Raw genomic sequence first — 72,089 nt, 5'->3', positions numbered from 1 at the left:
TATATCATGAGAACTGTATATAAAGAAGGGTGAATGAGGAAAGGTGAGGTATGAATGGACTAGAGGATAGGGGAAACCTCGACCCTAGCTCACTTAGAGACTATATAAACATGGCCAAAGGTTACTCTCACTAGATGAGAGAGTGCACCAGTTGTATTTTGAGCAACTTAATAAGCAAGTTCTTTTTCTTGTACTTGAGCTCTCCTTCTTATGCTTCTTGACATTACTCTCCTTTACCAATGATCCTCATTTTCTTTACTAAATGGACTTGCAACGTGGAGCTCTTCCCAATTGGCATCTTATTAAAAAGCATGTGGTGAAATAGATCTTTTGGTAGGGTTAACACATGAAACTCAATGATTGCATGGAGGGATATTGTTTTGCAATATGTTAGATCATACTTCAGGATGCCGATGATCTTTTGGTGCTCATTTGTGTGCATAATCAGAGTGGAAGCTAGAGAGTGTACACAAGAGGGAGAGAAGAGCACACAAGTACAAGAACAAGTCTTGCTTATTTAGTTGCTTATGAAAGTACAACTAGGGTCACTCTCACTCCAAAGTTAATGTAGACTCGTGGGCTGTTTATATAGCCCCAACTGGCTAGGTTAGGGTTTCCCCTTCCCCTCAAGACCATTCACACATGCCTACCCTTATCCACTCCTGCATAAGGAGGGTTCATATGCCTATACTCTCAACACCCCCCCTCAATGCCATGTGGCATTGGAATACAAAGCATAAGAAAATGCCCCCCCTTAACCCAAATTGGATGCCTTTATAGAACAAGCTTACAAGGATGGTTATAGGCAAAGGGGATACAGGACTCAGAAGAGTCGATCATCTATGGATTTGGAGACAAAATTGGCCTCCAATCCCTTAGGTACTTCTAGAACATTGGGACACTTATTGTTGATATGCCCATTCTTTTTGCTTTTATTGCACTTAATTTTTTCGGGATACTTCTTCTAGAAATTACTTACAGTATGCCCTTTTTTATGACAGAAGGAGCACTTTGTAGAAGCTATATGGACTAACACTTGCTCACGAGAAGTAAATGATGAAGAGCCTTCATTATGGTTCCTCTTCTTTTCATCTAGGCATGATTGAATGTTACTTGCCAAAGTTAGGTTCGGGATATTAGTAAGGCTACTAATAAGGGTTGGAAATACCTTCTTTATAGATTTCAGAAGGATGGCAATGGCATCTTCATCATGAATTTGTGCTTGAATGAAGGCCAGAAGCCCCTTCAAATGTGAAATAAACTTACTTAGATCTTCTCCTTGTTGTATTTTACCAAGACTTGCTAGGGATGGAAATCTTTTCCATTGAACTTGTGAATTTGAGGCCTTACATCTGCATAGGCAATGGCCATTATAGGAAGATCTTACCTATTGCCTTAGGCAATGACAATGTCTAGTCCTTTATAGGTGGCCAAGTACGAACCAAATAATAGAATTGATAGCCCTACAAATGATAACCAATTTTAAATCTCTAAGGATGAAAAAGGTTGGAAATCATACATATGTAATATCTCAAGGTAGGATTTTGGTAGTCCCATCCTTCGAACAACCCTTGATTTAAGTTTTATTGTTTTCCTAGGTTTCAATGAGGTGAACTTTGACTAGACTTCTAGCTCCTCCCGGCCTACAAGCATTTGGTTGAGCAAGGTCGATTAATGACCTTGACACAGTGAAGAGTCTAAGGAGATTTCAATCACATCAATATTCATAGGGAAGTAGTACTGATGTCACTAAATGCATTTTCAGTTCTTAGAAGCACTCATCTCAAGATTGAGATGTTTAGGTATTACCTTGTTAAGTTTGGTGAAACACTTGACTCATTATTGGTTTTGAGAGCATGCTTCTTAGTGAACTTATGATGTCGTCAGAGAGTTTGAGCTACTCGCAGTCCAGGAACTCACTTCAAAGCATATGATTCAGTGATTAGAATCACTCTCAGATTGAAGAAATTGAAAAAATAGGAAGCTTGAAGCTTCTTGACTATGGCTACTAGAAACTCACTATTAGGGTTTTTCTCACAACATCCAATAGAGGAGGAATTTTTTCAAACCCTCTTAGAGGGAGATGGTCCACTAGGGAGGCTAATAAAGCCCTATGATATCTCACAACATCCAATAGAGGAGGAATTTTTTCAAACCCTCTTAGAGGGAGATGGTCCACTAGGGAGGCTAATAAAGCCCTATGATAGCTACCAAGATTGCGCCATCATCAGTAAGTGCTAAGCTCTGGAACATGTCACGTGCAGACCTTCGCCATTTTTTGCATTTGCTATAATGCTGCCCTCCATGTCGCCTAATGTCAACCTCTAATGGTCATTCAAATTTTTGTAAAGCCACTTAAGTATTCATGAGTTACTTCATAAAATCGTGATTCATTCTTTCATAATCATATGCCAATTAATGCTATGTATCATTGCTCAACTAAAAATCACAACTTACCCACCTCTTACCACCTTATTACAATAACTTACCCACCTCTTAGCACCTTACCACAACAATTGGTGAGACCCAATTAGTATGCTCAATTTTATAGATGAATCCTACTTTTTGTAGTTTCTCAGTCTCTTCCTTGACATGATGGGCATAGGAGGATTCATGGGGTAGGGTTGTTGCTTCATGTGTTTGGCAACTGGCTTGAGTGGAATCATCTGTGAGGACTTGCAATGGTATATCCTTAAGGTCAAAGGAGTTCCACATAAATACTTATTGATGTTCCTTTATCAATTCTACAAGCCATGCTTCATCCTCTTCACTGAGGTCCTTAGCAATATATACCATCTTAGGGGATTCCCCTAGCTCGGTGATATTTACTTCCTTGACCTTTACTGGTCCCTCAATGGGATAATTGGATGTGTCATCATGTTTAGCCCCAAAAAATACGACTACTCAATCACTTTCTTAAACTTAGTGAAGCAAGGTGGTAGATCACATGGTTTCCTCTAACTCCAAGATTCTGACTCAACATTGCATGCATCATGTCTCAAGTGTTGTCTCCTCAGATGGATTGAAAGTTTAGTTTTGGAATTTAGAGATTGAAAGGAAAAAGTAGAAGGCAACTGTTACTTTAGCTCTCCTTCTTGAAATATAAAAATAAATGTCGCAAATTCAAGCTTAGATGAAGCAAATGGAGCAATTGTAGGCTCAAGTTTCTAAGCTTATAAAGCGCCAAACTTCACAAGATACTACCATGGACCATCAAAAAGAAAAATAGCAGCAAGTTGAGTCCACCACCAAGAGCACACACCACTTTCTAGAGTGACACGACAAAGTGGGTGGACTAGAGGCCTTAGAGAAGATGTGCAAGGAACTAAAAGGAGACAAAGCCAAGACACTTAGAAAAAAGCACGAGATGCAAGAAAAGGTAGAAGATACCCAGGAGGAGTATAAAAAGTCCATCATTCATGCAAAGAAGCAAGCTCTAAAGTTTCAGACAAAGATGGAAGAAATGAAGATAAAGAGAGTGTCTTAAGGGAGGAACTCTAGAAAGAACCACAGGAAAAGGAAAAAGCTTTAAGGGAGAAAATCCAAGAGACCTGAAGAAAATATGTACCACTGATAAAAGAGCTATAGTAGGAATTGGATGTGAAAGAGAATTCCTATGGAACACCATCCTTGAGCTTCAAGAAGAAAAGTTAGACCTGAAGAAATATAGATTAGACAATGATACATTGAGTAAACAAACAATTGATTTAAATTGCATAATGGCATAGAGTAAGCTTGAGATTTCTCAAGAGAGGGTTTAAATACAACGGTTTAAATACAACATAAGGATAGAGAACATGAGCAACACCTATAGAAGAGAGAACAATAATGGAGTGTCACATTTAATACCCTATAGCAAAAATTGACTAACCAAGTATCCCAAGCTCTAAACTTTGTGGAAGGGGAAGCACAATGATTGTGTGGGGAGATGCTCTTGAAGTTGTCCAATGATCTAGACATTACTTGGTATGGGAATCCTATTATAAGATCCAACTGGACACTTACAAGTATATGCTCACCAAGAAACAAGAAATATATAGGAAAGTGGTCCTCATAGCATGCACGCCTCAAATAAATGATCCTAATGAGCTCAAGGCATAGCTTAGAAGGCATGAAGCATTCTAGATAGCATGGAATAGATCAAATCTTTTTAATGATAGCTAAACTAGTCAAGCAAGACCTCATATGACATGTACAACAAAAAGGGTATGAGGATAATAAATGATAAGAAATGGGGCTTCTAGAAGAGAAGCCTTCTCCTCTTAGGTCCCCTATTTCTTTGAAACCACCGACTGTCATGACACCACCAACACATTTTCTAGAACTACCACCCTTTGATGATTTCACATCAATGCCCACTAAAGAATAGATTGCCACACACAAAGGCACAATGAGTGAGCAAATTCACTTCTATGTCCCTATCCCCATCAACATGGCAAGGAATATGACAAAAGAGATTATGGGAGGTACAATTTCCCAAAGATTCTAAATACAAGGCCCCTTGAGAAGAAGAAGATCTATCTATTTTAGCCCCTTGACCTCATTCTCTCATTCATACACTTTGTGAAGAAATTCACCACCTACCTAGACCCTTTCTTCATCACTATATGTAATTGTCTCCACCTCCTCATCATCTTTCTACAATAGCCCATCACACCCTATGAGGAAAGGGTTATGCCACTCTTCTTTGATATAAATGTTGCAATCAACAAAGTGGCTATGATATGTCTCTACCTCCATGCAAGAATATTAGAGTTTTCACCATAAAAGAGTGTGCACAAGAGGGAGAAGAGAGATCACAAAGTACAAGAAAAAGATCTTACTTATTTAGTTTCTCAAGAAGTGCAACTAGTACACTCCCTCTTCTACACTCAGAGTGACCCTTAGGGCTATTAATATAGCCAGTGGAAGCTAGGGTTAGGGTTTTCCCTATCCTCTAGTTCATTTACACCTCACCTTTCCTCATGCACCCTTGCTTACATAGGGTTCACATGCTATACTTCTAACACCCCACCATGCCCAAGTGGCATTGGATTACATAACATGGAAATGCCCCCCCCCCCTCTCAATCAATCAATGGAATGCCTTTGTAAATTAGGCTACAAGGATGTTTATGGAAAGATGATATAATAGATACTAAAAAAGGTAGTCATCAGGTGCTTTGGAGACAGTTGGCCTCCAATTATTTGGTGCTTTAGGGGAGTTAGGACATTTACTAGTGATATGTTCTACTTGCTTACATTTGTTGCACTACATCTTGTTGGGATATTTTTTCCAGTGTGGGTGCTCACAATATGTCCATTTTTATTTCATGAACATTTACTAGAAATAGTATGGACTAAGAGTTGGTCATGGGTTGTTGAGGTAGATGATAAGCTAGTGTTGCCTCATTTTGATTTCTTTTTTCCTCACCTAGACAAGACTGAATGACACCTTCAAGTGTAGGATTTGATACATTTATTTTAAAAGCTTTTAAAAGCATTGCAATGGTATCTTCTTCAACAACAATTGGAGCTTAGACTAAAGCTAGTTGGGTTATCAATCCCTTCAAGTGGGAAACAAACTTTCCCAGTCTTCTCCTTGCTTGTATTCCAAGCTGAAAAACTCTATTTTGAGGAAGATTTTGGAGTTTTTTCCTTTTGCACCATATAATTTCTCGAGCTCATCCCACTTTTCCCTTGCAATTGCAAGTTTATCAATATGGTGGATTAAGGATTCATCTAGGTGCAACATTATTATGTCTTGGGGTCTTTCATCATCTTTTACATCGATAGGGTTGGATGGGTCAATGGCTTTGGTCCCTTGATGAAGGGTGAGTATTCCCTCTCCATCATTTTATATTTCACTAATACTTGCCATGGCTAAACATCTCTCCCATCAAACATGTGGATTTGAGGTTTTACATCAACATAGGCCATGATAGGAAGGTCTTACTAATTGCAAGCGCAATGGAAATGTCTAATCCTTTACAAGGCAAGCAATAAAAGGGAAAGCGAGTGAAGTGATGTTTAAATCAAATGAGTAACAAGCTGAAAGTGATTTAAGAGATAAAGTGGTCTATGTGTTTATAGCTTATACATAGTCTTACAAAAGCAAGATAGTTCTTCAGTCAATAACTTAGTGAATGTGCTTAAGTTCTTAAAAACCTTTAGATTTTTTAATAACAAGCAAGCTAATGATGCTCTCAATTACCCTATGCTTATATTTACTTTTGTATTGCTTTTACAATGGTATAGAAAAAATGTTGAGATGTAGGTTTAGATGTTGACCATACATTTGAAACAAATGCTTTTCCACTTGTGGTACTTTAAGAGCTTCTTCAAAGTGCTAAAAAGAACTTTTTAAATAACAACCAATAATATCTCAATGTGTAAATATACTCTTGATGCTTAGAAGCACCACTCAACCTAGCTTGTGAAATACTTGTTGAAAAAAGGTGATTGAAGCTTAAGTAAAACCACATGTGCTCCTTGTTGCTTGATAAAGACCTTCAAGAATGAGTCTTCAATCTTGCAAACAGATCTTAAGTTTTTTTAACAATGATTAGAATCACTAATAGTGACACTCAAGGATAAAGAACCTCAAAAACCAAGCTTTCACCTACTTGGGTATGGCTGCCATGAAGATTGATAGTTAGGGTTTTGTTATGTGTGAGCAATAGAGCGAGAATTATTCCCAACCCTTTTAGGTGGGGATATCCCATTTGGGGGCCTATTGATGCCCCATGGAAGCCACTAGCATTGCACCTCCTATAGCATGCGGGCAACTTTGAATTGAGACATTGTCTAGATCTGCATTTTTCTTGAGAAACGAGCAATGTTGATCTTTGATGCACCTAATACCAAGGTTTATTGTGTTGGGATGGAATGCATTCAGGTGAAGAAGATATCTCCAACCAATATGCCTACGTTTGGTCATAGTAAGTCCTCCAAGTTTCATGGGTTATAAATAGCTATGGAGGTTGAGAAGATAAGATGAAGAAATGAAGGTCACTTGTGCACTTACGTCAAGATGTGATTGTGGGAAGTTCAATGGATCAAAGGTGGCTCTGATACCATGTTAGAATATCAGAGGTGCAATAAAGAGGAGTGTGCACAAGAGCTTCAGAGAAGAGAGTTCACAAAGTACAAGAAGAAGATCTTGCTTATTTAGTTGCTTAAGAAGTACAACTAGTACACTCTCTCTTCTACATTGAGAGTGACCTTAGGGTTGTTTATATACTAGAAGCTAGGGTTAGGGTTTCCCCTATCCTTTAGTCCATTCACACCTCACCTTCCCTCTTGCACCCTTGCATACATAATAGGGTTCACATGTTATACTTCTAACACTCCGGGACCAATTGCTACTTACCTATTATATTGAGCTCTTGGCAGATATGGTAGACATTAGATTTACTTAGTGCATGCATGTGCTCTATTTGAAATCACACCAACAATTATGCATCTTACTAAAAGAATACATGCTCAAGAAAGGATGCCTCAAGCATGCACTCAAGTGAATCCTTGAGTAGTGGAAATACCTATTAGGGTTATTCACCCAAACTAATTCGGTTCTCAAATGTGGGACAACATTCCTTAGACTTGACCAATCTCTCAATTCCACTGTACAAGCATCTCACATCACCAAGACACATAAACACACCCTCATGAAGAGCACATGACAAGTATATGGAGCACTTGACGAGCCATCAACATTGGTGGCCCATGTGTCCTACTTCCTATGACTTCCTCTACCTCCAACAACCATCATCTTTATCTTCACCACACTTTGCATCTTTCCCTCATACTATCACAAAAACTTAGCCAAGATCTTTTCATCGGCTAACCTAGCACTTCTTGCCAATCACATCATGCTTCTTTAGCATAAGTTCCATGGGATTGGCACTCACTAAGAGGGGGAAAATGTTAACTAGTTTAAAGATATGAAGGCTCAAAGAAAGAGAAGAATGTGAAAGCCTAAATTTTTTGGAAATTACTATGTCTTGAGAAAAGAACTCATTGTTTAAACGAGGGTCAAGCTCCCTCCTGTGCAAGTTGTAATTAGAATTGGTAGCACTTAGCATAGGAATGTGGGTTTAAACGCATCCAAGTGAAGAAGGCTAGTTTTTTTTCCAAAGGATGGGTAGGATACCCAAGGGCATATGGGAAACCCTAACCCTACTTTTGTGTATTAAAAGGTTGAAAAAAAATAAAAATTCTATTCATATGTGTGCGAACTTTTGGTTTGTGTCTTCTTGCTTTTGCACACTATTGGGGGTAAAGGCGCCTCCGCCTAGCCGCCTGTGTATTACTACACTGACAGTCACCGCCACTACACACTGCAGGTGGCGGGCGCTCGTCACCATCACTTTATTCTTTATTCTTTAGTAACAATTTGAATAAAGGAAGGCCCGACTACACATTGTGATTGTTGGAGTTCCCATTTCTTGTCTCTCTCTTTCTTGCTCTTGCTCTCCCGCCATAGCTCTCAGGTGCAAGCTTCGATCCTTCTCACCTTCAACTGGTATCAGAGCACGGCTTTTGACTCTTGAGCTTGGCTCGTGGCATTCTCAACTTCCCATTGACTCCCCACTTGCATTGGGTCTCCTTCCCGGTAGCCATAGCTCATTCTCTTGAGCTCCTGTCACTCCTCGGCTTTCCGAGCTTCTTCTCGGCCTATTGAGGCACCATCAAGGCATTGCCATTGAGGTATTGCTTAATTATTTCAGAGATTTATCTCAGTCCATAGGTCTAGGTAAACAGGGTTTTCACAAGTTGTGGGCAACCATAGCTCACACCTCTTGGAGCTTCCTTCATCTGGATCTTGCTTCTAGCTTTTCAAGGCTTGCTGAGGCTTGGTGTAGGCCTTCTTTGGTCCCCATTTGTACCCCCTTTGGGCCCCATTGTTGACACGTGGGACATCAGACCCCCCTAGCCAGCTCACGTTTTTTTTTGTGCCTGTTTCAAAATCTGGCCCAAAAATCACTCTTTTAATCATATCTCGGGCATTCGAAACTCAATTCAGGCAAGGTAAGAGTCTAAGTTGGGGTTTTGGTATACTCCAAACACGATGGTGATGTGAGATTTTCTAAATTCCAATCACAGAATATTCTCAACAGATTTCAGGTCTGAGACAGCATGTATTTGTATGCCTATGGCTTATGTGATGCTTCTACTGATGTCTGTTGATACCGGTTCACTTGTGGATGTTATGACTCTTATGTGAGATGCATTTGGAGCTGATTTAGCTCAGCCATTGACTATTTTGAACAATCCCAGATCTGTCCAAAACAGGGCAGCCACCTATTACTTCAATTTTATGCTTACAGGTCTTGGCATTTGATGCTCGATTAAGCCCGGTTGGTGCCTATACATACGCGAATGTATGCCTATGGTTTGCCTATGGATTTGAGCTTGGATTGAGCACTGATTTGCTCAGTTTACAGAGATTCTATGCTACTGGAAACTTCAGGGCTGAAGCTATTCATGCTACAATTGGGTTATGCGTATTGGTCACGGGGTGCTCCCGGCTACTCGGTATGATGTCATGATGTATTAGGACTATGCCACATGTCTTGTTTATGCTCTGGAATGCTTTTGAGCTGAGATTAGAGCTTGATTTGGGTTTGACTGTCACTTCTTTGCAGCTGGCATTTCATCTATGACATGGTTTATGCCTAGGCTATCCAGTACGGGTTATGATGTCTTGGTGAATGCTTTATGCTTTGGCTGTGGATGGCAATCGTTTGAGCTTGTCTAGACTTTCATTTGAGTATTCCCTTGAGCAGTTGGACATTGGCTTGGATTTTTCCGTTATGACTTGGCTTTTTCCATTACGACCTTGGATGCTATTGAGGCATTGCCTTGATTATCTATCTTTAGTACTTTGACTTGGTTTGCTTGAGCTGTTGAGCTCGTTTATCCGCCTTTTGAGCCAGTGGGAGCATCTTCTATGCTTGACCAACATTGAGCATGAGGTTTATGCTATTTTGAGCATTTTGCAGATACTTGAGACTTTGGAATCTCTTACATTTAAATGTTGCATGGTTCATGCACTGATATCTTGGAGTTACTTTTGACCTGAGCTTGGGCTTTGCTTTCTTGTGAGCATACACCTACTAGTGTCAGGTCTTGCCAGTGTTATGTATACGTTTCCCTATTTTCCAGGGGGTATGCCTACTCATCACTGACGGATGCTTTGGTGACATGTTTGGGTGTTTGCTCAGGGTCTTGATGAATGTTTGGTGCTGATTTATGCCCGTTTATGGCTGGTCATGTCTTGGCTATCATTTCTTGACTTGGTGCAGTGATTTGGTCAGCAATTGCCTCTCACAATACCCTATTGTCATTTATTACAACAAGCATATAACTCTGGACTGACATGGATTTTTCATGCTGAAATATTCTAAAATGATGTATTTTCACTAGTACTTGGTGGGCAGCAGCTTTGGTTACACTTTTCTCGCCATTTTTCTCTCGATTTTAGTGATTTTTTGGTCATTTTCTGTAGTAAACAGCAATCAATTTTAAACTATCAGCATTCTTCCAGCTTGCATTATGGCGAGTTTGTCCACTGATCATGCTATTTTCAACATCATTAAGCTTGATGGTACGAATTACTCTTATTGGAAGAGCGAGATTTGGCAAGTGTTGGTGCAGAAATCGTAGATCAAACCTTTGAGGTTGAGTGGGCATCCACTTATGCCAGATGAGGAATAGCTTGAGCTTGATGAGTTATGCAAGTCCATTATTGTATTATCTCTCACAAAGCAAGTTCATTACAATGTATTTGAGGAAGAACAGAGTGCATGGCAGTTGTGGGATGAAATCAAAAATCTCTATGACAAGAAAAGTCCAGCGAGTCAGATGTATTGGCTGAAGCAGCTTATGGATCTGTGCATAAAGGAGAATGTGACTATGTCTGCTCACTTGAGCCAGTTCCATGCTATGCTCAAGAACTTGACTTCACAGGACATCACTTTTGCAGAGGATGTCACTCCTCTTTTCTTGCTTGGTACTCTTAATAAGTCATGGGATGGAGCCCCGAGAGGAACACCAAGGAAAAGGGAATTCTCTTGCAAGAAAATATATCTTGTAACATCAACAAGCTTGTTTATCATGTTTCATATGATCACAATGAAGAAAAGAACACCAGGCACAACAAATCTTCATGCAGCATCATGTAGATCTCCCACGGTTTTTAATAGAACCAACCATATTTTTCAATATCTTCATAAAATCCATCAATGGAACAAAGAAAGCAAAAGAATACACCATCTTTGAATGGAAATACATCACATGGTATTCATCTTCATAGTCTTCATAATCTTCTCTCTCAATCTCTCATATACAATCACTTTGTTTGAGTAGAATTGGCTATCTCTGGCTCTCTCTCTCTCTCTCTCTATCAATAATACATTATGTCCTCACTACAATATCTCAAAAATCACACTCAATAATCACTCTTAGGTCGTGGATACCCCTCCCAAGAGGTATGTTTGATATGAAGGGTCACCAGAGCCACTACAGTGTCTCTTCATAGCTCACTAATGTCACTTCACTCTAGTCTTCTCTTAAGTCTTCAGCAGCTACTTCTTCCACTTCCTTCAGCTCTTTTGCACTTGTATTCACCTCTTTCCAAGGCTAGAAAACTTTCCCAAAGTCACACATACATTCCACAGAACACTTACAGAAGCATACAGAACAGTCTACAGAACAGAAACAGAACAGAGACAGAACAGAAACAGAACAGAAACAGAAGCTCTACAGAAGACCTACAGAAGGTTACAGAAGGTCATCAAAACCTCATAACTCACTCTCAAACCATTTCAAACTCTCACAAACCATTCAATAAACTTTCACAATATCTCATTCTTCATCAATCAATACTCCATCCCTCCTTACAGAAGACAATCAGAACAAAACAGACCAAAACAGAACAAAACAGAAGGTATACAGAACCATTCAGAACCTATCAGAACATCACAGAACCATCAACAAACATCATGAACTTCCAAAACACAATCAATATCATCTAAAACACTCTCAAACCACTTCCAAGTCAATCAATCATCCCATAAAATCAACCATTCAGCTCTCAAAAACAACAAAAATCAGCCAAAAAACAAGTCATTTCAACACTCAACATATCCCCACACTTAATAAGGAAGCGTCCTCGCGACCCAGGAAAAAGGGAATACAAGTTCATGGAAAAGCTCAACTTTGATCTTCAATAATCCATTCACCACGACCCCAACTTATAACCTGTTTCTGATATAAAAATACAAAGAAAGGAAAACTCTTTATACATTAACACCTCTGATCAAACTAAAAATCACCACAAATTTGTAAAGGATATAAGAGTTTGCTTCTTCTTCATCTACATCTGCTTCAATTCTCCATCCACGACATCTCTACAAATCTCCAAAACATAGCTCGTACACGAAATCCAATAGGAAACTACCACGTTCGTTTGACATAAATGAACTCACAACACAAACACTAATACACAACCCAACCATCTGAATGACTCCTTCAAAAAGAGAGTTGTTCATTAGAAAGCTTCCACCATACATTGGAAAGGTATCAATGAAGATGATCCCTCTTAAAAGATTGATGTTGTCGGAATCGATCCATAGATAAGGATTCATCTACAAAGTTTTTGGGAGGATTTTGGAAAAATTGGAGACAGCACATCCTTTCCAACAGGACCAAGTATCTGCTAGGCAAACAGAGGGCATGAAAATACAATATCTCCAACTGTTGGGAATCAATGCTAACATTGACATTCATGCACAAATTTGGAATAGGCTTTGAATCAGTATGAGAGTGCCTATGCATATACGCCAGGTACCAAGCAAAATGAGCAGTTAATCTCACTGAGGGATCTACAGACTGTGAATATTGCTAGGCAAAATGAACATAGTTTTGATAAGCTTGACTAGAAGCTGTCCATTCCCCTGGAATTACTGGCCAATTAATCTGTGGTCCTGTAAGGCAATCATCCGAACTCCATCCCCTTCTTCTGGAAATTTGATTATCAAAACCGTCACAGTCACTAACCAACTGAGGTGGTTGAGATATGGAAGTGCTAGGAGAGGGTAGTGGAATAAGGGAAAGTGGATGTAGGGAAGGATAGGAAAAATCATAAAAGGAAGAAAAGGTTAAAGAAGGAGTGGCAGAAATTTGTAAGGAATCACTAAGGAACGGTGTTAACTGATAAATAGGAAATGTGGAGGGTACATTAATGAGGGGTGAAGGACAGGGCGGAGAAGGGGAAAATACCCTATCCTCAATAAAGGAACAGTAAGTGAAAATAGGAATTTGAGGGAAATTTGAAGGTTGGAAAAGAAGTGGTAAAATTATTGTGGAATTAGATTGACAAAGGGAAAAATATATAGCATAGCGGTGAGCCATTTGTTGGTAATAGAGGAGGGTAGGAACAGAAGGTCCTAAGAGAGATCGTCTATGATAGGCATCAAAGAAGGGAGCATCAAATGGATTATGTTTGGAAAGATAGGTTAAGAGATCCATCCTCAGTTGGTTAGTACTCTGGGAAAAGGTAGGAGCTGTGTTTTCTCTTTGATTGAGGACCATCGAATCAATCATGGGATGCCACGAATTATCCTGACAATCAGCTACTTTGGAGGAATAACTCTGGAACATATCAGCTATGTGGAACTCCAAATGATTGACATATAAAACAGCCTGTAAGACCACATCCCCCACATACCATGCCATATCTACCTCATCTCGAATTAACAAATCTCCTCGGAGATACATGTATGACATCAGCATGGTATCTGGCGTGACAGAATCTTCAAAGACCATTCTGACTACCTCTGTCAACAACTCAGCAGAGCAAGCCCCACTCCAGCCATCCTCTGGAAAAGGTAAATCCATCGTGGAAAGCTTCATGTAGAAAACCATCTTCTGTAAGTGGTAGTGGATAAAGAAAGAATGGTCTGGTAAGACATATTCCTGAAACTACTCAAAGGTAGACCATAATAAGTCCATTCTGGACTGCAATCTTTCCACTTTATCTTGGAATAAAGGGCACAAAGTAGCCTGTCTCTGTAGGGCAGCCAAGTCCTGCTGTGAAAGAGAAGGAATTAATGGAACAGGAGGGCTTGGAGGAATAGAGCGGGACTTTGCAAGCTGATCTTGCAACTGCTGGATTTGGGAGGCTTGGTTGGCCACTGTGTCATTAGCCATCTGTAAAGCTGAAAGCTTGTCATCTAAGATAGCTTGGAATTCCTTCGCTTCGCTGGACATCCTCTCCTTCTCCTCTGAAAGGTTAGTAACTTGTGATTGAGTCTCGAATAACTGGGTCTTCAATGAAGAAATCTCATCACTTTGGGTGGCAACCAGTTGGGTTTGTTGTTCCTTTTGCTTAAATAAATCTGCTAGGGTATCCTTAGCAGAAGCTAACTCAGATGTTGCCTTATGCAACTGGTCTTTGGACTGCATGAGCTCTTCATAGAAAGATGTGTACAGCTGTTGAACACAGGCTGTCACGGACAACTCAATGGAACTTTGAATATCCTTGCAGAGGAAAGGAATGGCATCTCCTGAGACGAGACTGTTCAGGGAAGGAACTGAGATCTCCAAGGATCCTTCTCGATGTGCTCTGAACAGGTTATTGCAAGTGAGATACCCAGGGAGTTCACTGCCAGAAGTAGTAGGGATAGGCACTGAGGGAAGTACAGCAGGGGCTTTATCAGCAACCCGCTTCAAATGTTTGCGATGTATAACCAGGGGAGGTGGAGAATCATCATCCTCAATGTCAATGGGTGCTGACTCTTCTGAAGGTGGAGGAGGAGGAACTGGATCTGATGGAGGAGGTGGAGGTACAGTCTTCTATAAACCTGAATAGGTCAAGAAGGCAGACAAATATGATCCATAGGTAACATTGGTAACATTACCCCTGGTGACTTTAACAAAATGCTGATCCATTTTAGTGAGGAGGTAAGTGCTCCAATCAATAGAAACTCCTTTCAGCACCATCCTGGAAGCTCTGAAAAGCTCTTTGGACAAATAGTGGGATGGCGTTTTGGCAGGCATGAACCTGTCCTGAAGGAACTGACAGATCGTCTTCCATACGAGATCAATGATCATAGAAAAAGAAACTCCTGAAGAGTTTATCACCTTCTTAACATCAAGGACTTCCCTTGTCTGCTTTTGCAACAGCTTCAAAATCTCTTCATTAGAGAAGAGCTGACGAGCGATCACAAAAGGTTCTCCTTTGAAGGGAAGAGACAGAGCCTTCCCTAAGCCTCGAGATGTCAAAGTCATAGACATTCCTTGGACTACGCCTGTCTTCTTGCTGTAAGAGGCCAGGAATTCATCACATAACGACGGATCCTCTGGAAGCAATGGAAAAGGAGTGGCCACAAAAGCAGCAAGTCCCGCCTTCGTGAGGGGCTCAAAAGTAAGTAGGGAAGAGTAATCCCTACTAACTAATGGGACGTACTGGATAGGGGGAGGAGCATGAGAAGGCGCCATTCAGATGGTTACACACACACCACAAACACAGACAATCAATGAGAATGCCTGCAAAGCAACAGACAAAAAACCAAGGATAAGAGAATTACCAATAAAACGTGACTCGACCTACTAACCCCAAGCAAACCACATCCTAGAAAAAAATTGACATGACCTCGAGACAAATGCGACCGAAAGCTTCATGCGATGCATCAGACAAACACCCTGAACCCCATATCAGGCAATAAAAGAAAAAACTGCATACCGTACCCGTAACCGTAACAAAGACAGAAAACCAAAATAAGACCACATCCGACACATATCAAGACCATATCTGTGATAAACCAAGACTGGACCATGGAAAATAACGCTAATGACGGCGCATACCCATCCCACGAAACGGTTCATTAAAAAGGGGAATTAAGTGCAGTGAGGGGGGAATTAATTGAATGAAGGGTTGATTTTAATCATTTATTAAAAATAGGTGAATTTTTATTAGGTGATAAACCTTAGCAAGAAAACGGCGGTTCCTTATTATAAATTTAATTACCAATTATTAGGTTAAAACGGTGCAGTTATGCGATTCCCGGACTTCGATTCCCGACTGGGTCTCTAAATGCAATTCATTGATTACAAATTAAGGTGATGTGGAGTGCTTTTTTGCCAGCGCGTGCTCATGTGACGGCTGGTTTATTTTAATTAAAAATTTAAAGTGCCTCTTTAGCACACGTTACGCGTGCTAAGTGAACAGCTGGTTGATTTTAATTTAAAAAGTATATGTGTTGAGCGCGAATGCGCGTGGAAACTGTGGATGAATTAAAGAATTCATTTTAACAATTAATTTGTGATTAAGGGGGAAATGAAAATAAATAAAGCACATAAAATAAATACCTGGAAGGGGTGTGTATGTAATGCAGGAATGCGCACGGAAGAGTCCACCAAAAGAAGTGAATCCAGTAAAGGAAAAGTAAAGATCACTGATGAAACAACAGACAACACCTTAGCAGATGTGTGAATTGGGTTTGTGTTGGTTGTTTATTTTTATTTTTATTTTTAATTTGTTGAGTTTTTTTGTGTTAAGTTGTGATTTTTTATGGTTGAATAGATGGAAAATGATCAACGGAGGTGAGGGGAATTTTTTAGAATTTTTTTAGAATTTTTTACTATTTTTAAATGAATTTTTTACATTTATGGGCAATTTGGGGGTTAAATGAGGAAATATTTAATTTTCAGAAATTTTAGGGTAGGCAATTGCCAGTAGACCAATTCCCAAAAATTGGCAAAAGGCAAAAGGAATTTTTAGAAATTTTTCTGAAATTGTTTTATGGAAAAATTAATGTAGTGATTACTTAAATCACCTAAATCACATTAATCAAATAAGTCAGTTAGGCATAAGTCAATTAAGTCGGGTTAGTGGGGGTAAGTCATGTTAGTCACAGGAAGTCAAGTCAGGTTAGGTTAGTCAACTAGGCTAGGTTAGTCAACTAAGTTAGGTTAGTCAACTAAGTTAAGTTAACTAGGTAGGGGTTAGTCAACTAGGTTAGGTGAACTAAGTAGGTTGGGGTTAGGTTAACTAGGCTAACTATGGTTAGGTAATTAAGTTGACTATGGTTAGGTTAGTCAACTAACTAGGGGAAGGTTAGTAAACCTAGTTAGGGTTAGGGTTGGACTAACTAACCTAGTTAGGGTTAGGGTTGGGGGGATGGTAACTAGGGTTAGTAAACTAACCTAAGGTGAGTTAACCAACTAACTAGGGTTAGTTAATTAGTGATTAACTAGGGTTAGTTAGAGGTTAACTAATGTGAAGTTAATTGTTAATCTAACCTAGGTTAGTTTTAACTTAACTTAGGTTAGTAAGTAACTAAGCTTAGGTTAGTGTTAGTGGCAACCTGGCTGGGAGGTGGAGGTGGAGGAGGAAGAGGAAGAGGGGAGGTGGATGGCGGCAGCGGCGGCGACACGGCGGTGGTGACTGCAACAGGGGAGCGGCGGCGACTGCTCCACGGCGCGGCGGCGGCGTAGAGGAGGGAGACAGAAGGACGGAGGGCGTCGCTGGTGAGAGGGAGAAGGAGGTCGGGGGGTGCTGGCAGGAGGAAGAAGGAGCGGAGGGCACGGAGGAGAAGGGCTGCGGGGGGAAGAAGGGCGGGAAGGCGGGGGGGTAGGAGGAAGGCGAAGAGGAAGGGCAGAAGGGCTGGGGGGTAGGACGAGGAGGAGCAGAATGGCGGGGCGGTAGGACGGGGAGGAGCAGAATGGCAGGGGGGGCTGTGGGAAGACGGGGGGAAGCAGGAGACGGCGGGGGGGTAGGGGAAGAAGGCGATGGGCTGGGGAGAGGAGAGAGAGAAGGCGATGGGCTGGGGGGAGGGAGGAGAAGGCGATGGCTAGGGGGAGGGAGGAGAAGGCGATGGATGGGGGGAGGGAGGAGAAGAAGGAGAGGGAGGTGGTCGCTGGCGGGCTGGGGGGAGGAGGGAGAAGAAGGAGAAGACGCACAGAGAGAGAGAAAGAAAGGGAGAGAGAGAAAGAAAGAAAGAGAGAGAGAGAAAGAGAGAAAGAGAGAGAGAGAAAGAGAGAAAGAGAGAGAGAAAGAAAGAAAGAGAGAGAGAGAAAGAAAGAAAGAGAGAGAGAGAAAGAGAGAAAGAGACCGGCGGTTGGGGGGAAGGGGTGGGCAGTTAGGGGGAAGGGGTGGGGGCCCATGGGGGGGCCATGGGGTGGGCAGGTGGGGGAAAGGGTAGGGGGCAAAAGGGTAAGGGGTGGGTAGGGACAAGGGTGCGTACCCCCGTCCCGCGCTCGTGCGCGGGGCGGGGTAAAAAAATTTGCCGTGACGGGATTGAAATGACGCGGGGAAGACGGAATGGGTTATGCGGACACGACCGGGGCGCGTGGAGACTCGTAAAATCGAAAAAGGGCGCATTCACGCGCAAAACGGGCGCGAGAAAAAATGTAAAAATAAAGAAAAATTAATAACTCCCAATCCGGACGTCAAAACGACATAGCGTAAAAACAGAAAGTGGGCAGGACGACAGAGGGAAAACAAGAAAAATATATGAAGGAGGTTCCGGGAGGGGTAAAGGCGGTCACGTGCAAAAAACACAAAAAACGAACCAAAAATCCGAATTAAAAATTAATATCAAAAGATCCGTGCATTGGAATGAGGTGCAGAAAAAAGGAAAACTGTACAGAAAGATGTGTCCAATAATCCTAGCACATCAAAACATAATTCCGACTGAGATAAGACGTGTTCACATGGGAAAAACCCAAAAAACAAACCCGAAAATGGGATCGGAAATTAATAGCGGACAACCCATTCACCGGAATGACATGTAGTAAGAAGAAAAAATGTCCGCAGGAAGGGGTGGCACAGGGTTATCATGTTAAACCGCAGTTCGGGTGGAAGAAAGAGGGGTTCACATGTGAAAAACTCCAAAAATACTCCCGAAAACTCATGTAAAAATTAATAATAAAAAATCCAAAAGTTGAAAGAGGGTGGAGGAAAAAGGAAAAAGGTGGGGGAAGGCACAGGGGACACAGCTGTCAGATTAAATTGGAAGTCCGGTGCAAACACGGCAGGTTCACATGGAAAAGTGTCAAAAATACGCACGAAAAAGTCTTAAAAAATCGGAAAATTTATAGTGGACAAACCGTGTATCGGAATGATACGCAGTAAGAAGGAAAAATAGCAGGGGAAAAGTGGTTGGCAGGGCTAGGACGTCAGATCATAGTTTTGAAGCAAGAAAAGCACGTTCACATGGGAAACCGGCTAAATTGCGCAAAATACTTCACAAATTAATAACTCAAAAACCGTGCACCGGAACAGGGGTAGGTAAAAAGGAAAAATGATCAGTTCAATGGGGGAAATAGGGCTATAAGGTTGGATTTGGATTTTGGTGAATGTAGGGTACATTCACATGGAAAAACCTCATAATCAGGGAATGAAGGAAAACTGCAAGGGAACAGCCCCAAGAGTGGGTGGAACATAACCGCATGGTTGGGAGGGACCCCAGGAGGGTAAAAGCCAAAAATGGCATACATGCAGGAACAAGATAAGGCATATGCAGGGGGGTATGCAACATAGACGCGCAGGGACGCGTCCCCACACTTAAGTCCTTAATGGATAGGGTTAACCGAACAACAGGGACCTAGGACCACGCCACAGACCATCCACTAACGTCCCCACACTTAAAACATGACCGTCACGAAGAAACAGAAGGTGTAGGGTTAGAAAAACTTGGCCCGTTTCGTCAGAAAGCAAGGTTGAGTGTCGACGGCACGTCCAGTGTGGTTGTCGGTGCTGGAGGGACCAAGGCATCTTCTCGGCGCACGTCCTTCATGGCAGGGACCACATGACAGTACCAGGGAGGTGGCTGATGGAAGGAATCGCAGGAAATTTATCGATGATGAGGAATACTACACTCAACTCGCAGTCACTCAAATGAAATGAAAGAACAGTCACTCGCCCCATGACTAATATCACTTGAGGAAAAAGGAGTGAAACCCATATCGCATACCCGGTTGAGGAATCAACAAGGGGAAAATGGTGCAGAAGGAAAATGCCAGGGTGCACAGTTGATGGTGCAGTAGTGCGTCCAACCCGTCTGGCATAAGTGCAAGGAGGAAGGCAAGGGAGCCTTACAGTGCAGTGTACAGAACAGGGTGATGTGTCTTGTGATGACGGTAAAGACCCATCCCGGGGTGCATAGGGAAACGGGAACGTACCTGACTCCAAGTGTCGTAACGTCCCTCAAACGCACCTCTTGGTAATTGATTGAAGAAACTCCAGTCACACTCAACCCACCCTCTGTCTCACGCTCTGTGGATAGATACAGGAGGGCAGCCTTTTCCTGAAACCCATTGATGTCATCCTCACGGTCGCTTGTGCAAAGGTTGTATGCCTTGTGAGCATTTGATGGTGCAACTATGCATCCCGCCCTGTGCCGGCATACGTGCAAAAAGAAAGGCCAGGGAGCCTTATGGTGCAGTGCACAGAGACAAATTGTGCTTTGTGCATTGAGAGGCCCATCCCGTGCGTGCAACACTTCATTCACACTTCTCTCCTCTCATTTGATTTGAAGGGAAAAGACTGGTCTCTCGCCCCACCCTCTGTCTCACTCGTTGTTGATAGATACAGGAGGGCAACCATACTCACTTCCCCATCCGGTTAGGATGAAAGCTCACGTCACTCAAGGGGTTGTCGATGAAGATCACGTCATCAGTTGTTGAAGAGGCGTACCCAGGGAGGTAGCCATCAAATCGATTATTGTATTGGATAGGAACATGTTGTTTGCTAGAGGACATGTAGTCACTTTGCAAAGAGACCGAGGACACAGCGTACCAAGGGAGGCAGCTTCGGAATTGGATCCTGGGAATATCAATCAATGAATCCACTTTCTGGACTGCTGGGTGTTACCACCTTTTCCACAGCCAGCTTCTCACCCAAGGGTGTTTATCACCTTTTCTTGGAACGAGGCCTGCTATGACAGGGAATTGCTTCCTTTTCTCTCATAACAGATTTGTTTTGTTTTTTTTTTTCTTCTTTGTTTTTTTTTTCTTTTTCTTATTTTCCCCTATTCCCGAGGGTGTTTCCACCTTTTCTCGAAGAATAGGTCGGCATGACAGGGACCTAAGTCCTTTTCTCCCATGACCGATATGTTTTGTTTTTTTTTTCTTTTTTCTTTTTTCAAATTGAGCAAGGGAATGGTAGAAAGACCATGTATCAAGACCAACCTCGCCACTGTCGCTGGTGGAAAATAGAGAATAAGAGATCAAGGCTGGAAGGGGGGTTTGAAGGGACAGAGGGTTGCGTCCACTTCATCAGGAGTGATTGAAGAACGGCTATCAGAAGTAACATCATAAGAAGTACAGTGCCGCGCCAACGAGGGAAAAGATCAAGTGTCCGTAATTGTCAAGATCCCCAAGGAGGGAAGTACTTCTTCAGGCGATATCCATTGATCAGAAAGGGATCATCAGAGGCATCCACGGTCTGTACTTGGATAGAGCCATTAGGGTTGATTGCAAGTACCTTATAGGGGCCCATCCACCGTTGCTGGAGCTTGCCAGGAAACTTGCCAAATCGTGAATCATAGGCTAGGACCAAATCACCTGCTTTGAACTCCTTGTGCTTGATGAAACTGTCATGGTAAGCCTTACGTCGGGCTTGCGTGGCTTCCATGCACTGTAGAGCCATCCGACGAATTTCGTCCAAACATTCCAAATGCAAGAGACGGCGTTGCAGTGAATCATCATCTCCCAAACGCTCTTTGATAGCCACTCTCAAAGAGGGTAATTCTAGTTCAACAGGAAAAACAGCTTCTGTACCATACACCAGCTGGAAGGGTGTTTGTCCTGTTGCTGCTTTATGGGAGGTTCTATACGCCCAGAGGGCCTCTGTAAGTCGATCATCCCAATCACGACGATGTGTAGCAATTATTCTTGTCAGGATCGAGCAGAGGATGCGATTGGTGACTTCGACTTGGCCGTTGGCTCTGGGGTAATAAGGAGTGGACTTGCGATGGCGGATCTTATACAACTCTGTCAACTCTTCCATGACTTTGTTGAGGAAATGCGTGCCTCTGTCACTTACCAACTCTAAGGGACTACCAAAATGGGTGATGATATTCTCGTACATGAACAGGGCCACGCTGTTACCATCGTCCCGCTTTAGGGCTTTAGCTTCACACCACTTTGTAACATAATCCGTATAGACGAGGATGTATCTGTTCTGTTTCCTTCTGGTAGGAGGATCGATCGGACCTACGAAGTCAATGCCCCACTTCTCAAACGGCTTCAAAGGAAGGATAGGTTGCAATGGCATGGCACTTGTCCTCGTGGCACTTGTCCCCATTCTTTGACAAGCATCACATCTTTTACAGTAATCATAGGAATCTTTGTGGATGGTAGGCCACCAATATCCTGCTAGTAGAGCCTTCCTGGCTGTAGCTTCTCTTGCAAAGTGACCTCCACATGGCTCGTCATGGCAAGCCTTTAGAACAATCCCAATCTCTTCTCCTGCAACACATCTTCTGAGCACTTCATCTTTGCCTTTCTTGTACAGTGCACCACCTAGCAGGGTGTAGGGGGCTGATTCTAGCATAAGCTTCTTCCTGTCCCGACTAGAAATACCAGGAGGGTACTGTTGGGTTGCCAGCAGATTGGCAATGTTTGCATACCAGGGAGTTACAGTTTCTACCAAGAATAGGGAAGCATCAGGGAGGTCTGGATCATCCTGCTCCTCATCTATAGTTTGTGGGATACGCGACAGATGATCAGCCAGAACATGGGAACGACCAGGCTTAGTAATCACCTCAAAGTCAAACTCCTGGAATAGAAGGAGCCATCTCATCATTCGTCATTTCACATCCGCTTTGTTCATCAAGAAGGACAGGGCCTCATGATCCACATAAAATTTAAAGTGGGTAGATAGGAGGTAGTGGCGAAACTTCTCCAGGGCAAACACCATTGCCAAGCACTCCAGCTCTGTCACTGTATAGTTCCGTTCCCTATCAGTGACTTTTTGGCTTGCGTAATAGATCGGTTGATCCAACTTCGAGGAGCCCTTTTGGCAGAGGACAGCACCTAAGCCTTCAATTGATGCATCAATGTGTACGTGGAACTCTTTCGTCCAATCAGGAGGTTGCAGAATGGGTGCCTCTATCAGACACTGCTTTAGAGTGTGGAAGGCTTTGTCACATTCTTCTGTCCAAGTAAACTCTGCATCTTTCCTCAGAAGTTTGTGCAACGAAGTTTCCTTTGTCGCAAAATGAGCTATGAACCTTCTGTAGTAACCCACATGGCCTAGGAATCCCCTCAACTGTTTGAGGTTGGTGGGTGCTGTCAGAGCTACGATCTTTTCAATCTTTGCAGGGTCTGTTGATATCCCTTGTGTAGAGACAATGTGGCCCAACAGAACTTCAGAAGAGACCCCAAAGATGCATTTGTCGGGGTTGAGGGAAATCCCATACTCCCGGCATCGGTCAAAGCATTGTTCCAGGTGTTCCCAGTGTTCACGGATCAAGCTATAGACACAGAAGTCATCTAAATATACCTCAATAAAGTCGCGCAGATGATTTTGAAATGCGGCCATCATGACTCGTTGGAAAGTAGCAGGGCATTGCAGAGCCCAAATGGCATCACTCGGTAAGCGTAGGTCCCCCATTCTGTGGTGAAGGTTGTTTTGGATTGGTCTTCTTCTGCGATTTGGACTTGGTTGTATTCGCTGAATCCATCCAAAAGAGAATAAAGTTCATGTCCTGCCACTGTGTCCAATAGTTGGTCTATGAAAGTGATTGGAAAGTGATCCTTCTTTGTCTTGGAATTAAGCTTTCGGAAATCCACACATATTCGCAATTTGCCATTCTTCTTGGGTACAACCACGATGGGTGAAACCCATTCACTATTTGCCACTAGATAGATGAACTCGGCTTCCAGAAGCTTCAACAGCTCCGCTTTCACCAATATGGAATAATTCGGGTTCATTCGCCTCTGTCGTTGCCGTACTGGCTTGGCATCAGGCTCCAAGTCAATATGATGTTGACATATTGTGGGATCAATCCCCTTTAGGTCTTTGTAAGACCATGCAAACATGTCCAAATTTTCTTTCAACAAGTTGTACAAGGTTGACAACTCCTCTTCTGGGAGACTGCTACCCACCTTCAAGTGGCGTTCAGTGCCTTCTGCATCCACAAAGGTTAACTGCCTTTCACCTTCTACTTCACGGATAAAGGTCCCGCGGATTGCTTCTGGGTAGAGATTCGACTCCTTCAAGGGAGTGGTATCCTCTACAGATGTCCCACTAGAACCAACTTCTTCTTTTGGTGGAGACTTAGGTTGCTCCTTGAGATGTTGAAATGGGATAAGAGCTGTTTCGGGTTTAGTTTCAAAATTAATTACCTCTTGGCTTGAAGACTCATCTTCTGATGATGACACATCCAGGAACGTCACATAACAGGGACCCTTTGATGCCTGTTGGGTTTGTGGGACTGGTGTTTGTTGGCACGGTGCATCATCATCATCTTTCTTTGGCAAGGATAGGTTAGGACGGTAGGAGCCACTCTTGAAAGACGGCTTGCTCTTCTTAATCCATTTCTTATAAAGGTTTTGCATATGAGATGATCCATTTACTAGACCAAATGGTACCATTGCCATTCTGTCCCATAGCATGAGCTCATCGGCTTCTGATGCTTCTGGAACTTCTCCCTCAAATGTATCCTCTTCAAGTGGGATAGATTCTTCTGGCTCACTTTCATCACCTTCTTCGTCCATATCATATTCATCCTCTTCTGTCTCTGTCTCTGCTTCTGCCTCTGTAGGAGCTCTGTAATAGAAAAACAGATTCTCTGTTTCCTCTCCTGCCTCTGTCTCTGCTGTGGCCATGTAACAGGGAGAGCAGTACATCCATGCTTCTATCTCACTATCAGAAGTGATTTCAGAAGTCATTCCCGGTTCAGGCACGAAGTATTCACCCATTGATAATGGCTTTGCCTCGTTTGGAAGTCGGCTTACAGTATCCACTGTTAAGGAATGTGCCACTATTTTCTTAGGAATGATCTGTTTGACAGTATCTTTGTCTGCTGATGTTCCATCTGTAGCCTCATTAGGGGAGTCAGAAGATAATTCCAAGGAGGTGGATCCATGTCCTTTTTGAGAACCATACAGTTTCAGCACCACTTTGTTGGGTCCTCTACCCAAGGTCAAGGTTCCTTTGAACCAATCCGTCCTTGCTCTGGCTTCAAAAAGCCATGGTCTACCCAGTAACAGAGGATAGGATGTACCATAAGAGTTTGGCTTCACCACCAGATAGGTTAGCCAATAATCTTTTCCAGCCACTGTAGTCTTCACATAGGGAAGAATGCCCAAAGGCTTGATTCTACTCTGATCCGCCAGTCTGATGAGCCATTGGGTTGGTTGCACACCTTGTAAGCCTAGATCCTTCATTGTCACATCCGTCATAATGTTTACTGATGAACCTCCATCAATCAGTGCATTTGCAATGAAGCAACCTTCTATCCACACACCAGTCTCTGGAGTACCCGGATCTAGAAAAGCATTAGCCACATCCACTTCTTTTACAGGCTCTAGAGCCTTGTTGGACTTTGTCACTGTTGAGGGAGCAATCCTTAAACCACGTCTTTTCGTCAATATACTTTTGAATCTTTTCCGGCAACTGGGGGACAACATCAATAATTGTCGGAATGTGAGGTTTGGTCTAAAGGTATCTAGATCTCTGACCAGATCGTATTCCTTAATAGGATCCACTGGCTTCTCTAACCGATTAGGGAATGGGGGCAACACCCATTTTCATTTTTCCTCTTTCTTCCAACAGAGGAATTACAGGAACTTCTTCTACCACTTGTGGCACTTCCTCCTCTTCTGTATCCTGGACCTCTGGTCCTGTCTCTGTAACTGTCTCTGTAACTCTCTGTGGCACTGTAGGGCTCTGTACGGCACTGTTAGGCTCTGTTCTGTTCTGTTCTTCTGGTGGAAGATTGAACTTCACTGTTCTGGCAGGAGGGTTATTTTCTTTCTGGACAGGTGGTTCCTTCTGCTTTGCACGCGTGATGGCAGTAACTTCCAATTCCACCAAATTGGAGGTAGGCTCTTGGGCCTTGGCTGGACTATCAGTAGCACTGTTTTTCACTAGGGCTGGGCTTGGACAGTCTTTTGCAGTGTGGCCTTCTCCTTTACATCGACTGCATAAGGGCTTATAATCCACTGACCTTCGAGGATTTGGACAATTTGGTGAAATGTGTCCCTTTTCTCCGCATATGTAACACTCCACTTCTGATCTCTGACCACCGCTAGACCGTCTTCCTCTGTAACTTTGAGAGGGAAATCTTCTGGGTCTGAAATTAGGACCAAACTCTCTAGGCTTGGGTCCAATATCCTTTGTTGTCATTTTGGATTCCAGCAGGTTGAATCTTGCGTCTTCTTCCTTCCTTCTTCTATCATGCATCTCCTTCAGAGAGCAAATGTCCTCTGTATGGTTCTTCCGCAAACAGTAGGAACAGAAGGCCCCAGGAATGGTGGGTTTTCGTGTACATTCAGTGGCTAAATGGCCTGCTTGATGACACTTACCACACCAAGTATTTGACCGCATCACATCTCTTCCTGCTCCCACAACATTGGATATGCTTGCGGTATTCACTTTCAACATCCGTAGTTGTTCTGTAATCACATCCATCAACTCCTTTTTAATGTTTGCAACTGAGTTGGATAAATAATCCTTCAAGCTTTCTCCTCTGGACGTACTGGCAGGAGGGTTTTGAGGAGTCTCTATAATCACTGCATAAACGGGTTGGGCTGGTACAGAGGGGTCTCTGTTCTGGTTCTGATTCAGTGCTCCTGTTTGAACTGTTGGCTGTTGGCTCCAGTTGGTAGGGTTCCACTGTTGCTGCTGATTTGGCATTGAGGAAATTGGTTGAGACCATGGTTGTTGTGGTGGAACCACCATTTGAGGCATGGATTGTGGCCACTGTGGATTTGGTGCACTGTACTGTGATACCGAGGGCATCTGTTGGTAGGGATAGGGAACAGTCCCTGGAACTGCATTTGGTGGGTACATCATTCCTGGCATCAGAGGAGGTAAGACTCCTCTTCCTGTATTCATTGCTAATCGAGCTTCCACTTCATCGTACAGTCTTACACCTTCCGTTGCAGCTTGCAGTGTGGCTGGTCTTTGCAGCTCCACAAACTTACGGACTTCTGGTTGTAATCCTCTGAGAAACACCCCCTTCTGAATGCCATCATCTAGATTATGGTTAGTCCATCTTTTCAGGATGGATTCCATTCTTGAGACATAAGCTTCCACTCTTTCTCCAGAGGACTGACTTAGGTTCATAAATTCCTCTCTCCTCCGCTCTTCAAAACCTTCACGCCTGAATTTAGTGAGGAAGGCCAACTTCAGGTCGTCCCATGTGCCAAAAGTTCCTGCTGCTTGTCTCTCATACCACTGAAACGCTGCGCCCTTGAAAGTGGCGGGGAATATCGCTAACCAATGCTCAGGGGTTCTGGCATTGTTAGCCACACACGCTACCATAAACTCTGCTACATGAAGATCGGGGTCTTCATTGTACTCTCCCTTAAAAACTGGCAATGAGACTACATTCGCTGGCCTGTCATCAATATTTCTAGGATGGATCTGGCTTGGAAGTGGACCTCCAGTAGGAGGAGGAAGGGCTTGATGTGCCATTGGGACTTCTGTAAAGAGTTCCACAAGGGCGTCAAAGGCGGCTTCTGCTGCGAGCTCGTTCTCAGCCTTGATTTTTGCTTTCTCTCTTCTCACGTACCTCTGGACTCGTTCTAATGCTTGCCTTTTTATTGCGTCATTCATCAGGGGTGTGGCTCCACTATGTTATTAGTGCTCCACAGAGGGTTAACAGAAGGCTTTAGTCTCTGGAGGACTCTCTTGCCAACATTTCTTCTACTTCTTTCTTTTCAACATCCCTGAATTCTGCTTTCATGCCACTACACAGGGGAAGGTATTCGGTTCTGAAGGTGTCAAAATGCATATGTCTGAGCATTGTGGTGGTGCCATCATCATAGTAATGCCAACTTCTGATGGTTTCAACAGTGTATGTTGTGAAAAACACTCTATCTACCAACTTCCAGTGGGTTGCTAATTGAATAAACAGAAGGTTATCAGTGCACCAAGCATCCCATGTATCTTGCTGTTGAGCGTCCACGAACAAATTCCAACTCTTTTCCTTCTTGTCTTTGTGAACCTCTACAGACCAAGACTCCTGAAGCTTCTTCACAATCTCCCACTTGATGTTGTCTGGAAACTTCTCAATGAATGCCAAATCTTCCATGGATATTCATTCTCTCTGTTTCTGCTCTTCAGTTTGTTCCCAAACAGTTTGCCACCAAGATGCAAGTTTCTGCTGCTTCAATAGGAAGAGGAAACTGTCCACCACATAGAGCATGCATCATGATGGTGATGTGTTTCCGCCATTGTGGGATGAACTTCTTGTGGAAAGTGGCTTTGATTATGAGAAACTCCAAATCTTCAGTGGAAGAAGGAACTTTACAAACATCCATTGAATTCTTCTCTTCTTGGCAATGCCATTTCCTTCATTTTCAGCCTCTTTTGGTGCTTGTTGATGGCAAGATTCCCCGGCTGCGCACCAAAAACATGGAGCCCTGAGAGGAACACCAAGGAAAAGGGAATTCTCTTGCAAGAAAATCTATCTTGTAACATCAACAAGCTTGTTTATCATGTTTCATATGATCACAATGAAGAAAAGAACACCAGGCACAACAAATCTTCATGCAGCATCATGTAGATCTCCCACGGTTTTTAATAGAATCAACCATATTTTTCAATATCTTCATAAAATCCATCAATGGAACAAAGAAAGAAAAAGAATACACCATCTTTGAATGGAAATACATCACATGGTATTCATCTTCATAGTCTTCATAATCTTCTCTCTCAATCTCTCATATACAATCACTTTGTTTGAGTAGAATTGGCTATCTCTGGCTCTCTCTCTCTCTCTCTATCAATAATACATTATGTCCTCACTACAATCTCTCAAAAATCACAATCAATAATCACTCTTAGGTCGTGGATTCCCCTCCCAAGAGGTATGTCTGATATGAAGGGTCACCAGAGCCACTACAGTGTCTCTTCATAGCTCACTACTATCACTTCACTCTAGTCTTCTCTTAAGTCTTCAGCAGCTACTTCTTCCACTTCCTTCAGCTCTTTTGCACTTGTATTCACCTCTTTCCAAGGCTAGAAAAATTTCCCAAAGTCACACATACATTCCACAGAACACTTACAGAAGCATACAGAACAGTACCAGAACAGAGACAGAATAGAAACAGAACAGAAACAGAACATAGACAGAACAGAAACAGAAGCTCTACAGAAGACCTACAGAAGGTCATCAAAACCTCATAACTCACTCTCAAACCATTTCAAACTCTCACAAACCATTCAATAAACTTTCACAATATCTCATTCTTCATCAATCAATACTCCATCCCTCCTTACAGAAGACAATCAGAACAAAACAGACCAAAAGAGAACAAAACAGAAGGTATACAGAACCATTCAGACCTATCAGAACATCACAGAACCATCAACAAACATCATGAACTTCCAAAACACAATCAATATCATCTAAAACACTCTCAAACCACTTCCAAGTCAATCAATCATCCCATAAAATCAACCATTCAGCTCTCAAAAACAACAAAAATCAGCCAAAAAACAAGTCATTTCAACACTCAACATGGGATGTATTCCACACTACATTATGTGCCTCTACTGCTACCTTGAAATTATCTGATGTTGAGAGTGCTCTTCTGCAAGACGAGGTTAACCGTAAGAATTTGGATGCCTCTCGTGTGTTGCATGCTATGACAGTTAGAGGCAGGAATGATGGATATGGAAAGCATAGCAGTGGCAATGGCCGTGGACGGGATTCTCAGAAATCTCGATCCAAGTCTCATGGGAAGTCACGTAGCAAATCCCATGGTAGGAATGCAGATGTTACTTGTCACCATTGTGGGAAAAACGGCCATATTAGGTCGCAATGCCATGAACTGTGCAATGAAAGGCGCAAAGATAAGGGGAAAGACAAAGTGCAAGATAAGTCTTCTAATCACAGCATAGTGCTTGCAAAGTCCAGTGTTAAAATTGAAGAGATCAATGTTATGCAGCGTGAGGATGTTGATGATGATTATATCCTTGCATCTTCTTCTAATGCTTTGTAGATGATAGAGATACACTCTATGTATACACAATGTTGGCTCTTGGACTTAGGTGTGTCCTTTCATGTGACACCTTGCCAAGAGTGGTTTCATTCATACCATATTGTTTCAGGTTCTGTGCGCTTGGGTGATGATAGCTCTTTTGATATTGTGGGAATTGGTAATGTTAGGCTCCAGTTTCTTTCTGGCAACAATTTTGTTATGTAGCATGTACATCATGTACATGCTTTGACACACTGTCTCATGTCAGTTGGATAGCTTGATGATGCAAGTTATCATGTATCTTTTGGAGGCTCTGCATGGAAGATCACTCGTGGCAGACTTATGATTGCGAGAGGTGCCAAGGCTAGTAGCCTCTATCCCTTGATTGTATCCACTTCTTCCCTTGATCATGTTTTGTCTGTGGGTTCTATCCCATATGTATGAGTCTTTGGCATGCCCGTTTGGGCCATATGTCTTTGAAGGGAATGAAAATGCTTTCTAATTTGCAGTACTTACCGCTCCTTGATTATGCATGCTTTGATTCATGTGAGCATTGTCTCTATGGCAGGTAGACTAGGTCTACGCATAAGAAGTCTGGTAGGCCACGCATGAGTGAGCCCTTGGCATTGGTACATTCGAATGTCTATGGGCCCATGCCTTGTCAGTCTATGGGTGGTGCCAAGTATTTTGTTACTTTCATAGATGATTTTTCACGAAAAGTTTAGGCTTATCCCATTAAGCTGAAATCCGATGTCTTGACTGTGTTTCAGAGATGGCTTGCATTGGTTGAGAACTAGTCTGGGTATAGGCTAAAATGCCTAAGGACAGATAATGGGGGTGAGTATGTCTCACGTGCTTTTGAGCAGTTATGTGATGAGAGGGGTATTAATCGTCAGTTGACTGCCCCCTATACCCCCCCAAGAATGGTTTGGCTGAGTGGTATCATAAGTTTAATGCCTTTATGCAGTTAGAGGGCTACAATAGGAGTGCTATGGATCCGTGTCTTTGCACGAAGAAAGCCCGTGATGGTTCTTTATTGATTTTGGTACTCTATGTGGACGATATACTGATAGCAGGGAAAGCTCATGATGAGCTAGATGCTCTTAAGACTCAGCTCAAGAAGAGCTTTGAGATGAAAGATCTGGGACATGCTGCTCACATACTTGGTATGCGCATTAGACGCAACAGGCATCAAGGACTCCTCTACTTGTCACAAAGGGAGTACATTCATAAAGTCCTTGAGCGCTTCCACATGCAGGACATAAAGCCTATTGGCTGTCCATTGCCTTCTTATGTGAAGGTATCATAGGCTGATTGTTCGCAGACAGATGAGCAAAGGGTCGAGATGGCCAAGATTCCCTATGCATCCGTAGTGGGCAATCTTATGTATGCCATGATCACCACTTGTCCAGATATTGCCTTTGCAGTTGGTGTTGTGGCACACTATATGGCTATACCTAGCAAGAAGCATTGGGATGCCATGAAGGGTATCATGAGGTACCTGAAGGGCACTGTAGATATATGCATATGCTATGGCAGCCACGCTACAGGAGTCATGGGGTACACTGACTCTGATTATGCAGGACATGTAGATAGTAGGAAGTCCACTTCCGGCTATGTATTCACCTATGTTGGAGGTGTTGTTTCTTGGATGTCCAGGGTGCAAAAATGCACGACCCTTTCTACTACAGAGACTGAGTATGTTGCAGCCACTAAGGCTTGCAAGGAGGCCATTTGGTTGGGTCATTTGGTTGCTGACCTTGGTATTGATGCTACCCTACATTGCATTCGGATTCTATGAGTGCTATTCAGTTAGCCAAGAATCCGGTCTTCCATGCGAAGACGAAAGACATTGAGGTGAGGTATCACTTCATACGTGGGGTCGTTGAGGACAAGTCTATTGATCTTGTCAAGATCTCGACTGACCAGAATCATGCACATCTGCTCATGAAAAGCCTCTCTACAGAGCGCTTTGCCTTCCTCAGGAGGTTGATGGGCGTGGGATGAGATGACGTCTTTCCTCATACTGTTGTACATGTGTACATGTTGTATTGTCTTTTTCTTTTTCTTTTCACTCCTCACTAGGGAAGATTCACCTTTAAGAGGGAGGTTGTTTGGGGTAAAGGTGCCTCCACCTAGGCGGCCGTGTATTACTATACTGACAATCATTGCCACTGCACACTGCAGGTGGCGGGCGCCCATCACTGTCACTTTATTCTTTATTCTTTTAGTGACAGTTTGAATAAATGAAGGCCCAGTCACACATTGTGACTATTGGAGTTCCCATTTCTTGTCTCTCTCTTTCTTGCTCTTGCTCTCCCGCCATAGCTCTCGGGTGCAAGCTTTGATCCTTCTCACCTTTCACAAAGAGAGAGAGAGAGAGAGAGAGAGAGAGAGAGAGAGAGAGAGGTAACTTGAGAGCAAGAGAGTGAGAGTGAGGTGAGAGACCAAAGAGCGTGAAGTCTCCATCTTCTCTCATGATCTCTCATGCCTTAGCATGTTCTCCTCTAGCATGACAAAGGCAATAGAGGGTTTGAGAACCTAGGAGGTGCATCTTGGATCGTGAATTGTACAATGAGAATTCTTCATCGATGGAGTTATACATTGCACATTCTTTATTATATGTAGATCTTGTGATTGTGTAGAAGAGGATATGTGAGAGATAGTTGTCAAGTAAGTGGTCAAGGCTCTTGAAACAATAGGAGTGCATCTAAATGTCCCAAATATAGCAAGGCTTCCTCCCCCAGCCCCCAACCCCCCCCTCTCTCTCTCTTTCTCTCTCTCTTTGAGATGATCAAGCAGTTTTACAATTCTTGGGTTGGCCTAATAAATGAGCACTTTTCAATCATTGGCAACAAGTGCTTTGCATTAAGCATACTCCATTTACCTTGTGAAAATGACACATCAAGATTGTACTTAGAGATGTTTCTAAGAGCAAGAACTACAAAAGACATTCCCTCAAATATATCTAAAAAGATGCACCCATTGCTACAGTAGAATTGAAGTATAGATGTGATTTGTTGATGTGCAATAGTGGCCATGCTTATTTACGTATTCAAGAATGTGTTTAAACTCACAGCCATACAAATTCATCTTACTCGCATTTAAAGGCACCAATAAATGAACTAAAAAGTTTTAATATAATTGCACATCTAAGTGGCATGAATGTAGACATATACATTTTAGAACTATTTATTCTCATGTTTAGCAATGCATCTATAGTAGTTGCACCTAAACACATTCATAACCCTCTCTTTCTCTCTCTCTCTAAGAGAGAGAGAGAGAGAGAGAGAGAGAGAGAGAGAAATGAATTTCTTTTTTCATTGAACATATGCAATGATAATATATTTTAATGGTTGAACATATGTATGGAATGTGTATATACTCTAAAAACACCCACAAATGCACATACACTATAAAATGAGAGTTGAATTTCTTTGTTAAGTAAGCATATGAGATGAAATAATAATTTTAATAGTCAAACATGTTCATGCTATGTATACGTACATTAAAACCACACACAAATGCACATAGACTATAAGAGGTGGTAGAGGAGAGAGAATAGATACACACTTGTAAAATATATAGTACAAACATGCACACATGCAAGCACACACATCCACACACAAACATATACATATACATATACCGGATGCATACATGCAATGCACACACACATGTACACAACATGCACACATATGAGGTGAATGAATTATTTAAAAAAATAAAGGAGACAAAATTAAATGATGAGAGGGAGAGAGAGAGGACACACATTTACAAGACCACACAACTAGACACACATATATATTAAATGCACACATACACACACGTATACACATATATGTGTACACACATACACACATGCACACACATAGAGCATAGGAAAAATGAGAGGAGGGAAAAATGTATGTGTGTATCATTCATTGATGTGTGTCTGTATGTGTATGTGTGTGTGAAGAAGAAGAAGGAAGAAGAGACAAGGGAGGGGAAAGCAAGGAAAGACAAGAGAGAGAAACAAAAAATAGAGAAGAGAAAAATAATGAGAGGAGAGTATGGATACTTAGAAGACCATGCAAATGGCCACATATATAAAACACACACACACACATCTAAACATATACACAAACACATACACACAAATTTAAGTGCATTACACTACAATCTAAAGTACATAGAATTTTTCTTTAAAGAATGAACAATACAAAAAATATGAAGCTAATAAAGCTAATTTTATGATAAAAGATTTTCCAAGGTGAAATTTTGTTATAATATTGATTATTGATATGTATTTGGAAGTTAAAAAGAAAATTTGATTAGAATGTTAGTACTCAAAATTGATAACTAAGTCCAATATAATAATTTACATACGAATAAAAAAATAAATACTAATAAAAAATATTTTAAAATTCAAAGTTAATTGACTTTTTAAAATAATTTTTTTATTAAAGTATTAATATTAACAATTTATTTTAGAAGGATTTCATATTTCTTTTAAAATTATTTAAGAATAAAAATATTTTTAAATTATAGAAATTAATCATTAAAATATTTATATAATATGTATTAATATTAAAATAGATAATAAAATTCATTATATTACCTTTAAAAATAGTTTTGATTACTACATTAATGATACATACTATATAATATATACTAGTATATTATTCATAAATTATACCATATGATTTTTATATTTAATGCATAGACATATTAATGAATTATTATATTAGTCTTATTAAATATTTATATATTTTTAATATAGTTTTTAATATTTAAATACCATATGTGATCTATAACATGTTATTATGTGTATTCTAACGTGACGATCACGTCATATATCATATACATATTATATGAATATGTTCATTATAAAGTATCAATTATTATATCAAAAATGCATTTTATTTTATTTCCTAATGTTTTATTATATATTATATGCAACATATTATTATAAGCATACCATATGATCATATACATATCATATTAATAAATACATATTATATGCTATTGTATTATTACATGTCCAACTAAAGGGAGAATTTTAAATCTTTTTTTGGCTGATTTGATTTTTTTAATTTTTAAACTTTTTATTTATTTAAAAAACACACTCTCACTAAAAGACTTGCTCATTTGCATTGCATTAAAAGATTCATTTGGCTTTTTCGCTTGTGGATATAAAGCCCTTGGCTTTTTCACATTTTGCATGGATATAAAGCCCTTGTTGTTTGTTCGATCATTATCGTCCATTTGTGCTTTGCTATTTTGGCTTCGAGCTTTGTGAGCTTTGGTTATTGTTCCTTTAATTGTTGTCATCCACTGTCCTTCCCTTCCATTTGTGCTTTGTTGCTTCATCTTCAAGCCACATTAGCTTATGAACATAATAACTTCTGATAACTTATGAACATAACAATTAAAACATAATAATTATGGGTAATGACAACTTACAAATGTAATTATTAAAATGTAATAATTAATTGTAGTATGTTTGTGCCACATTATCTTATTTAGGTCAAATAATGATGCTTTTCTTCTTGCTTTTATGAGGTTATGAGGTTTGTTTTGGAGAGCGTGTCCCCATCTCCCCATGTGTCCTACCATGTTAAAACTAGTCTCTAGAAAAACTATGCTCTCTTGTTTTTCTGATCTTTGTGCAACTTGATCAAGGTGCATGGATGATCTTACTGGTAGGAAAATTGGCATACTCATTGTAGAATCGTGCTACCATATTCATAGTAGAGTCATGTCATTTGCAATAAATATAGGATGAAAAAAACAAAATTATATCACCCACAAATTCAAAGCCTTTACATGTCTCTCAAATCACATGCTTATCTTTTAGTATTAACTTCCAATCATAGCAAATAATTACTAATACTTTTAGTAGTTATATTATATTTATTTTCTAGCATTAAACTAATAATTATTTACTTAGAATCAATGTAATTTTCTCATTCGGTGTTCTGTCTGATCATTATAGGCTTAAGTTTAGCAAAGGCAACTGCAATTATCGTACATATAATCTTTGACAACGTCAGATTATATATGTTATACTTTTATTATCATTCATAGTAAAGGAAAGTAAAGAAAATTCCAATCTTTCTCAAAAGACAAGAGAACAACACCAGATTATATATGTTATACTTTTATTATCATTCATAGTAAAGGAAAGTAAAGAAAAGTCCAATCTTTCTCAAAAGACAAGAGAACAACACCTTCCCCCATAATTATAAAATAACAAAGAGACATGTGCCACCTCTTTGACATACTACTTTTATAGCATGTTTGTATGTTGTGTTTTATTGCTACTTCACTTTTAGAAAGTTATAAGTTCAATCCCAAGCAAAATGCGATTTTATTTTGTAACATAAAAAACATGACATCTTAGACTTTGATCAAGCAAATTTTATATTTTACATTTCATGTTTTACAAGGTGCTCTTCATCAACAAAACATGCCAAGATGTAGAATAAAATTTTAAGGAAATCTAATTAGCTACAGAAACTCATAAGTATTGTTCATATATAGTGCATAATTCAAAAGACATTATGTTTCATTCTGCTTAAATATAGTTTAAGATGTTTTTTGGGTTTTTCAAGCATAGGACTTAAGATGTAAGACTGCATTCAATCATGAATTTTTACTAATTGGTAGATATACATTTTTATGGTAATAGGAGACTTTGTGCAAATGCCAAATCATAGGTCCTCATCATTAAGGTCTTCTAGAAAAATGAAAACTATGGCTTTTAGAAAGACATCATTAAAACCATATGCCATAAGTAGTTTGATACACCCAAATTTGAATTATTTTGGGAAATAGAATATGCAAGGACCATATAGAGATTCTGATGTTGAAGAAAGACAATCAAGCAGGAGAGAACAAGAACAAACAATGGAAGCAAATCATCAAGCAAGAGGATGAGAAATGAGAAAGTATTGATGATGTAGATGCATCCAACCACATTATGTTCATATCACACTACATGCATTGTGGGTTTTATTCTCAAATGAAACTACATGAATTAGCATTTGGGTTAGTAAAATGTGTTGGATGTTGTGGATTAGAACCAAAGGAAACATTGAATTTCATCCTTAAAGAGTATTAATGTTTTTGTTGTATTTAGTTATGCTAGAATTGCCATGAGGCTCTATTATTATTCATTGAAGAATACAATTCCTAAGAGCATCGGCATACTAACAATATTTTCAACTTGCGAAGTAGGCATGATGCATCATCAAACTACTACTTCAAAAACAAGTAATAGATATACAAAACAAATGCAAGTTTTGGTAGCTTTGTCAAGCACTATCCTCATTCTTGCATGCCAACAATACATGGTTGGCATCGTAGTGGAAAAATGTGTACCATATCATGCAAACAGAGGCATGAACAAATACATAGTGGCCCTATTGCTAGACTACATAAGAAAAAATTCTACATGTTCAACCATTTACAACTACAGATTCTAAGCATCATTGACATGTCTATCTCAATCTCCAAAATAATGACAACAATCACAAATGGAACATAGGATTGGCAATCAATTCTTGAAAATCCCTTGGTCTCTTAGAATGATATAGTGCTTGATCTATCAAGAAGTGGACTTGAGAGAGAGAAAGGGGAGAGAGAAGACTATAGAAGAGCGAGAAATAGAGTGACGAGGAGAGAGAAATACTAGAATTGGAGAGAGAAAGACAGGAAAGATAAAGAAGCCATAGAAGTTGTGAGCAAGATGGGAGAGAAGGACAGTAATGTATTAATGTGTCAAAAGATGAGAAAAATTACATGTCCTCTCCTTTTATATCAATGTTAGTGTAACGTGGCATAACATCAATATTATTTGCATACTAAATCCTTATTCTTCCCAACTTCTTACAATCCATTCCATTCCAAAGGTTTTTGCCCTCAAAAACAAAATTAAAGACTAGAAAAGGATGGATAAAACATAGTACTACTCTGTTTTTATAGCTTTACAAATGGAAAAATGAATGAAAGATGACAGGCATATGGACCAAAATGGAAGAAAAAAAGTAAGCCTCGGCTATATACATGAACAAGCATTCTTCAAAAGTATATGGAGTCATAAAATCTTCAACTGATGGACTCAAAATGAAGTAGATAGCTTGTTGTGTAAACAGACCCTGCTGGACCAAATCTGCCAAAACTTCTAGTAGAAGTGTCCAAATGAGGCGTACCACATGTCAAAATGTAGCTCTTGAAGAGTACTTTGACCCTATGTAGGTGGCTGAATTCTGAAAATTAGGCACAATTAAAACTGTTCTAAAATAGCATGATGTCTTGACCCTGTCTGCACCAAAACTAGCTCCATAGTCAATAGGCTTCAACCACTAAAGTATAGTAACTTTGTAAGCCCACATAAGAGAGAGAGTCAGCCACTATATATCTTTACCCCTCGTATGAGTGATGTCAAAGTCATAATTCTGCACTGTAGCTACCCACCTACACTGCTTAGGAGTAAGATTGGTCTGAGTAAGGAAATACTTAAGAACCCTATGATCACTTTGGACCCTGAATCGGCTACCATACAAATAATGGTGCCATTTATTTATTACATGCAAGATAGCCAACATCTCTTGGCATGTCCATTTCTCTATCTATCAGATTATGGCTTTCAAATGCAATCACTCCATGCTTGTGTAACAAAAAAACCCGAATACCATGGCCACTGGCATCACACTATATGGTAAATTCTCTGGAGAAGTCTGGGCATACTAAGATAGGAGCAGAACTAAGGAGTTCCTTTAACTGGTCGAAGCTACTATCTACAAGAGCATCCCAAAAGAAATCCTCCTCCTTCAACTTGTTAGTCAAAGGAGCTACAATAGCCGCGTAATGCTTGATGAATCGACGATAAAATGAAGATAGACCAGGAAATCCTCTAAGAGAAGTAGTAGTAGTGGGTGTTGGCCAATCTTTTATACATTGCACCTTCTTGGAGTCAGCATGTATCCCTTTTTCACTAACAATATGTCCCAAGTATTCCATTTCAGTCTACATGAAAGAACATTTATTCTCCTTATCAAAAAGCCTATGATGTCTCAATACATCAAAAACCCTCCTCATGTGTGCTAAGTGATCCTGTAAAGTCTTACTGTAAATCAGAATATCATCAAAGAACACTAAGACAAATTGAAAGAGGAAAGGCTATAAAATTTTATTCATTAGGCTCTGGAGGGTAGTTGGAGCATTTGTAAGTCCAAATGGCATCACTAAGAAATGATAGATCCCATGATGAGTCTTGAAAGCAGTCTTAACTTCATCACCCTCTCGCATGCAGATCTCATGATACCCTAACTTCAAATCAATCTTCATAAAGAATCAAGCCCCCTTGAGCTCATCAAGAAAATAATCAATCATGGGTATCGAATACATGTTCTTCACCGTGATCTTATTAAGATCCCTATAGTCAATGAACATTCTGAAAGATCCATCTTTCTTTTTTACTAACAAAACTAGAGATGCATAAGGTGAAGAACTTGGTTCAATGAATCCCATCTCAAGAAGCTCCTTGATTTGCTTAGCTACTTCCTTCCACTCATATTTGGATAATCTGTAAGGTGGCGTATTGATTGGCTTTGAGTTGGTCTCCAAATAAATAGGGTGATCTACTACTCTCTTGGGGGGCAATGAACTAGGTACCTCAAACAAATCCCTATACTCCTCAAGAAGAGTTGTCAATGTTGTGGATGACTTGCTAAATTATTGGGATGATCTTCCATCTCTTTATTCAAATGCAAAACAAATATTTGTGAATGCCTCTTGTACTCCCTTTTGAGTTGTTGAATGGTGATAAGTTGAAAATCTAATCTACTAGGAATTCCCTTTAAATGGATGAGCTACCCATTGAAGATAAACTCCATATATAGCTGTGAGAAATCCATAGTGACTTTGCCTAATGTCATCAACCAATCACAACCAAGTACAATATTTGTAGACCCCATTTCCAAGGTAATCAGGTTTACTTTTACTTCAAAATTTTTAGCCAACTGTAAAGAAACCTGTGGGCATATTTGTGTGTTGATTTCTTTTTCACCATTGGCCACTTGAACTCTAATGGGCTGCTATAAATTAGTGGGAATAAAATTCAACTTGTCCATAATAGACTTATTCACAAAACTATGTGTATTGCCACTATCTATCAGAATGAACACTGCCTTTCCATGAACGCTACCCTTCATATGGAGTGTATTAGAGCTCTTAGAACCTGTCCAAGCATCCATGGAAATGGAACAACTAGTGGCAACAAGTGGCTCATAATAAGTCCCACCTGGGTCAGAAAAAACACTCCCACCTGGATCAAAAGGAAAAGAGTTGGATGGATCATGAAAATACTCTTGCCCAACTTCTTCCTCAAGATCATTTTTAGCATTAGGGTCAATTGCATTAGCTTCATCAATCTCATCTTCAAGATCCTCAAAGACTAGCATACTTTGAAGCTAGGGTTTGGCATTTTTGTATACACTGAAAGCAACCCTCCCACGAATAGAAACAACCACAAAACTAGGGTAGAAGCATGCAAAATCTATGCACATGGCTGAGCCATTAATCTCAAAACAAGAAAGAATCACAAATCTTGCACTTAATAACAAACAGAATCATCATCTTCATCTTCATCCTCCATAACTTCAGTTGTACAAGAGAAAAGGGAAAATGAAAAAGAGGAAGAGAGGTGAACTTTTGCATAGAGGAGGAGAGAGGACAAATTTTTTGCACCACCAAACGGGAGAATATGCGATTGGAGAAGAGAGAGGGAAGGGAAAGAGGCACATAACCACTTATGTACTCCACCCCACCTCTTCCCCAAAAAGCACACCCCTTCACATTTTATTATTTCTTTGAAACTTTGATACATTTGAAACTATAAGGTCTTTGGCCTTTAATTTTGAGTATTCCTACCCTTTACAAATGCATGCACATACACTTTTGTGTATACCATTTATTTATGATGAATGTGGATGTGGCTCCCTCATGTGTAAGGTGTATTTTAGTGCTTTTGCAACAATATAAATATTATTTCCTTTGCAAAAACTAGAAATGTGATTTATGCATAAACATATTTGTGCCTTGTTTTTATTCTTCTTTTGGTGTCATCATACACACTTCGTGGCATGATCAGGTGTATACTTTTCCCCACACTTGAAACATAAGCCTTTTTCCTTTCTTTCTTTGTAGAGATCCATAGGAATAGACTTAGGACTTATGTTGGCTGAAATGGATTTAGGCTTGTTGTCCCCTTGTTTGAAGTCAACTCTAGGACTGCTTGCTGTCCTGAAACTACCTTGAGGTCTTGAAGCATTGAGTGTGGATAAGTTGGCACTCTTAAGCCCCCATTTGGCACATGATTGCTTTGCAAATCCCTCCAAATGCAAGGAAGCAAAATGAATCTTCATGTCACCACTTTTGGGAAATATGCCAAAGTAAGATTTGAAAATTTGGATAGGATGAGGATCTTACCGATGCAAATCAGTGACTCACTAATTGCTAGTACTTACCCTTTTGCAAATTTTCAGCTTGGGCAAAAGAATTCAACCAAACAAATCAAGGTTATGCATCAAACTTGGTAAATGATATCTATGATGAGATATGATTGAATCAATGTTGAAACTCAATGAAATGGGCTGAGATTAATAGGAATAACACTAATCTCTGATCTACTGATCAATTCAGAGAATTAATTGGTCAATAATCTCTCATCAACAAGTGAAAAAGTATTAGTAAGTGGATTATTGAGAGATTTTAGAGATTAAGCAAGAGAAATACCTTGATTAAGCTTGAAGAGGATGGTAGATGTCAGCTTCAATCCTATTAATGGAAGAATTCTCCATAGTCCACCATGAATCCACCATAAAGCTTGAAATATCCATGAAATCACTCCATATGAGCTACAATATGATCAAATCCATAAAAAATCAATGCCCTGAGCTTGCTTGAACACTTGAATACCAAAGATTCAAGCCTCTTGAAGGTAAGCCCCAAAAAAAACCTTCAATATGAGCTCCAATATGCTCCACAAGCTGAAATCTTTGCAATTTGTTGAAGATTCCTTATTGCCTTAATCCCACGGGCTGGATTGATGAAGAATCTTCAAGAATTTCTTGAGAAATGGAAGCTTGGACTGAAGCTTTTACTACCATATGGACTATTCATCTAGGGTTTACAGGAAGGCTAAAAGTTCACAAATGGAGTTCAATCTTGAGAGTTTGCTGAAGTATTGCACTTGCCAAAGGTCTGAAGTGATGCCAGGAGTTGAAGAATCATCATGTACAGTAGGGAGCATCAGCTCGAAAAATGTGCTGCATTTTTGGAGGCTGTTCCTAGCTCCATTACTAAACTCTCAATCAACAAATGGGTTAACATTTGGAAGATCTTGAAGCACGGAAGCTCTATTATGAGTTGCTTGGCCAAGAAGAACAGATATTTGAGAGTTATGAAGAGATCTTGATGGTAGACTCCATGAAACTTGTAAAAAAATCCAAGAAAGGGGAAAGAGAACTCTCTCTTTTCAAAGTAACCACAGTTTGTTTCCAGACTAAGCCTGATTAACCCCCCTTTACCCTAGTTAACTCCAAATTCCATGAAATTTTGATGATGACTTGCTACTGTAGCCTCCTTCCACCATATCTAACCTTGAAGTTCTCCAAATGTAGTCTCTTACTAACTCTAGGTGGTCTGCAACCCTCCACTAGTCACTGTCTTCTCCAGTACTTGTCTAAAATTGATTTTGATGGAGAAAAATAGGATAGAAATAGAAGGAAAAATGGACCAAAGACCAAAGCTCTAATACCACTTGTTAAGAAGTGGACTGGAGAGAGAGAAAGAGGAGAGAGAATACTGGAGAAGAGGGAATGAAGAGTGTAGAAGAGAGAGAAATAGAGTGATGAGGAGAGAGAAAGACTAGAAGTGGAGAGAGTATGGCAAGAAAGTGAAAGAAGCCATAGAAGCTGTGAGCAAGATGTGAGAGAAGGACACTAATGTATTAATGTGTCAAAAGATGAGAAAATTTACATGTCCTCTCCTTTTATACCAATGTCAATGTGACATGGCATAACATCAATATTATTTGCACACTAAATCCTTATTCTTCCCAACTTCTTACATGATCCACCAGACTTTACTTGACAAAATCACAATAGCTGAACATCCACATCCAAAGACGTCTTTGCGTCCTTTGCAAGAAATCAATTGAAAGGATTCTAAAACTATATTGTGAAAGATCCTCATTCGCAACCCAAGGTTACAAATATAAAATGAAGCAAGTTATATTTTGCTTAAAAATATAATGAAGCCCAAGCATTTCAAAAGGTTGATCAACATGAGTTTACATGCATCGTCCTTTTGGACAATAGCTAACTTCTACAAAGAACATCAATGTTCAAAACATATCACTTACTTGCAACAGCCTCATCATGCCTAGATATCACCTTAGAGAATGCAATATTCACATTCCTCTTTCCACTTGGACATGGTGCATATGATGTTAACATGTGTCCTAATGAATATATTAATATGCACACATCAACACTATTCTCTATTTATACCCTACACAAGCCTTACATCCTAATCTTATACACTAACTAAAACAAGTTGTGTTGATCACTAATAGCATAAGTAGTACTTGCTTACATCAACAACTACAAGTAAGTAAACAAGAACATTTCCAATGAGGAAGTGGTCAAGAATGTACTTCACTATAGCACTCCTACATCAATATAGGGTTCCCTTTTTGGCATCGATGTAACTTGAAGGACCTCATCACAATGGTGGATGTGTGGGACATGCCTCACTTTTTTCTTACATTCATTGTAAATGTGGTGACTAGTACAAGGTGGGCTAAGATCAATACATTGAAAGCCATTGCAAAGTAGTTTTATCTAGAATTCTCATGGAAAGATTGTTCTATTGGGTGCGCTATCCTATTTCACATCAATTCCACATGTTTTTCAATCAACACATCATTGGGAAAGTAACTTGTCTCTAGGATGTATCCTGTAATATATATCAAATATTTATTTTTTTCCCTCTCGCGGCGGCACGTCGTGCTGGAAGGGGGGAAGGGGATAGAGGAGCCAGCAAGCTCCTCGCTGGAGCTTGCTCGGCTCCACGAGCATGCATAGTGACACGCTTGAGAGGGAGGATTCCCTCCCCTCCCCTATATAAATGAGGGAGGGCCGCAGGTACTGAGTGTGGAGGAGGAAGGACAGAAGATGAACACTGCCGCCTTGAAATCTGTGGAAGGAGGGAGGGATAGGCCACTCGTCGCCATTCTGCCCAGGGTTGCCTCTCAGCACCGCTGCCAGACTACCCCCCCCGTCATCCCCATCTCCATTTCCTGCCACCTGGGAAGCGCCAACCGCCGCCTTGAAGTGACTCCCCTTCCCTCCACGTGGCTTTGAGGCCACAGAAGCTTCTCAGAAGCTTCTTGAGAAGCTTCTAAGGGGGGGGCTCATCTAAGCACCCCTTCTCGTGGAGGCCCTTAAAGCCTTCTACTCCCTTGTGTTGGCCTTCAAAAATTTTCCCCTCCCGGTTTTATCTCCTTTTACCCTTTCACCCCCCCTAGTTTTTAAAACCTTAACCCCTTCCCGTGGGGCCATTAAACCCCCCCTCCCCCCGGTGCTTAAATTAATAAGCCCTTCTTGTGTGTGTGTTAAAAAAAAAAAAAAAACCTGTGTTTCACCCCCCTCCGTGCTTCATAAAGCCTTAAGGTCTTTCTCCCTTAAGCCCCCTTCCCTTGGATGGAATCCCCCCCAAAGAACTAAGGCTTGAAAAGTCTTATCCACCTTAACCCCCGTGTTTACCTTATTACCCCCTTCTTGTGTTTTTTACCCCCTTTCACCCTTCACTTGTCCCCTTAGTTTGGGACTTACCCCGTGTCCAGAAATCTCTTCAAGATCCCCCTTTTTATACCCTTTCAAGGCCCTTTATATGTTTGCGAAACCACACTCACAGACTCCCTTTTTACCGTGTATATACCCCTATAGGGCCTTTTTAGGCTTTGTAAACCTTTCCCTCCCAAAGAAGCTAAGACCTTAAAGGTCTTATTACCCCCTTTTCGTGGTCAATCCCTTAACGGCTCCTTGCCTCGAAAGAAAGAAGAAAAGTATTGAAGCGGCGGTGGAATTCCGAAAAGGAGTGCAAAGCTACCTTCACGTTCGAAGGATTACAACTACAATGCCACCTAAGAAAGTCCAAGGAGTAGCTGCGGGAGGGTCATCTCCCGGTATCCATGTGGATATCTCACCCCAAAACCAGGTTTTTCCTTTTTGATTTTATATCGGTTTTAATTCAATCATGCAAGATGAATTGTTAGAGACAAGATATATTTTTTCCTAGTTATTTACGATGAAGGAATTTAGTTTAATTGAACATGCAAAATGGATAATGTATAAAACATAGTTTTCCTTCAAATAGCATTATGCATTGAAACGAATTATGAGCAAGATTACTTACCCACTAAAGTAGTATATTTTGGCTAAATCTTGAAGATATAAAAACTGCATCTTGCACCATTAACCCCTATTTTTTTACAATGAATCATCATAGAAGATGAAATTCATGAAAGGTTTCTTACGTTGCTTAAACTCTAGAAAGTTATCATTGCTAACTGCATATCTTAGCAAGGAAAAGATTGTTTATTTGGCATGAGTTTTGTTCGCAAGGAAAAAGGAAGATTAATTGAATTTACCTAACCTCAAAGCAATAAATTTTAGGACTGAAAAATCAATTGTCACATAGATAACAAATCGTGTCAAGGTGATCTCGATATTACCTTCTAAAAGTTAACTGAATTATTATAAACTTAGAAATATCTATGCTGCAAAATATGCATTGGGAATTATTTAAATCCAAGAAATGTTTATACCTTAAATACTTGCCCACCTTCCCTGATTGTAGGGTCAATAAATCATAAACGTAAAAGAACTAGGGTTTGTCCCTGAGGTTCTTAAAGAAAATAATAAAAGGAGACCCTAGGTCTGACAAACGTTAGCTTAAAGAAACTAAAACCGATTGTTTCATTGCATATTACGATGCAGGACTTGCGCAGCAAGTACAAAGTCATATGGTCTTGTGATTGATTCACAATAAGAAAGGTTAAATACCCTCAACAAGGATGGTGGATCCTTACGCAAGTTATCTTGCAAAAGGATGTATTCTTTGATATCCTTCTAAGTAAGGGAGGTTAAAATCCGGAAACTAAAGTATCCAATGAACTTTAGGGTTGACCAAATCGGGTTAATAGGGTACGTCCTAACCCAGAATACAAAGGATCTTACCAAGTTGCAAGGCACCCTGGGTCGAGTGCTAGATGCACTCAAAAGAAAGGATTCCTTCCTTAGCAGTTTGCCAACAACAAGATCGATTAATGGAAATGTTTGTGCTTGCTAGAGATTTTAGGGCACTGTTTGATTTATGAATTACAAATTAAATAAATATCTATACTTCAGGTTGAAGGCTTGAAGGGAGAGGCAGCTTCAGTTACCCCCAACTTCCTGCCTGACCCTAACCAAGGGGGTTGTTGACCGCACCGGGAACGTGGACCGAACCCGCCACGAGAGGTCTCTCTGTTGAGCTCTACCTGGAGCAAGAGGACGCTTGGGTGCTAGGGGGGCTCTGGCCGTATATCCCTCGCCTTTCGGGTCCTGCATAAGAGGCTAACGTGACTCAGGATTGGATCTCGAGGCCCGCATACTAGTCTACGGGCGGAAGCTTCGAATAGTGATCCCTGTGGATTACTGGATAGCCTTAGGGTGGATTGTGGATAAGCCTACGAGCGGAACTCCTTGTATTTCAAAGATAAATATGATGATATGTTAATAAAGAAATTGTTTGATATTGTTTTTCTATGTCACGTGATAAGATTACATGAAGGAACCAGTGCTTACCGGATTAATTAAAGAAGCTAATTATTACATGTCCAATTAATGTGTTAGATAATTACCTAACTAAAACAAACCGAGGAAAGTGCAGAGGATGGGCCATGGGTCCGTCCTACGGTTGGGTGGTCCCGGTTGGCCGGGAACTTTTCTCAAATCTCGAAGAACAGCGGGATGATCGTCAAAGGACACGAACAACGAAAGCGTTGACCTAGAGTTATGTCTTACCCGATTTACACTGTTTTAGGGGAACGGAATGGGATTATGCCTTATGGTAGAGAGGTTGAGCTTGCATCCCTCTCATTTCCCATTCTCCTTGAACCAAGTGCAGCGTGAATCCGCTTCGGACCTGGCGTTTTTGCACAAAGTAGTTCGCTTAGGTCCGACGCTAGTTGCTGTTAGGTAATGACCAATCAAGAAAACCCTAATTCCGGTCAATCCTAAGTGGGAACGGCCAGAATACTTCCGCTACATGGTAGATGCGGGAAGCCCTAGATCTCAAATCCCATAACATTCCATGGGAGTGCCCGGCGGAGCTTTCTAGACATCCTTTCCGATGGACTGCTAAGATGTGTCCTGGATGATACTAGTGGACACGTTACATATCCAGCATTATGTGATCAAGTATGAGCTTCAACACATAACTCATCGCATGCACATGTCATCCTATGGTTGAAGAATGCAAACATTGACAATACAAAAAACAAGATCTACACATATATTCCAATGCAATTCGACACAAAAACAACTTCATAAGTGTCGTCATACTTGCTATAACTAGTAATAGCAGCAACTAAGGAAAATGCATGTACGGATTTCCATTTGCTACACATAGCATTCTAGAACCAACCATAAACCCTAAAACCCAATGTTACATCTACTATCATCATGGAGATGAGCACTACAATGTTGTGCCATATCATTCAACATTACTAATCTTGTGGGGAGCCCACATGAACATTCAACGAGTAACAAATTCATCCATCTCATTTCACCTGTTGAAATATGCAACGAGGGCCAAGCCAATGGGTAAATTAGACATTTAGACAAAAGATACCAAAAGACTAGACTTGCCAGAATTGGATTCAAGCAAGTAAACTAGTTTCAATTGTAACACTTTCCAAGTCAATATCTCCCATTGAGGCGGCCTTGAATTGTATGTGAATTCTAATAGTGACAAGAATTGAGGTTGCTGAATACTGACACCTCCCTTGCTAGCATATAGCAAACAACAAAAACTCACAAGGACATGGAATATCGTGATGCACCTTCTCAAACTATATTGTGCCCAACCATCATGCTTAGAAATGCTAACATTCTATAAGTATCACAAAAAGTACAACATTACCAAACGTATATCTACAGCTAATCTCACAGATAATCTAAATTATTTATGGAAATATAATCTAGCATCACAAAAGACTAGTACGATTTATCGATTTTCATATGAGCCACCAATTTGAAGGTTTTTTCTTCAACACATTATTGCAATAAGTAACATTTAGGTCTAAGAATGAGCCGATAAGTATATCTTCATATAAACTACCTCTGAACACCATTTTTTTGCAAAAAAGTAGAAAAATCATTGACATTTAGTGTAAAGAGCCATTAAGGGTATCAAAAGATACGAAACCTTTACAATTTAATGGGGGGGAAAAGATAGAAATAAAGGTACAATGTTTACATTCCTTGAAAAATGGCAAGACCTCCATAGATTGAATAGCATATTGCTAGAGTATCATGTGCATGAGACCACCTTGTCATTAGAACCTAAAGTAATATGTGGTGGTAGAATTGAAAAGGAACCGATATAAATCCCGATGATTGGACTCAATTTGAAGCCACTTTCTTCAAGAAATTCTTTTCAAAAAATGAGTGGAAAGATATGGGGAGGGTAGGGATAAGTTGACCAATGGATCCTTGTCGGCGTGCATGGTGAAGTATGGGGAGATAATTCTCAAGTTGGAAGGAATTCATGATTTTCAGAAGACTAGAGATATTAGTAGGGGCTTTGGACAAAGCTTGTAAATGGAAGTAAAGCATATTTTGCCCAAGACTCTTGAAGAGATGATTAAGCTTGCATTAATTTACGAAAAGGTGCATTTATGAGCCCCAAGAATGTGGAGTCCAAATCTAGGGATTGGGCATATTCAAATCCATGGGGAAGTTTTAAAGAAAATACTTTTAAGTTGGTGGATCCAAAGTTCGTCAAATACATCTTTCTTGAATAACGTGATGCAAGTGAGATAGACTATCACCTTTGAGATCCGCAAGCTCAAAAGGTTATACACAACCATGATGTTATCTTCCATGAACACAAGATGCATATGAGATCAAAGCAGGTGATTGAGGTATGCAAGGTAATCTTTTAGGAGTAGTCTCCTATTACAATACAACCATCCCTAGTGAGATAACATATTGTAGCTAGTTGATGATATCATGGCCCAAGTTTTTCAGCTACCTATTGTGCAGGATCATAATGTTGAATAAAGAGGATAGGCCATATAAGCCCCACAACTAGCTTTGAGATTCTCCACTAGAGCCTCACATCCTCTTGATAATTTTGAGCTCTCTATATTACGTCATGGTGATGATAGATGTTGATGAGCCTCACTTATGATGAGGCTATGCACATGGGTGATAGCCACTCTTGGGAGAGGACCATGTAGTTTGAGTATGATTCACTACAAAAAAACCATATATGGAATTTGGTTTTTTACCCTATGGGAAACATGCATTGCCATGCAAGTGAGTGTACAAGTTGAAAAGTATCCCTAGTCACCCCAAGCCATCATATAAGGCTAGATTAATTGGTAAGGATTTTAAACAGGGGAAGGGAGTTTACTTTGATGAAATATTCTCTCTTGTGGCGAAAATGGCTACCCTACATTTGACATTGGACTAGATTGCATAGTGGATCTAGATTTGTACCAAATGGATGTGAAAACAACCTTTTTTCATGGGGATTTGCATGAGGACATTTATATGCAATAGCCTAAGGGCTTTGAGAAAAAGAGCAAGGAACACCTAGTCTACAAGTTGAGGAAGAGTCTTTATGGACTTAATAAGGCACCTAGGAAATGGTATCATCAATTTGATGTCATTATGCATTCACAGGGTTACTCCCTTAGCAATATGGATCCATGTCTTTACACAAAGAAGGCTTATGATGGTGATCTTATCATTTTGGTGCTATATATTGATGATATATCCATTTACTGGGGGTGCTTATGATGAGTTGGATGCTTTGAAGACTTAGCTCAAGAAGAGCTTTGAGACGAATGACGTGGGTCATGCCTCACATATACTTGGTATGCATATAATACACCTCTCTAAGGGGCTCCTCTACTTATTATAGAAGGAGTACATTCATAAACTCCTGGAGTAGTTCCATATATGCAGGGTGGTAAGCCTATTGGCAACCCACCATTATCTTCTCATGTGAAGGTTAGTGGTGTGCAGATCGGTTGCTGTACGCTCGCGTAGTGAATGCCAGAAGGTCCCCAAGAACAAAAGAACTCTACTTTTTGCACAAAACTTAAGGTAAAAAGAATGTACGACATGAACAAGAGACCAATTGGGTGCGATCTCCCCCCATGCCTTGTGTGAGCGCTCCACAAAGCATGTATTTTTTGTATTAATCATCTTCAAGCTCAAATAATAGCCCAAATTACAAAATAGCAAGCTTTTGGCTTTTGAGTTTGCTTTAGCACAAAATAGAAATAAAGCTAATGGGCGGTGCCCAAAGAGTCTGGCATACCCAATACAATGTCCAAGTACAAATAACATAATCATGCGCCCATGCGCATACAAAATAATAAATAAATATCCAACGCCTCAATAAATAGGCGCGACAAAATATATGCGCCATGCCTAAGGTATGTGCCCATCAAAATATAAATGATAAATCGAATACTCGCTACCCTCCAATGATTTCCTCCGCCACTGCTGCTATCTCTACACATCAACTGAAGCATTCACAATCGTTAGTAAAATAATACAATTAAACCGACAAAAGTGAATACCTAGCAGTCTTCAGCTACATAAATAAATCAACTGGTTAGAAATCAATCCTAACCTTAATTTATTACGAGTGCGCACTCTAAACTCATAAATGTTTATTAATTTAATATGCATTTTGCAGAATCACCCATGTACACACTAAATTAATGAAACGCCCGAAAAGGATAGGTGTCCCCATCAACTTCTCGCACAAAGAATCCACTTTGTGTATGAGCCCTGGTCATCAAAGTTTACGAAATCCACCGTAAAACCTCACAGAATCCACCGTGGCACGGAATCCACCATGAAATATGCCTCCTGGCATCATACCCCTGGTGGATTCCGTGAGGTTTTATGGTGGATTCCGTAAACTTTGATGACCGGGGCTTATACACAAAGTGGATTCTTTGTGCGAGAAGTTGATGGGGACGCCTATCCTTTTGGAGCCCCGAGAGGAACACCAAGGAAAAGGGAATTCTCTTGCAAGAAAATCTATCTTGTAACATCAACAAGCTTGTTTATCATGTTTCATATTATCACAATGAAGAAAAGAACACCAGGCACAACAAATCTTCATGCAGCATCATGTAAATCTCCCACGGTTTTTAATAGAATCAACCATATTCCTCAACATCTTCACAAAATCCATCAATAGAACAAAGAAAGCAAAGAAATACACCATCTTTAAATGGAAATACATCACATAGTATTCATCTTCAATATCTTCATAGTCTTCTCTCTCAATCTCTCATATACAATCACTCTGTTTGAGTAGAATTGGCTATCTCTGACTCTCTCTCTCTCACTCCATCAATAATACATCATGTCCTCACTACAATCTCTCAAAAATTAATCTCAATAATCACTCTTAGGTCGTGGATACCCCTCCCAAGAGGTATGTCTGATATGAAGGGTCACCAGAGCTACTACAGTGTCTCTTCACAGCTCACTACTGTCACTTCACTCTAGTCTTCACTTGAATCTTCAGCAGCTACTTCTTCCACTTCTTTCAGCTCTTTTGCACTTGTATTCACTTCTTTCCAAGGCTAGAAAAATTTTCCCAAAGTCATACATACATTCCACAGAACACTTACAGAAGCATACAGAACAGTCTACAGAACAGTACCAGAACAGCTACAGTATAGAACAGAACAGAGACAGAACAGAAGCAGAAGCTCTACAGAAGACCTACAGAAGGTTACAGAAGGTCATCAAAACCACATCACTCATTCTCAACCCATTTCAAACTCTCACAAACCATTCACTAAGCTTTCACAATATCTCATTCTTCATCAATCAATACTCCATCCCTCCTTACAGAAGACAATCAGAACAAAACAGACCAAAACAGAACAAAATAGAAGGTATACAGAACCATTCAGAACCTATCAGAACATCACAGAACCATCAACAAACATCATGATCTTCCAAAACACAATCAATATCATCCAAAACACTCTCAATCCTCTTCCAAATCAACCAATCATCCCATAAAATCAACCATTTAGCTCTCAAAAACAACAAAAATCAGCCAAAAAACAAGTCATTTCAACACTCAACATATCCCCACACTTAATAAGGAAGCGTCCTCGCGACCCAGGAAAAAGGGAATACAAGTTCAAGAAAAAGCTCAACTTTGATCTTCAATATCTTTTTACAAAGAATCCATCCACCACGACCCCAACTTATAACCTGTTTCTGATATAAAAATACAAAGAAAGAAAAATTCTTTTGAAATTAACACCTCTTATTAAACTAAAAATCACCACAAATTTGTAAAGGATATAAGAGTTTGCTTCTTCTTCACCAGCATCAGCTTCAACTCTCCAACCACAACCCCATCTCTACAAATCTCCAAAACATAGCTCGTACACAAAATCCAAAAGGAAACCACCACGTTCGTTTGACATAAAGGAACTCACAACATAAACACTAATACACAACACAACCATCTGAATGACTTCTTCAAAAAGAGAGTTTGGCATTAAAAGCTTCCAGTATACATGGGAAAGGTATCAATGAAGATGATCCCTCTTAAAAGATTGACGTTGTCGGAATCGATCCATAGATAAGGATTCATCTACAAAGTTTTTAGGAGGATTTTGGAAAAATTGGAGACAGCACATCCTTTCCAACAGGACCAAGTATCTGCTAGGTAAACAGAGGGCATGAAAATACAGTATCTCCAGCTGTTGGGAATCAATGTTTACATTGACATTCATGCACAACTTTGGAATAGGCTTTGAATCAGTATAAGAGTGCCTATGCATATACGCCAGGTACCAAGCAAAGTGAGCAGTCAATCTCACTGAGGGATCTGCAGACTGTGAATATTGTTGGGCAAAATGAACATAGTTTTGATAAGCTTGATTGGAAGCTGTCCATTCTCCTGGAATTACTGGCCAATTAATATGTGGTCCTGTAAGGCAATCATCCGAACTCCATCCCCTTCTTCTGGAAATCTGAGTATCAAAACCGTCACAGTCACTAACCAACTGAGGTGGTTGAGATATGGAAGTGTTAGGAGAGGGTAGTGGAATAAGGGAAAGTGGATGAAGGGAAGGATAGGAAAAATCATAAAAGGAAGAAAAGGTTAAAGAAGGAGTGGCAGAAATTTTTAAGGAATCACTAAGGAACGGTGTTAACTGATAAATAGGAAATGTGGAGGGTACATTAATGAGGGGTGAAGGACAGGGTGGAGAAGGGGGAAATACCCTATCCTCAATAAAGGAACAGTAAGTGAAAATGGGAATTTGAGGGAAAGATGAAGGTTGGAAAAGAAGTGGTAAAATTACTGTGGAATTAGTTTGACAAAGGGAAATATATATAGCATAGCGGTGAGCCAATTGTTGGTATTAGAGGAGGGTAGGAACAAAAGGTCCTAAGAGAGATCGTCTATGATAGGCATTAAAGAAGATAGCATCAAATGGATTATGTTTGGAAAGATAGGTTAAGAGATCCATCCTCAGTTGGTTAGTACTTTGGTTAAAGGTAGGAGCTGTGTTTTGTCTTTGATTGAGGACCACCGAATCAATCATGGGATACCACGAACTATCCTGACAATCAGCCACTTTGGAGGAATAACTCTGAAACATATCAGCTATGCGCAACTCCAAATGATTGACATATAGAACAGCCTGTAAGACCACATCTCCCACATACCATGCCATATCTATCTCATCTGGAATTAACAAATCTCCTCGGAGATACATGTATGACATCAACATGGTGTCTGGCGTGACAGAATCTTCAAAGACCATTCTGACTACCTCTGTCAACAACTTAGCAGACCAAGCCCCACTCCAGCCATCCTCTGGAAAAGGTAAATCCATCGTGGAAAGCTTCATATAGAAGACCAACTTCTGCAAGTGGTAGTGGACAAAGAAAGAATGGTCTGGTAGGACAAAGTCCTGAAATTGTTCAAAGGTAGACCATAACAAGTCCATTCGGGACTGCAATCTTTCCACTTTGTCTTGGAATAGAGGGCACAAAGTAGCCTGTCTCTGTAGGGCAGCCAAGTCTTGTTGTGAAAGAGAAGGAATTAATGGAACAGGAGGGCTTGGAGGAACAGAGCGGGACTTTGCAAGCTGATCTTGCAACTGCTGGATTTGGGAGGCTTGGTTGGCCACTGTGTCATTAGCAGTCAGTAAAGCTGAAAGCTTGTCATCTAAAAGAACTTGGAATTCTTTCGCTTCGCTGGACATTCTCTCCTTCTCTGCTGAAAGGCTAGTAACCTATGACTGAGCCTCGAGTAACCGGGTCTTCAATGAAGAAATTTCATCACTTTGGGTGGCCACCAATTGGGTTTGCTATTCCATTTGCTTAAATAGATCTGCTAGGGTATCCTTAGCAGAAGCTAACTCAGATGTTGCCTTATGCAACTGGTCTTTGGACTGCATGAGCTCCTCATAGAAAGATGCGTACAGCTGTTGAACACAGGCTGTCACTGACAACTCAATGGAACTTTGAATATCCTTGCAGAGGAAAGGAATGGCATCTCCTGAGACGAGACTGTTCAGGGAAGGAACTGAGATCTCCAAGGATCCTTCTCGATGTGCTCGGAACAGGTTATTGCAAGTGAGATACCCAGGGAGTTCACTGCCAGAAGTAGCAGGGATAGGCACTGAGGGAAGTACAGCAGGGGCTTTGTCCGCTACCCTCTTCAAGCGTTTACATTGTATGACCAGGGAAGGCGGAGAATCATCATTCTCAATGTCAATAGGTGCTGACTCTTCTGAAGGTGGAGGAGGAGGTACTGGATCTGATGGAGGAGGTGGAGGCACAGTCTTCTGTAAACCTGAATAGGTCAAGAAGGCAGACAAATATGATCCATAGGTAACATTGGTAACATTACCCCTCGTGACTTTAACGAAATGCTGATCCATTTTAGTAAGGAGGTATGTGCTCCAATCAATAGCAACTCCTTTTAGCACCATCCTGGAAGCTGTGAAAAGCTCTTTGGACAAATAGTGGGATGGCGTTTTGGCAGGCATGAACCTGTCCTGAAGGAACTGACACATCGTCTTCCATACGGGATCAGTAATCATAGAAAAAGAAACTCCTGAAGAGTTTATCACTTTCTTAACATCAAGGACTTCCCTTGTCTGCTTCTGCAACAGTTTGAGAATCTCTTCATTAGAGAAGAGCTTACGAGTGGTCACAAAAGGTTCTCCTTTGGAGGGTAAAGATAGAGCCTTCCCTAAGCCTCGAGGCGTCAATGTCATAGACATTCCTTGGACTACGCCTGTCTTCTTGCTGTAAGAGGCCAGGAACTCATCACATAAGGACGGATCCTCTGGAAGTAATGGAAAAGGAGTGGCCACAAAAGCAGCAAGTCCCGCCTTCGTGAGGGGCTCAAAAGTAAGTAGGGACGAGTAATCCCTACTAACTAGTGGGACGTACTGGATAGGGGGAGGAGCATGAGAAGGCGCCATTCAGATGGTTACACACACACCACAAACACAGACAATCAAAGAGAATGCCTGCAAAGCAACATACAAAAACCAAGGATAAGAGAATTACCAATCAAACGTGACACGACCTACTAACCCTAGGCAAACCACATCCTAGAAAAAATTTGACATGACCTCGAGACAAATGCGACCGAAAGCTTCATGCGATGCATCAAACAAACACCCTGAACCCCGTATCAGGCAATAAAAGAAAAAAAACTGCATACCGTACCCGTAACCGTAACTAAGACAGGAAACCAAAACCATACCATATCCGACACATATCAATACGACATCTATGATAAACCAAGACTGGACCATGGAAAATAACGCTAATGACTACGTATACCCATCCCAAGAAACACTTCATTAAAAAGGGAATTAAGTGCAGTGAGGGGGAATTAATTTAATGAAGGGTTGATTTTAATCAATTATTAGGAATGGGTGAATTTTTATTAGGTGATAAACCTTAATAAGAAAACGGCGGTTCCTTATTATAAATTTAATTACCAATTATTAGGTTAAACGGTGCAGTTATTCGATTCCCGGACTTCGATTCCCGACTGGGTCTCTAAATGCAATTCATTGATTATAAATTAAGGTGATGTGGAGCGCTTTTTTGCCAGCGCGTGCTCATGTGACGGCTGGTTGATTTTAATTAAAAATTTAAAGTGCCTCTGTAGCGCACGTGTCGCGTGCTAAGTGAACGGCTGGTTGATTTTAATTTAAAAAAAAATGTGTGTTTAGCGCGAATGCGCGTGGAAACTGTGGGTGAATGAAAGGGTTCATTTTAACAATTAATTGTGATTAAGTGGGAAAATAAATAAATAAAGCACATAAAATAAATACCTGGAAGGGGTGTGTATGTAATGCAGGAATGCGCACGGAAGAATTCCAGTAAAGGAAAAGCAAAGAACACTGGTGAAACAACAAGGACAACACCTTAGCAGATGTGTTAATTTGGTTTGTGTTGGTTTTTTATTTTTATTTATTTATTTATTTTTATTTGTGATTTTTTATGTTTGAATAAATGGAAAATGAGCAAGGGAGGTGAGGGAAATTTTTAGAATGTTTTTAGAATTTTTTACAATTTTTTAAATGAATTTTCTATATTTATTGGCAATTTAGGAAATGTGGAATTTTCAGAAATTATAGGGTAGGCAATTCCCAGCAGACAAATTTCCAAAAATTGACAAAAGGCAAAAGGAATTTTTAGAAATTTTTCTGAAATTTTTTATAGAAAAATTAATGTAGTGATTAATTAAGTCACCTAAATCACATAAATCACATAAGTCAATTAAACATAAGTCAATTAAGTCAGGTTAGTGGGGGTAAGTCAGGTTAGTCTACCTAAGTCTAGTCAGGTAAGTCTAAGTTGCGTAGGTTAGTCAACTAGGCTAGTTGAATCAACTAAGTTAGGTTAGTTAACTAAGTTAAATTAACTAAGTTGGGGTTAGTTAATTAAGTTAGGTTAGGATTAGGTTAGTCTAGGTTAACTATAGTTAGGGTAACACTAACCTAACTATGGGTAAGTTAGGGTTAGGGGGTGGGGTTAGGGTTAGTTTTAACCTAACTAGGGTTAGTAAAGTAGGTTAGGGTTAGTTTTAACCTAACTAGGGTTAGTGAACAAAGTGGTGGGTTAATTAACTAAGGGATAGGGTTAGTAACTAAGTTAGGATTAGACTAACTACTAATTAGGTTAATGATCTTAATTCAAGTTAGTTGAACTAACCTGAGGGTTAGTTAGGAGGAGGAGGAAGAGGGGGGTGGCGGCACGGCCAGTGGGAGAGGTGGCAAGGAGGGCCAAGTGGCGGCGGCGACGGCGGTGGTGGCGGCGACTTCGACGGCGGCGGCTGGCGATCCGGCGGCGGCGCGACGGCAGAAGGGCGGCAACCTAGCGGAGTCGGACGACGGCGGCGACACAAAAGCAGGGGAGGGAGGAGGGAGGGAAAGAGGAGGGACGGAGGCGGCGTGGGAGGCACAGGAAGGAGAAGGTAGTAGAGGGGGAGGTCGCGGGCGGCGGGTGGAGGAGAAGACCGCGGGCGGGGAAGGAGGTTGCGCAGGAGGGCAGGGCAAGAGCACGCCGCCAGGGGGTGCGAGGAAATGGCGGGGGGGAAAGGTGCTGGCGGGCGGAGACGAAGGAGAAGGCAAGGAGGAAGGCGCTGGGGAGAGGAAGTGCGGGCGCCGAGGGGTGGAGGAGGGAGTAGAACACGAGGAAGGCTGGGGGGCGCTGGGGAGAGGAGGAAGTAGAACACGAGGGAAGAGAGAGAGAAAGAAAGAGAGAGAGAATTGGAGAGGGAAGGGCGGTTGGGGGGAAGGGGTGGGCAGTTGGAGGGGAAGGGGATGGGCAGTTGGGGGGGGAGGGGTGGGGGGGCCCATGGGGGGGGCCATGGGGGGGGCAGGTGGGGGGAAGGGTAGGGACAGGGGGTGGGCAGGGTGGGTACAAGGGTGGGTACCCCTGTCCCGCGCATATGCGCGGGACGGGGTAAAAAAATTTGCCGTGACGGGATTGAAATGGCACCGGGAAGACAGTACGGGTTTCACGGACACGACCAAGGCGCGTGGAGATTCGTAAAATCGAAAAAGGGCGCGTTCACGCGCAAAACGAGCGCGAGAAAAACGAAAAAATAAAGAAAAATTAATAACTCCCGATCCGGACGTCAAAACGAAATATCGTAAAAACGAAAAGTGGGCAAGACGACAGGGGGGAAATAAGAAAAATACGGGATGGGGGTTCCGGGAGAGGTAAAGGGCGGTCACGTGTAAAAACACAAAAAACGAACCAAAAACGCAATTTAAAAATTAATACCGAAAGATCCGTGCATTGGAATGAGGTGTGGAAAAAAGGAAAACTATGCAGAAAGATGTGCCTAACAATGCTATCACGTCAAAACACAATTCCGACGGAGATAAGACGCGTTCACATGGGAAAAACCCAAAAAAAAACCCAAAAATGGGATCGGAAATTAATATCGGACAAACCATTCACCGGAATGACATGCAGTAAGAAGGAAAAATGTCCACAGAAAGGAGTGGCATAGGGTTATCACGTTAAACCGCAGTTCCGGTGGAAATAGGAGGCGTTCTCATGTGAAAAACTCCAAAAATACTCCCGAAAAGTCATTTAAAAATTAATAAGTAAAAATCCAGAAGTCGAAAAAGGGTGGAGGAAAAAGGAAAAAGGTAGGGGAAGGCACATGGGACACGGTTGTCAAATCAAATTGGAATTCCGATGCAAAAAGAGCAGGTTCACATGGAAAAATGTCAAAAATACGCACGAAAAAGTCGTGAAAACCTGGAAAATTAACAACGGACAAACCATGTATCGAAATGATGCGGAAGAAAAAGGAAAAATGTCAGGGGAAAAGCGCTAGTCAGGGCTATGACATCAGAGCATGATTCGGAAGCAAGAAAAGCGCGTTCACATGGAAAACCGTCTAAATTGTGTAAAATGCTTCAAAAATTAATAACTCAAAAACCGTGCACCGGAACAGGGGTAGGTAAAAAGGAAAAATGATCAGTTCAATGGAAGGAACAGGGCTATAAGGTTGGATGGGGACTTTGGTGAACGTAGGGTGCATTCACATGGCAGGACCGCAAAATCAGGGAATGAAGGAAAACTGCAAGGGAATAGCCCCAAGGGTGGGTGGAACATAACCGAGTGGGTGGGAAGGGACCCCAGGAGGATAAAAGCAAGGCAAGGCATTCATGCATGAGCAAGATAAGGCATATGCAGATGGGTATGCAATGTAGACGCGCAGGGACGCGTCCCCACACTTAAGACCGTAACAGATAGGGTTAACCAAACAACAGGGACCTAGGACCACGCCACAGACCATCCACGAACGTCCCCACACTTAAAACATGACTGGCACGAAAAAACCAAAGTGTAGGGTTAGAAGAACTTGGCCCATTTCGTCAAGAATCAAGGTTGAGTGTCGATGGCCCGTCCAGTGTTGTTGTCGGCGCTGGAGGGACCAAGGCATCTTCTCGGCACACGTTCGTCATGGCAGGGACCACGCGGCAGTACCCAGGGAGGTAGCTGATGGAAGAAATCGCAAGAAATTCGTCGATGATGAGGGATATTGCACTCAACTCACAGTCACTCAAATGAAATGAAAGAACAGTCACTCGCCCCATGACTAATATCATTCAAGGAAGAATGATGGAACCCCATATCTCATACCCAGTTGAGGAATCAACAAGAGGGAATGGTGCAGGAGTATGCCAGGGTGCACAGTTGATGGTGCATTAGTGCATCCAACCCATCTGGCATAAGTGCAAGGAGGAAGGCAAGGGAGCCTTACAGTGCAGTGTACAGAACAGGGTGATGTGTCTTGTGATGACGGTAAAAACCCATCCCGTGGGTGCATAGGGAAACAGGAACATACGTGACTCCAAGTGTCGTAACGTCCCTCAATCTCACCTCTCGATAATTGATTGAAGAAACTCCAGTCACACTCAACCCACCCTCTGTCTCACTCTCTGTTGATAGATACAGGAGGGCAGTCTTTTCCTAAAACCCATTGATGTAATCCTCACAATCACTTGTGCAAAGGGTGTATGCCTTGTGCGCAGTTGATGGTGCAACAGTGCATCCTGCCCTGTGCCGGCATACAGTGCGAGAAGGAAGGCCAGGGAGCCTTATGGTGCAGTGCACAGAAACAAATCGTGCTTTGTGCATTGAGAGGCCCATCCCGTGCGTGCAACACTTCATTCACACTTCTTACCTCTCATTCGATTTGAAGGGAAAAGACTGGTCTCTCGCCCCACCCTCTGTCTCACTCTCGGTTGATAGATACAGAGGGGCAGCCTACACTCACTTCCCCATCCGGTTAGGATGAAAGCTCACATCACTCAAGGGGTTGTCGATGAAGATCGCGTCATCAGTTGTTGAGGAGGCGTACGCTTGATAGCAAAAGGAAAGGGCAGAATGTTTACGTTGGATGCAGACATGTCTGACTTGAGTGAAGCAATGTTTGCACATGGGACCGCTGTAGTTGCAGATATTGATATCTAGCATAAACGCATTGGTCATGTTAATGTACAGCGACTTAAATCAATGCATGCCATATTTTATGAAAAAGAAAAGTGAAGTTTTTGGGCATTTCAAAACTCTTAAAGCTATGGTTGAAAATGAAACAGGTCTGCAAATAAAATGCCTAAGGTCAGATGGAGGGGGAGAGTACCTCTCAAATGAGTTTGCAAGGTTCTTGGCAGGAGCATGGCATAAAGCAGCAATATTCATGCAGTCATACCCCACAACAAAATGGAATTGCAGAAAGGAAAAACAGGCATATTGGAGAGGTATCTCGTGCCATGCTCAATGAAAAAGACTTGCCAGATTTTTATTGGGCTGAAGCAGTTGCTACAGCAGTCTATATAATGAATAGGACTCCCACTGCAGCAATACATGGGATGACTCCAGAGGAGAGGTATACTGGTAGGAAACCAGATATTTCTCATTTGAAAATTTTTGGTTGCATTGCCTATGTACTTGTGCCAAATGCGTTGAGATCCAAGTTGGATCCAAAAGCTGAGAAGTGCATCTTTATTGGTTACTCTCTGCAGCAAAAAGGGTATAGATGCTATAACCCTTCTACTCGTAAGTTTACAGTGAGCAGAGATGTTGTTTTTGATGAGATGAGTAGCTGGTATAAACCAGTAAATGTGATTGATGATGTAGATGTACAAAATGGTAATGCTGCACAGAATTCACAGCAGCAATAAAAAAATATTAGTGGACCTGGAGCGTCTTCTAGCAGTGGTTCACATTCTTCGCCATGGACAGGCAGATTGAGATAAGGAGAATCTTCTCAAAGCAATGCAGATAGTGGTATGCAGGTATCACGAAAAGGAAAAGAGAAGGTTGATCAGCCCATGTTTGATGTGAATGCAGGTCACTCTTATGTGGATGGTGAATCCAGTGGCTCAGAACAGAGCATTGATGATGAGTTGGGTATTCCTTCTATTGTTACACCTGGAGTAAGGAAGACCAAGGATGTTTTGAGAGCACCTGGGAGTGAACCCACTTTGCGCAGGTCTACCAGAGTTAGGTATCCTGTGGATAGGCTGAAATATGATGGATTTACAGCCATTCACTATGCATATATGGTCAAGGTGATACAGGAACCAGAACCCACTTCTTTTGAGCAAGCCATGGGAAAAGAAAAATGGGAGAAAGCCATGGATGAAGAAATGGATGCCTTGGAAGCAAATGCTACATGGGAATTGGTACCTTTGTCTAAAGGTAAAAATGCAATTGGCTGTAAGTGGGTTTATAAGGTGAAGCACAATGCTGATGGTTCTGTGAACAGATACAAGGCAAGATTAGTAGTCAGGGGTATGCACAAACATATGGCATTGTCTATGAAGAAACATTCAGTCCGGTTGCAAGGATGGCAACCGTAAGAGCAGTCATTGCTATGGCTGCATCAAAGGGATGGTCTTTACATCAGATGGATGTAAAGAATGCCTTCTTGCATGGTGATTTGCAAGAAGAGGTCTATATGGAGTAGCCACCAGGTTATGTGCATGCTGTTCATCCTGAGTTTGTTTACAGGTTGAAGAAAGCTTTGTATGGCTTGAAGCAAGCACCTAGAGCATGGTCTGACAAGATAGGACAGTATCTTGTCACTATTGGCTTTCAGATTTCCAAGGCAGATTTCTCACTTTATGTGAGAAAAACAGAGAACGATATTATGCTACTTGTCATTTATGTTGATGATTTGATTATGACAGGTGACAGTGATGAAGATATCCTTCATGTGAAAATGCTATTGAAGCAGAAGTTTGAGATGAAGGATTTGAGAGAGCTGCGTTATTTCTTGGGCATTGAGGTGATTAGATCACCAAGTGGGATACAGCTCTTACAGAGGCAGTATGGATTGGACATGCTATCCAAATATGGGACGACAAGCTGTAAGCCTATTTCAGTTCCTTTGGAGCAGAATGTGAAGCTAAGCGCAGATGCATGTGAGCTTCTAGAAGACCCTACTATGTACAGACGCATAGTAGGAAGCTTGATTTATATGACTATTACCAGGCCAGATTTGAGCTATGCTGTTGGATTGGTAAGTCAGTTTATGCAGGCTCCAAGGAAACCGCATTTGGATGCAGCTAGACGCATACTCAGGTATGTGAAGTCCACATTGCAGTATGGACTATTTTATGAGACTGGGGTTCAGATACAGCTGCATGGATACACTGATGCTGATTGGGCTGGTAGTATTTCTGATAGACGATCTACCAGTGGATATGTGTTCTCCTTTGGGAGTGCTGCAGTCACTTGGAGCAGCAAGAAACAGCCTACAGTTGCCTTGTCGAGCACAGAGGCTGAGTACAGGGGTGCAGCAATGGCTGCATGTGAGGTAGCTTGGTTGCATAAGCTACTTTATGATATGCATCAGTGTAGAGATGGGCCAGTTGTCATTTATTGTGACAACATGAGTAGAATACACTTGGCAAATAACCCAGTCTATCATGCTAGAACAAAGCACATTGAGGTGCATTATCACTATGTGCGAGAGAGGGTTTTACTAGGTCTTATTGATCTAGTTTATGTCAGCACAGAGGATCAAGTAGCTGACATATTTATGAAGGCATTGGGCGCAGAGAAACTGCGCAAGTTCAGAGACCTGCTTGGTGTGCAGGAATCGGGATTGAGCTCGAGGGGGAGTGTTGAGATATCGAGCTCCACTCGTGATACGCGAGGGTGACCGTTGTGTATTTATGTCACCGACTTGTCAGTTGTTGCAGGTGCGGTTGGTACACCGCCCATGAATAATAGCTACATGATAGCTATCCTTATCTACTCTAGTTCGTGGCTCAGTTAGTATGCCACCTTAGTTAGTTGAGTTTGGTTTGAGACCCATATATAGGGTTCTTCTATTTCTTTGTATTAGAGTTCTTTTGGCTTACACAACTAAGAAGAGGAAAACTGTTTTCAGCCTCCACCCTTGTGTGTATTCCCCCATTGTGCAAGCAAGAAAGATACAAGTGAGACTCCTTCCTTCTCTCCCACAATCTTGAGAGGGAGATTGCACCCAATTGGTCTCTTGTTCATGTCGTGCAAGCTTCCTAAATTGATTTGTTTGCAAGAAGTAGAGTTCTTTTGTTCTTGGGGACCTTCTGACACTCACTACCCGCGCTTACGACATCCGATCTATGCACCAGGTTAATACTTGCTCTATTGATGCAAAAGATGGAACATAAGTACATTTTTAAAAGCACACGGCCTTATCTTTCAACTCATAGAATATTGACATATTTTGTCTAAATATCTCCACATAGCATTAGAGTCTATTCACATGTGAAAGGTCCAAATTAACCTAGTACCCCCTTCTCAAAACATTATTGTATGTCTCATTTTTTAGTGAATAGTTTGGCTTTAATTTTGGTGAAGATTTTTCTCAAAGGGTTTTAACTATCAAACAAAAATCATTACTTTAATTTTGTTGAGGACTTTGCTCAAAGGGTCTTGACTACCAACAAAAATCATTTTATTAGGTGCATTTAAGGCATATACTAAAAGCAACTATGTAGCATTTTTTATGTACAAAATGACTCCTCTTTCTCATGAACTTACAAAATTTTTTGAAAATTGACTTTCGAAATCCTTCTTATCAATATATATTCATACAATATGCATTAAAACTATCTTGAAGAACTCATACGCTTCACTACTAATATTTAACTCAATGAGACACATTGCATTCAAAAGTACCACATTAGAGGTGTGTGAACGTATACATAATTGCTATTGCATACCTATGTAACCACATAAAATAGTTCTAGGGGAGGTGCATCTCGAAAATCGAAATGTACCATGCATAATCCACACAAAGTTATTGTAAAATCGAAAGAAACTTACAAAATCATATTTACAAAAGGAGTTTTCTTATACAATTTGGAAACATATTATAAGTTTCTCAAGGAAAAGGGCTCACTTGATTGCCTTCTAACATGTAAAGAAAGGGGATCTTTTAAAGCGCTTTGAATGCTAGTGACATGGATGGTTTCTTATAGATGTACCCCTTTAGACATAGTGCTATCACAAGAAGTGGCATAGGGCAATCAGCCCCAATATGACCCCCAGTAGCACCATAGTACTCATGAGAAAGTACAATACAAATGAAGCCCCTTGTTTGAGAGAGTTTAAGTAATTGTTATTGCTATTGTTGCTAATGACATTGATGTTGTTGTCATTGATGCCATTGATGTTGTTGTTGTTGTCGCTATTCAAAGTTTGAGCTTTCACTTGACATGCATCAAGGAGATGCAGTATCAAAACAAAGCTAACGACAAGGACCACTGCAAAGGAGGCCATTATGAGAAATGTTTGTACAACCTTAGGGACTGTAGAATTTTGTTGGAAAACCAGTTGCAAGATGGTGAGTCCAACAGAAATCACTGATCCAAGCACAAATTCAGTGCTTTTGATATGAGGTGGGGAACATTTGAGGATGTCACATAACCACCTCTTGCAATCGCCAATTACTCTTTTAAGGCTAGTTTGTTGACCAACATCTGGAAGAATATTGGAAGTTGATGCTAATTGAAGTCCCTCCTCAATATCAGGCAAGCTTTGTAAAGATTTGTCTTCCTTTTGTACTAGAAACTGTGAGGTTAGAGAAACTACATATTTGCAGGAATTCAAATACATAGGGAGCATTTAACTTCATCAATGTACAAGTCTCTCAAGTGATGAGTTCATCATATATATTAGTGATGCAATTAAACGTATAGTATGAGAACGTAGAATAAAAAATATCAAGGTATTGATGGAAATTATACAAATAAGATTGACATCAACACAAAGAAGGAACACACACACACAAACAAGGAACATATAGTATGAGAACATACAATCAAAACAATCAAGGTATTAATGGAAATTGTGCGTAAGTATGTTCACATATTTCGATGGTTGGTTCTGATTGAAAATATTATCAGCAGGGAAGAGTCATCCATGTTCGGGTTTTTTTGCATTCAGTCCGTTTTTCATTTCTCTGAAATGTGCCGCTTTTCCTATTGTCGCTAATGTGTTGTAGCCGGTTTTTTGTAATTGCAGATAATAAATAGTTATTTGCCGATCCAATTTCTACCCAAGAGTGGGCCTTGCAAGTTGCCACCTTTGTGATTTTCTCTATTAAGACCTTCCAAATGGAAAGTAACCATTGCCCTTCCCTAAAAGGATAAAACGCCCTTCGACAAGTGTTTCAACCTTCAAATTTTAGGCATGACTCCCAAGGTGTGAGTTCAATTTGCATCTTCCACGAAAATGTGATGATCCTCATCTCAAAAGATGGTAGTATTTAAAGGAAAAAGAAAACTTGGATAATTGTCATATTGATGAAAATAAAGAACTTTGTACGAGAACAATTGACGAAGGAAGCTTGAATTGACTAATGGACATGCCAGGTTGCTACTTGACATTCTCAACTCTACTTTTGTGCAAAATTATGGGTGAAATCCTAAAAAAGTTGGAAAAGAAATAAATAAATATGAGATTTAACCAACTCTGATAGGCTTCCAAGTTGAAAAGAGTGCCATGAGACAAATCAAGGCAAGAAAATTGCTTACTTGTATTGCCCTATATACAAGCTTCTTGTGTCCTTGAATAATAAGACCTAGAATTTAACACAACTTCATTATGTGTACACAATAATATTCCTTGTCCCAAATTTAAAGTGCATTTCTTAGGTGGATCTTTTTGAAGTTTAAGAATGGTGAATAACATGGCCTAGAATTTGACCAAACTTTATTATTGTACACAGTGATATTCCTTGTAAGTTGTGCCAAATGTAAAGCACATGGCTATGATGGAGCATTTTGAAGTTCATTGTGATTTACAAGAACTTATATCGAGTGATACATTGGAGATATTGCCCATAGAAAAGTTTCTTATAATAACCAAATTATTAATCTTACCTCCATGGAAGCCTTCTAATTCACAAATTACCATGTATAAGAACTTGCATTATGTGACACTTGGGGCTTCATGCATTGCATTAGGTGACACAAAATATTGTATTTTTTAAATAATAACTTGATGCAGTGAGTCAATTTTTTGTGTAAATAATATAGGTTTTAACACATAATTGATGGATCATATCAAAAGACATAGAATATTGTTTATTTTCTATGCTATAAATTTTGACACCAACTTGATGCATTGGATCAAACTACATAAAATTTGAGTTGCTTTATATAGCATATAAATTTTGGCACTAACTTGATGCTATTAAGTTGCATATAAAGCAATATGTTTTCATACTTGTTTGATGTAGTGTATCAAGTTGCCATGTATTTCTGCATTGGTGCTATGTTATTGACACATGTGATTTTAGACATCAAGTGGTTGTGTGTTTTATGCAATACTTGATGCCACCAAGTTACATTGTAAATTGTACAAATTTGATACCAACTTGATGCATTGCATCAAACTATATATAATTCTATATGTTTTTCATATTGGTTTGATGCAATGCATCAAGTTGCCTTGTACATCATATATGTTTTGTATTACTCCCTCGAAAGACCAAGATGAAAAAGTAAAAATTTTGGAAATGGAAGATAGTCCCAAGGCAAGAGGAAACGAAAGAGAAAGGCACACTCAGAAAAAATCTGAAGACATGAACTATAGGAAAAAGTCTCAAATGTAAAAGGAAGCACACAATAATAAGCACACCATGGTATGCTGGCAAGAAAATCACCGGAGGCATTGCGATTCATTTTGTAAAAGAGTGTTGGGCTCTCTCTTGTCCAAATTATAAAGAATGAGAGGTGCGGATTGAGGCCTATGCTAATCTAAAGGAGAAGAAAAGAGAGTAGAGGAATGGACCAAAAAGGGGACAGCCACCCAAGGAGGGGATAAGGGCATGTATAAAAGTCAAGAAATGAATGAAGAAGCTCATTCTTGTGTGTGGCCAAGCTTGTTCTCTTCTTTCTTTCTTGCTCTTCTTCCTTCTTGTGCATGAGAGAGGGAGTATGAGAGAGGGAAAGAGTGTATGTGAGAGAGTGAGGGACCATGGAGAATCTCTTCTTCTCCTATCTTCATCTTCTTCTTCTCTCTTCCCCCTTCTTGTGTTCATGACTATGGAGGTCAAAGCTCGGAGCTTGGAGATGGAGCTTGCTTGAGGGCACATCTTCTTGAATCATGGAGCTATCGGCAGATTCATGAGAGGAGGTACTCAATTGGATTCAAAAGGTAACCTCACTACCTTGGTGTGTGGAAGTGCATACATGGCTATGTGAGAGGTAGCCATAGCTCTCAGCTTGAAATGCTTGAAGCAATAGGTAATTAGTGGGTGTTTATAGTTTTCGCATGAGAGCGATAACATTTTGGTTCCATTTTTGAGTCAAATGGATTCAAGGTTGAGTGCTTGCACACTCCAAATTGAGTGATAAAGTAAGAGTTCATCTTCAAAACAACACTTGATTTTAGGTAGGAAGCAAGGAAGTTGAAGGCTATTCAATCTCTTTTGTGGATTAGTTTAGTTTTAGGAAGATTTTTTGCATTGATTAGAGTAAGAGAAGTGTATTTTGATCAGATTTGAGGCATTAAGGTTTGGAAAATAAGGAATATTTAAGGAAAAGGTAACTCTCTGTAGTATAACCAAGAAACATGGAAATAGGGGAACATGGGAGTAGGGAAAGAAAGGAAAGAGATTTTTCGTCTCCAAGAAGGAAAATAGAGTGTGAGGGAAGAAAGAGAGAACACAAAAGGTGAAAAAGGGGAAGAGAGAGCCTATTTGCACTCAGTGAGATTGAGAGACAACTATTGAGAGAGAGACATGGAGTGACAAGTCTATAGGCAGTAGCACCTATGACCTTTTCCATTGACACACTCAGCCATTTCAGGTATGCTCTGAGTCCTTATTGCTTATTGTTGCATTGCTCTGGAACCCTCGGTGCATTGAGTATTGATTATCAAGAAATTAAAGTGGATGTTTGTGCCATTCGGTGTGTTATAGCGCACCACTCGAACAACAACTGCATGCCTCAGAGGAGGGATGCAGGCTTGGACATCTAAGCTACTTAAGTTGACCCACTCGGATGTCTGACTCTCAGACAAGAGTCTATTGATCACTCAGATTTGGACCAAATTTGGGCCTCAGATGGCTGAATCTCAAGCCTTGGATGTCTATTCGGATGCTCAGATGGGCACCCCTCATCCGAGTGTAAGTCTTACCACTCAGACAGCCATTTACCTTGGGAACCCACTCAAATGGCTGAGTCTAGGACTTAAACAACTTTTCTAGAACCCTATTTTTTGACAAATTTTTGCCACTTTGAGATTTATTAGGGCCTACTACCAACTAACCAGCAACCAGGTTGAAATCCAAAACTGTTTACACTCAAAAACCTTGACCTAGTAGTCGAGGAGTGACTAAAAGAGTTCACCATTGGCCATTATCTTGGATAGATACCTAAGTTGACCACTTGGCTTGAATCACCTGTTGAAAGGTGAGAAGGATCGAAGCTTGTATGCGAGAGCTATGGTGGGAGAGCAAGAGCAAGAAAGAGAGAGACAAGAAATGGGAACTTCAACAGTCACAATGTGTGATCGGGCCTTCCTTTATTCAAACTGTCACTAAAATAATAAAGAATAAAGTGATGGTGACGAGTGCCTGTCACCTATAGTGTGCAGTGGCGGTGAGTGTTAGTGTAGTAATACACGGGTGGCTAGGCGGAGGCGCCTTTAACCCCAACAACCTCCCACTTAAAGGTGAATCTACCCTAGTGAGGAGTGAAAAGAAAAAGAAAAAGACAGTACAACATGTACACATATACTACAGGATGAGGAAAGACGTCATCTCATTCCACACCCATCAACCTCCTGAGGAAGGCAAGCGCTCTATAGAGAGGCTTTTCATGAGCAGATCTACAGGATTCTGGTCAGTCAAGATCTTGACAAGATCAACAGACTTGTCCTCAACAACCCTGTCAAGATTGTGGGAGAGAAGGAAGGAGTCTCACTTGTAGCTTTCTTGCTTGCACAATGGGGGAATACACACAAAGGTGGAGGCTGAAAATAGTTTTCCTCTTCTTAGTTGTGTAAGACAAAAGAACACTAGTATATAGAAATAGAAGAACCCTATATATGGGTCTCAAACCAAACTCAACTAACTAAGGTGGCATACTAACTGAGCCACGAACTAGAGTAGATAAGGATAGCTGTCATCTAGCTATTATTCATAAGCAATGTACCAACCGTATCTGCAACTGACAAGTCAGTGACATAAATGCACAATGGTCACCCTGGCATATCACGAGTGGAGCTCGATATCTCAACACTCCCCCTCGAGCTCAATCGCAATTCCTGCATACCAAGCAGGTCTCTGAACTTGCGCAGCTTCTTTGCGCCCAATGCCTTCGTGAATATGTCAGCTACCTGATCCTCTGTGCTGACATAAACTAGATCAATAAGACCTAGTAAAACCCTCTCCCGCACATAGTGATAATGCACCTCAATGTGCTTTGTTCTAACATGATAGACTGGGTTATTTGCCAAGTGTATACTACTCATGTTGTCACAATAAATGACAACTGGCCCATCTGTAGGCTGATGCATATCATAAAGTAGCTTATACAACCAAGCTACCTCACATGCAGCCATTGATGTACCCCTGTACTCAGCCTCTGTGCTCGACAATGCAACTGTAGGCTGTTTCTTGCTGCTCCAAGTGACTGCAGCACTTCCAAAAGAGAACACATATCCACTAGTAGATCGTCTATCAGAAATACTACCAGCCCAATCAGCATTAGTATATCCATGCAACTGTATCTGAATCCTAGTCTCATAAAATAGTCCATACTGCAATGTGGACTTCACATACCTGAGTATGCATCTAGCCGCATCCAAATGCCATTTCCTTGGAGCCTGCATAAACTGACTTACCAATCCAACAGCATAGCTCAAATTTGGCCTGGTAATGGTCATATAAATCAAACTTCCTACTACGCATCTGTACATAGTAGGGTCTTTGAGAAGCTCACCTGCATCTGCACTCAACTTCACATTCTGCTCCAAAGGAACTGAAATAGGCTTATAGCTTGTCATCCCATATTTGGACAGTATGTCCAATCCATACTGCCTCTACAAGAGCCATTTCCCACTTGGTGATCTAATCACCTCAATGCCCAAGAAATAACGCAGCTCTCCCAAATCCTTCATCTCAAACTTCTGCTTCAATAGTATTTTCACATGAAGGATATCTTTATCACTATCACGTGTGATAATCAAATCATCAACATAAATGACAAGCAACATAATACCTTTCTCTGTTTTTCTCACATAAAGTGAGAAATCTACCTTGGAAATTTGAAAGCCAATAGTGACAAGATACTGTCCTATCTTGTCAGACCATGCTCTAGGTGCTTGCTTCAAGCCATACAAGGCTTTCTTCAACCTGCAAACAAACTCAGGATGAACAGCATGCACATAACCTGGTGGCTGCTCCATGTAGACCTCTTCTTGCAAATCACCATGCAAGAAGACATTCTTTACGTCCATATGATGTAAAGACCATCCCTTTGATGCAGCCATAGCAATGACTGCTCTTACGGTTGCCATCCTTGCAACCGGACTGAATGTTTCTTCATAATCAATGCCATATGTTTGTGCATACCCCTTGACTACTAATCTTGCCTTGTATCTGTTCACAGAACCATCTGCATTGTGCTTCACCTTATAAACCCACTTACAACCAATTGCATTCTTATCTTTAGGCAAAGGTACCAATTCCCATGTAGCATTTTCTTCCAAGGCATCCATTTCTTCATCCATGGCTTTCTCCCATTTTTCTTTTCCCATGGCTTGCTCAAACAAAGTGGGTTCTGGTTCCTGTATCACTTTGACCATATAGGCATAGTGAATGGTTGTAAATCCATCATATTTCAGCCTATCCACAGGATACCTAGCTCTGGTAGACCTGCACAAAGTAGGTTCACTCCGAGGTACTCTCAAAACATCCCTGGTCTTCCTTACTCCAGGTGTAATAATAGAAGGAATACCCAACTCATCATCAATGCTCTGTTCTGAGCCATTGGATTCACCATCCACATAAGAGTGACCTGCATTCACATCA

This window comes from Lygodium microphyllum, chromosome 15, assembly GCF_053477565.2.
Source record: "Lygodium microphyllum isolate KBCC chromosome 15, Lygodium_microphyllum_v1.1.10, whole genome shotgun sequence".
NCBI lineage: Eukaryota > Viridiplantae > Streptophyta > Polypodiopsida > Schizaeales > Lygodiaceae > Lygodium > Lygodium microphyllum.
The sequence above is the reverse complement of the archived record's forward strand: the minus strand, read 5'-3'. Positions refer to the sequence as shown.